At 40.8% G+C, this 71,610-nt stretch overlaps 6 protein-coding genes and 1 long non-coding RNA gene across 17 annotated transcripts; 2 read left to right on the top strand and 5 right to left on the bottom strand.

The window, feature by feature from the left end:
• Positions 1–3,236: 3,236 nt before the first annotated feature.
• LOC135967704 (uncharacterized) lies at positions 3,237–26,566 on the top strand. Its single transcript, XR_010581881.1, has 2 exons — positions 3,237–3,615; positions 25,167–26,566. It is a non-coding gene; the product is annotated as an uncharacterized lncRNA (long non-coding RNA).
• On the bottom strand, positions 3,712–4,985 carry LOC102145225 (uncharacterized). 7 transcript variants are annotated; one of them, XM_065531573.1, is made up of 3 exons: positions 4,678–4,985; positions 4,528–4,632; positions 3,712–4,482 (listed from the first exon to the last, which is right to left on the bottom strand). In XM_065531573.1, exons 1-3 carry the CDS (start codon positions 4,926–4,928, stop codon positions 4,233–4,235), a joined length of 606 nt encoding a protein of 201 aa, XP_065387645.1. In that variant the 5' UTR covers positions 4,929–4,985; the 3' UTR covers positions 3,712–4,232. The 7 variants fall into 7 exon arrangements, with proteins under 7 accessions (XP_065387645.1, XP_065387649.1, XP_065387648.1 ...); XM_065531577.1 differs by lacking the exon at positions 4,528–4,632; XM_065531576.1 differs by having other exon boundaries at positions 3,712–4,503; positions 4,624–4,985.
• Positions 14,320–15,959, bottom strand: LOC107127831 (uncharacterized). Of its 5 annotated transcripts, XM_065531581.2 has the most exons (3): positions 15,562–15,959; positions 15,373–15,456; positions 14,320–15,312 (listed from the first exon to the last, which is right to left on the bottom strand). In XM_065531581.2, exons 1-3 carry the CDS (start codon positions 15,900–15,902, stop codon positions 15,072–15,074), a joined length of 666 nt encoding a protein of 221 aa, XP_065387653.1. In that variant the 5' UTR covers positions 15,903–15,959; the 3' UTR covers positions 14,320–15,071. The 5 variants fall into 5 exon arrangements, with proteins under 5 accessions (XP_065387653.1, XP_065387651.1, XP_065387652.1 ...); XM_065531579.2 differs by having other exon boundaries at positions 15,448–15,959; XM_065531580.2 differs by having other exon boundaries at positions 14,320–15,207; positions 15,373–15,959.
• Positions 26,567–26,938: 372 nt separating the features above from the next.
• On the bottom strand, positions 26,939–27,703 carry LOC102144226 (uncharacterized). Its single transcript, XM_045375971.2, has one exon. It carries the CDS (start codon positions 27,644–27,646, stop codon positions 26,939–26,941), a length of 708 nt encoding a protein of 235 aa, XP_045231906.1. The 5' UTR covers positions 27,647–27,703.
• A 7,751-nt stretch (positions 27,704–35,454) lies between these two features.
• Positions 35,455–38,512, bottom strand: LOC102143838 (uncharacterized). Its single transcript, XM_045375972.3, has one exon. The coding sequence runs from the start codon at positions 38,453–38,455 to the stop codon at positions 37,790–37,792; it is 666 nt and encodes a 221-aa protein (XP_045231907.2). The 5' UTR covers positions 38,456–38,512; the 3' UTR covers positions 35,455–37,789.
• Positions 38,513–57,678: 19,166 nt separating this feature from the next.
• Positions 57,679–58,596, bottom strand: KRTAP4-1 (keratin associated protein 4-1). The gene has a single exon (XM_015438478.3). It carries the CDS (start codon positions 58,537–58,539, stop codon positions 58,156–58,158), a length of 384 nt encoding a protein of 127 aa, XP_015293964.3. The 5' UTR covers positions 58,540–58,596; the 3' UTR covers positions 57,679–58,155.
• Positions 58,597–64,267: 5,671 nt separating this feature from the next.
• LOC102142797 (uncharacterized) lies at positions 64,268–65,625 on the top strand. The gene has a single exon (XM_015438480.4). It carries the CDS (start codon positions 64,324–64,326, stop codon positions 65,140–65,142), a length of 819 nt encoding a protein of 272 aa, XP_015293966.3. The 5' UTR covers positions 64,268–64,323; the 3' UTR covers positions 65,143–65,625.
• The last annotated feature ends 5,985 nt before the right edge of the window (positions 65,626–71,610 follow it).

The raw sequence follows: 71,610 nt of genomic DNA on the forward strand, positions 1-71,610 counted from the left end.
AATGGAATCATTGGCACAATTATGCACTAACTATACTTGTTCTTTTCCAGAAACTTAAACAAAATAAAAACCCAACATGTTCTGGAATTCCTGCTTTTTCTTTTCTTTCTTTCTTTCTTTCTTTTCTTTCTTTCTCTTTCTTTCTTTCTTTCTTTTTCTTTCTTTCTTTTTTCTTTTCCTTTTCTTTGTTTTTTGTTCTTTCTTTCTTTCTTTCTTTCTTTCCTTCTTTCTTCTTTCTTTCCCTTCTCTCTCTCTCTCTCTCTCTCTCTCTCTCTCTCTTTCAGCTCTAAATATTGTATGCTGAAAGTTTTGCTGGATGCTGGAATAACAAAATAACAAATGACATGTTTTGCAATTGTTCTAATGTTTTACATATATTAGCTCAATTACTAGTCCCAACAATCCAGTATGGAAAATTCTATTGTAATCCTCCCTTTACAGATGAGAAACTTAAGGCACAGGTGGGATTCAAACCAGTAAGCAGGGGAGCTGTAATTTTATTTCAGCCAGCCCAGCACTGGGTCCATGTTTTTAATCACTATACATACTACCTCTCTGCAAAATCAGATATGAAAGGAATTTTCTTTACCTTCATATTGTTTTTGGTGCAGTCAAATCTATGAATTTTTTTCTTTGATAGCTCCTGGGTATGTGTCATATTTTGAAAGGCCTTTCCAGTTATAAATTTACATAAACATTATCGTATAATTTCTGTTAACTTCGAGGTTTCATGTTTTATATTTTAAAACATTTTACCTACTAGGAATGTATACAGATACAAAATATGAGGTTTACTGTTTTATAATCAGATATGACCATGGCTCAACATCATTGATTAAAGAATACATCTTTCCATTACTGAGTTAAAGTGCCACGTTTTCATATAATAAATTGTTTTATGTACTTTAGTCTATGTCTGGACTTGATTTTTAATTTGCTAATGATTTTTCATGCGCTAGTGTCACAGTCATCAATATATGGTATTAACTTACTTTTAATGGTTATCAAGCTCAAGTCTGCCTTAATAGGTTATGGCAATATGCTAGTGAACTCATATATCTGCGTGGCAAAATGGTATATTTATACTGGGTTCCTTGACATGAAAATGTAAATTGCACCTGTCTGGCTTCTGAAACTGGCGTTGAAAAGAATGCACTAGCTAAGTCTGCAGCAGCGTATGAGTCTTACTAGGTTTGTTGAGTTTCCTGTAATGTTCTGACTTAGGTGGTGTAGCTGAAACAATTGGTGGAACCAACTTGTTTAATCACCAAGCCTGTTGTTAACCTCTTCCTTACTTACTGGCCAGATGGGACTATTATGAGGGAGTTCATGGGAATTAAAACTCTTGTTTCAGCTACTTTCTTAATCAAAACAGGCATCTCTTGCTGCCCCTCTGGAGTTCTATCTTGCTTAGTTTCACTAGCTAGAAAGCTTGAGCAATTCCGAAGGTATATATTTAGCATGAGTAAATAATACTGAGTGACTTTGAAGTGAATGAAACATCAACTAAATCAATGTTTCATTCACTTAAAATCCATCTCTACTATGCATTTAGGTAAAGCTGATGTGACCACAGAATAATCACCACAGTCACACTTTCCCATTCATAAATTTATATCTACCTTGGGTTTCACCACCACAGTGTCTTCCATATCATCTTTGGACCCTTTAGAGCACCATAACTCTCTCCAAAGGCAATGACTATACTGGAGTGTCTGTGCATACTCATCCTAAGAAGTTTCACATGCCACCCTTGGGACATTTCACCCAAATTATTGCATAGGCCTGGAGTACCTGCTCCTTGTTACTGTGAGCCCTGAGTACTGAGGTTTCCCTTATTGCTTTCCCTGAACTCTAGCTACCCCTTTGCAAATAGTCTCTTTATTACTCAGATACACTGTGTCATCTCATTCCTGCTGTAGCCCAGTTCTTGTGGACACAGGAAATTACAAGCTTCATATACTTTAATACTGAAAAGACCACATAAAACCTATAGTCTTTGATTTCACTCTAGCTAATAAAGCATAATGTTAAAACCTGCATCCTGTAATGAGTAGTTGTCAAAGAAGAACATACGGGAGGATAAAAGGTTTGTTAATTCTGATGTATGAAATGACAAGTCTGTACTCTTTAGAATAATTTAGAGTGAATGGAAAAGGCTGAAGCTCAAAGTGTCTGCAAGGCATTTTTATGATATGCTAAGACTATAATGCCTAACTTAGGCTGGAGTGAAGCCCACGTAATGTTAATTTCTATTCATGTAGTCTCTTGACAACTTAAAACTTCTTTATTTTTACATTTCAGAAATACTAACTAGCTCTTAGTTACATTTCTTTGGAAATGTAACACAGCTAATAAATAAAATTCTGATTTGTAGAAATTTTGGATTTAAAGCAGTTTTAATATACTTCAGATTATTAGCTGAAATGTATAAACCCTTATATTTATATAAATAAGATATATTGCACATATCATGACACATTTTTTCATCTACATAGAATAACACTTATTTGAGTTTTGGTGATGAGAAAACTGAGTCTTAAGAAGAAGTCCCACCCATGTTCTCTTAAGACAATGCAAGGTGATTAAAGCCCGAAACGAAGGAGTAAAACCATCAAGAAAATGAAGAAACCTCAGTAACATTAGAGGCTAAAATTATAAAGGAGTTTCAGTCTGGAAATACTAAGACTTTGAGCATCTATTAATTACAAGGTATAAAACATTTATGAGAAATCTGCCATGAATGTCATAAATTTCCAGAAATCTTGACTTAGAAGGTACGCTTTGTATTCTGAAAGATCATTTTATGTTAAGAGAGGAAAAAAGGAAGGAAGGAAGGAAGGAAGGAAGGAAGGAAGGAAGGAAGGAAGGAAGGAAGGTAGGAAGGAAGGAAGGCAGGCAGGCAGGCAGGCAGAGGGGAGGGCAGGTGGAGGGAAGGTAAAGGGATTAGAAGGGGAGGGAGGGGGAAGGAAGGAAATAAGGAAAAAGTACTTGAGCTAGGGAGAACACTCAAAATTTCCACAACCAATAATGGAACATACTGGAAGTAGAAATACAGTCAGACAAAATGTAGATGACTTCATGATGTTCAACTTGCTGGAGTTTTTAAGGGACATTTGAGGCATATACCAAAACTTAATTTTGAGTTATAGAAGACAGTCCAACAATGATACAAATTTTCTTGCTGTTCTGTCAAAAAGAACATTATGCTAAGATATTATTCTAGCCCAGGGTAGTGTTTCAGTAATAATAACAGCAGAACTTGTATTTGTTTCTTTATTTATTGAGCCATAGTTGCTCTGTCACCCAGGCTGGAGTGCAATGACATGATCTCGGCTCACTGCAACCTCCTCCTCCTGGCTTCAAGTGATTCATCTGCTTCAGCCTCCCAAGTAGCTGGGGCTACAGGTGTGCACCACCACACCCGACTAATTTTTGTGCTTTCAGTAGAGAAGGGACTTCACCGTGTTGTCCACACTGGTCTTGAACTCCTGGCCTCAAGTGATCCACCCACTCAACCTCCCAAAGTGCTGGGATTACAGATGTGAGCAACCACACTCGGCCAGAAGCTGAATACATTAAGAGCCTATACTGCATTATGTACCAGGCCCTGTGGTGAGTATATTACATGGGTTATGTCTCTGAACATTTAAAGAACATAATGCATTATCTCTATTCTCAGAGAAAAAAACTGAGGCCTGAGGAGGTTAAACAACTTGCCCCATACCACACAACAAATACCTAGGGGAGTCGTGATTCCAATCAGTTAACATGAATCAAGAGCCCAGGCTCTTAAACATGCTCTCCTGCATTTGAAGAGAGATGGCCCTTGATGTGAAGTGACAGGTAAAGACACACACACACACACACACACACGCACACACACACAGAGGCACAATGAAATCACTAACAAATCAGGAGATTTCAATATTAGGGAAGTGGCTGTTTATTAATACGTGAAAACAATATTATATGAGATCATCATAGTTAGTGTCCCCTTCGAATGAAGACGCTGCTCATCTAAAAATAACTGCATTGGGGCCTGGCACAACATATTTTAATGAATGTGTGTATGTCTGTCATTTCCTAGAAGAGCTGAATGTCCACTCTGAATGCCACATGAGACAAATTGGCAGGGAAGCGTTCATTTTTTCCAGTGACTGGCTGGCTACAGTGCATTTTATGTGACTAATGAAGACATTCATAGTATGACAAATATCACAAGGAGAGATTTAGCAGCAAGAGGAGGCACAGCACAAGGGGCGGGGGCAGGTGGAGATGACACAGGTTGGGCGATAGCAAGTGGTGTGGCAGGAGACTCGGCCACAGACTGGACGCAGGCAGCAGCAGGGGCGGCAGCAGCTGGATTCACAGCAGGAGGGGCGGCAGCAGCTGGAGATGCAGCAGCTGGGACGGCAGCAGGTGGGCTGGCAGCACACAGACTGGCAGCACTGGGGCCTGCAGCAGCTGGACACACAGCAGCTGGGGCGGCAGCAGGTGGTCCTGCAGCAGGTGGTCTGGCAGCACTGGGGTCTGCAGCAGCTGGACACACAGCAGCTGGGGCGGCAGCAGGTGGTCCTGCAGCAGGTGGTCTGGCAGCACTGGGGCCTGCAGCAGCTGGACACACAGCAGCTGGGGCGGCAGCAGGTGGTCCTGCAGCAGGTGGTCTGGCAGCACTGGGGCCTGCAGCAGCTGGACACACAGCAGCTGGGGCGGCAGCAGCTGGAGATGCAGCAGCTGGGGCGGCAGCAGGTGGGCTGGCAGCACACAGACTGGCAGCACTGGGGTCTGCAGCAGCTGGACACACAGCAGCTGGGGCGGCAGCAGGTGGTCCTGCAGCAGGTGGTCTGGCAGCAGGTGGGGCGGCAGCAGGTCTCCAGGCCACAGCTCTGCTCAGAGCAGACAGAGCCACAACAGGAGCTGACCATGGTGTCAGAGGGTGGAGGTTCTGGGTGGGTTTCTAGAAGAATGAGGTTCTCACGTTTGGAAGTATCCTCGGGCCACAGCCTCTTATATACTGCCCAGCTGTCCTGTTGTTACCACATTTTCCTTGTTTTTGTTTACTTAATAACTAATTGATTATCAGATTATACAATAATGTTTGCCCATTTAATGGTTTAAACTTGTTAAAAACAAAATTTTCTTGTCCTGATGTAATAAGATCTATCATGTCTGCCTTCTCTCATGATTCACACCTTGGTGGCATCTTCTAGACCACATTCTCTTCCTCTTCCTCTTCCTCCACAGAGGGCTGTTCATGTGATTCCCTGCATCTGGAATTGCATTTCTCACTCTCACTTCCGGTACCCTCTACCAAAATGGGATTTGGTCAGTCAGTCACACTTCCAGTTAGGCATTCCCTCTAGTGACCAATAGCAAGGAAAGCCCATCTGCTCAGTGTGGCATTCCTAGTCTGTGGGTCATTATTAAGCCATGAGCAAAGGGACAGCGATACCTGCGTGTGGCCTTGGTGACCTCTACACTGCTGAAATGGGTTTCCTTGGATGTTTTAAATTTTGGGTCATGTTCTATATCCTTAAATTTTTATACTTGGTGTTACTGATAGGTCACAGTTTCTTAAATTGATACTTTGCTCTCCTATATTTTGTGTCATGTCTCTCCAGCAGATCTATTAGATTCTGGAAGACATAGTCCCATTTTTGTTCCATAACTCATTGTTTCTTTAAAATGCCTCTAACTGTCTGTTAACATAATACAGGTGTGTGTTTTCACTTTTTAAAAAAGACATTTGAGATAATTGTAGATTTACAAACAGCTGTAACAAACAGTCCCAGGAGAGGCTGTCCGTACTTCACCCAGGCTCCTTAACACTGTGTAACATCTGTAGAATGCTTTTAAGAATCTGTCTACCCCCACTACTGTGTCTTCCATGAGGTGCTGAATATAGAAAGAGCTCAAGCTCAGTGAAATTAAAAACAATCAGTTATTTTTCAGATTGACATATAATATTGTATTTATCATGTACAGCATAATATTTTGAAATATGTATACATTGTGGAAGGGTTAAATCTAGCTCATAAATGCATTACCTCTCATACCTATCATTTTTTTGTGGTGAGAACACTTAATATCCAGGTGAGAACACTTAATATCCATTGTCAGAATTTTTCAAGAATACAATATGTGCAATATATCATCATTCACTGTAGTCACTATGCTACACAGCAGACCTCTTGACCTCATTCCTCCTGTCCAGCTACAATTATATGTCTTTTGACCAGTATCTCCTCAAGCCCATGACTCCCTAGCCACCCCTAGCCTCTGGTTATCTTCATTTTCTGCTCTACTTCTATGATATCAACTTTTTTGAGTGAGATCATGTGAGTGAGATCATGTGCTATCTGTCTTTCTGTGACTGGTTGACCTCACTTAGCATAATTTCCTTGAGATTTATCCATGTTGCCACAAATGACAGAACTTCCTTCTTTTTATGGCCAAATAGTACTGCACTGAGTATATACTTCATTTTCTTTATCCACTTATTTGTTGGTGGACACTTGCATTGTGTGCATATCTTCGCAATTGTGAATAGTGCTGCAATAAATGTGGACATGCAGTTATTTCTTCAACATACTGATGTCATTTCCTTTAGATACATACTGTACCCAGAGGTGGATTGCTGGATCATATGCTAATTCCATTTTTAATTTTTTTGAGGAAAGCTTATATTGTTTTCCATAATGGCTGAACTAGTTTCCATTCCCACCAACAGTGTACAAGGGATTTTTTTTCACATCCTTGCCAATACTTGTTATCTTTTGTCTTTTTTATGATAACCATTCTAACAGGAGTAAGGTGATATCTCAATGTGGTTTTGATTTGTATTTCCCTAATGATCAGTAATGTTGATTACTTTTTCACAAACCTGTTAGCCATTTGTATGTCTTCTTTTGAGAGATATCTAGTCAGGTCTTTTTCCTATTTTTAATCAGGTTTTTGTTTTCTTGTTTGTGAGCTGTTTGGGCTCCTTGTACATTTGGATATTAACCCCTTATGAGATGTATACCTTATAAATATTTTCTCCCATTCTGTAGGTTATCTCTTAACTCTTCTTGTTGTATCCTTTGTTGTGCAGAACCTTTTTAGTTTGAAGTAATCTCGTTCATCTAATTTTTCTTTCATCGCCTGTGCTTTTGAGGTCATATTCAAAAAGTCATTACCAAGACCAATGTCATAAATCTTTCCCCCTATGCTTTCTTCCAAAAATTTCATAGCTTCTGATCTTACATTCAAGCCATTAACTCCTTTGAACTGATTTTTGTATACCGTAAGAAATAAGGGACTAATTTCGTTCTGCTGCACGTGGATACCCAGTTTTCCTAATACAATTTATTGAAGAAACTGTCCTTCCCCCATTCTTGGCATCTTTGTTGAAAATCAATTGGCTGTAAATGAGTGACTTTATTTCTAGTCTCTCTATTCCATTCCATTTGTCTATGTGTCTGTTTTTATGTCAGAATGATGATATTTTGGTTACTGCAGTGTTGTGGTTTCTTTTGAAGTCAGGGAATGTGATGCTTCTAGCTATGTTCTTAGTGTTCAAGATCACTTTGGTTATTTGTGGTTCTATACAAATTTTAGAACTTTTGTTTCTATTTCTGTGAATAATGTCATTAGTGTATTTATAGGGATTGCATGAGATCTGTAGATTGCTTTAAGAATATTTGGACAATATTGATTCTTTCAGTTCATAAACACAGGATATCATTCTATTTATTTGTGTTTTTGTCAATTTCTTTCATTCGTGTTTACAGTTTTCAGTGTAGATATCCTTACTCCCTTGGTTAAACTTGTTCCTGAGTATTTTATTTTATTTTATTATAACTATTGTAAATGAAATAGTTTTCTTGATTTCTTTTCAATTAGTTTGCTTTTAATGTATAGAAAACCTATTAGGTTTTGTATGTTGATTTTATACTCTGCAACCTTACTGAATTTGTTTATTAGTTCTCACAGTTTCTCAGTGGAGTCTTTAGGGTTTTCTACCTATAAGATCATGTCATCTGCAAACAGAAACAATTTAACTTCTTCCTTTCCAATTCAGATATTTTTAAAATATTTTATTGGTGTCAATGTATAATTTTATTACATGGATATATTGCATAATGGTCGAGTCAGGACGTTTAGAGTATCCATCACTGAAATAACGTGCATCCTACCCATCAAGTAATTTCTCATCATCCAACCCCCTCCTACACCCCTGCCCCTCAGACTCTCCATTGTCTGTCATTCCACACTCTACGTCCATGCGTATGCATCATTTGGCCCCACTGTAACTGAGAACACGCAGTATTTGTCTTTCTGTGTCTGAGATGTTTCACTTAAGATAATGGCCTCCAGTTCCATCCATGTTTCTGCAAGTGACATGGTTTCATTATGTTTTATGGCTGAAGAGTATTCCATTGTTTGTATATAGCACATTTTCTTTATCCAGTCATCCACTGATGGTCATTTAGGTTGATTCCATACCTTTGCTGCTATAAATAGTGCTGCGATAAACATATGTGTGCAGGTATACTTTTGGTATAATGATTTCTTTTCCTTCAGGTAAACACTCAGTCACGGGGTTGCTGGATCAAATGGTAGTTCCAGTTTTAGTTCTTTGAGAAATCTCCATACTGTTTTCCATAGAGGTTATACTAATTTACCTTCTCAACAACTGTTTATGGGTTCCCTTTCAGCTGCATCTTCATCAACATTTGTTATTTCTGTCTTTTTAATAACGGCTATTCTGACTGATATAAGATGATCTCTTATTGTGGTTTTAATTTGCATTTGTTTAATGATTAGTGATGATGAGCATTATTTCATATGCTTATTGGCCATTTGTATGTCTTCTTTTGAAAAATGTCTATTCATGTCCTTTTCCCCTTTTTAATGGGACTATTTGTGATATTTTTGTTGTTAGAGTTCCTTGTAAATTCTGGATATGAATCCCCTGTTGGATGGATGGATAGTTTGCAGATATTTTCTCCCATTCTGCAGGTTGCCTGTTCACTCTGTTGATTATGTCTTTTGCTGTGCACGACAGACCAGGAGCACCATCATCTTGGACAAACGCTGCCACTTTAAGTTCCAGCTCCCTTTCCAGCCTCATGCATTTCAAGGAAATCACTTCTCTTTTAACTACAAGCAGCCAGAAAGAGCAGACAGTAAAACACAGATAAGACAGCTCAGGCACAGAGGGAAGCAGGGGGAAAGTCTCTTGGGTAACTGCCAAACTTCACCCTCATATAATGGGCCCCAGTTAAACAGTGGGTCTTAATAAGCGCATTCCTTTCCCTTCACGTGTATTAAGATAGGGAATTTAAAAGCAGACTCAGGGGCTGTGCCTGCATAGGAATAGACACACAACTCTCCCTCCCAGATAAGCGTAGCAAAGAGACACGGAAGCCTTCCAAGCCTCTAATAAACTCTCCCACCCTAAATCCTTAAAAACTCTTAGTCTGTAAAAGAGTGTGCCTCCAACCTAACTCGGCCAAACCCCCCTCTTAGGTTTGTTTTCTCTAAAAGAAACCCGTCTTTCGTGTTTCTTTCCTCTTTCTTTAATTCTTACAGTGCAGAAGCTTTTTTGTTTAGATAAATCTTATTTGCCTGTTTTCTGTTTTGTTGCCTGTGCCTTAGAGGGCATAGTCACGAGGTTTTTGGCTAGATCAATGTCCAGAAGAGTTTTCCCTAAGCTTTCTTCTAGGAATTTTTTTTTTTTTTTTGACAGAATCTCGCTCTGTTGCCCAGGCTGGAGTGCAACAGCTTGATCTCAGCTCACTGCAACCTCCGCCTCCCAGATTCAAGTGATTCTCCTGCCTCAGCCTCCGGAGTAGCTGTGATTACAGGCACCAACCACCATGCCTGGCTAATTTTTGTATTTTTAGTAGAGACAGGGTTTCACCATGTTGGTCAGGCTAGTCTTGAACTCCTGACCTCAAGCAATCCACCTGCCTCAGCCTCCCAAAGTGCTGGGGTTAAAGGCATGAACCATCACGCCCGGCCTCTTCTAGTATTTTTTATAGCTTCATGTCTTACATTGTAGCCTTTAGGGCATCTTGAGTTGATTTTTGTACATAGTGAGAGAGAGGCATCCAGTTTCATTCTTCTGCAAAGGCAATCCAATGTACCCAGCATCATTTATTCATTGAACAGGATATCCTTTTCCGTGTGTGTTCTTATCAACTTCGTCAAAAATCAGTTTGCTGTAAGCTTGCGGCTATATTTCTGTGTTCTCTATTCTGTTCCACTGATCTATGTGTCTATTTTTAACCCCAAACCATGCTGTTTTTGTTACTATAGCCTTTTAATATAATTTGAGAACAGGAAATGTAATGCCTCCAGCTTTCCCCCCACCCCAACCCTTCGGATTGCTTTAGCTACTTGGACTCTGTTTTTCACTTCCCTATCAATTTTAGGATTTTTTCCCCCTAATTCCTTTAAAAATGACATTAGTATTTCAGTAGGAATTGCATTGAATCTGTAGACTGCTTTGGGTAGTATGGTCATTTTAACAGCATTAATTCTTCTGATCCATGAGAATGAGATATTTCCAATTTGTGTTGTCTGTAATTTCTTTTGTTAGTGTTTTATAGTTTTCCTTTCAGGTATCTTTCACCTCATTCGATAAATATATTAGTCAGTATTTTTATAGCTATTGTAAATGAGATTGCCTTCTTGATTTGGTATTCAACTGGATCATTATCGGTGTATACAAATGCTACTGATTTTTGCTTGTTGATTTCATATTCTGAAACTTTACTGAATTCGCTTATCAAATCCACGAGTTTTTTGGTGGAGCCTTTAGGGTTTTCTAGATATAAGATCATGTCATCTTTTGCTGTGTGAAGCTTTTTAGTTTAAGTAAGTCCCGTCTGCCAATTTTTGCTTTTGTTGCCTGTGCTTTTGAGATCTTAGTCATGAATTCTTTGGCTAGATCAAGGTTCAGAAGAGTTTTTCCTAAGTTTTCTTCTGGTATTTTTATAGTTTCACATTTTACATGTAAGTCTTTGATCCATCTTGAGTTGATTTTTGTACACGGTGAGAGAAAGGGGTCCAATTTCATTCAGCAAACAAATAATTTGACTTTCTTTTTTCAAATTTGAATGCTGTTTATCTCTTTCTCTTGCTTGATTGCTCTGGCTAGGGCTTCTAGTACTGTGTTGAATAGGAGTGGTGAAAGTGGGCATCCTAGTCTTGTTCCAGTTCTTAGGGAGAATGCTTTCAATTTTTCCCTATTCAGCGTGATGTCAGCTATGGGCTTGTCATATGTGACCTTTATTATGTTGAGGTACATTCCCTCTATGCCTAATTTGCTGTGAGTTTTTTCATTAAAAGATTTTGAATTTTGTAAAATGCTTTTTTTTTTTTGCATCTACTTAAATGATCAAATGCTTTTTGTCCTTCATTCTATTAATGTGGTGTATCATGTTTATTGATTTATGTGTGTTGACCTAACCTTGCATCACCTGAGTGAATCCCACTTGATCACGGTGAATGATCTTTTTAATATGTTGTTGAATAAGGTTTCCTGGTATCCTGTTGAGTATTTTGTATTTTTGCATTTATGTTTATAAAGTATATTGGCCTATAATTTTCTTTTCTTGTAGTGTCCTTATCTGGCTTTGATAAAGAGTAATGCTGGCATTATAAACGGATGTTGGAAGTATTCCCTCCTCTTCACTTTTTGTGGAAGAGTTTGATAAGGATTGGCGTCAATCCTTCTTCAGATGCTTGTAGAATTCACATGTGAGGCTATCTGGTATTGGACTATTCTTTGCTGGGAGGTTTGTTATTGATACTTTAATCTTCTTATTCATTATTGGACTACTCAGATTTTCTATTCCTCATGATTCAGTCTTGGTAGGTATTATGTTTCTAGGAATTCATCCATTCCTTCTAAGTTATCCACACATCTACACACAAACATACACAGACATACACATACACATACACATAAGTGCATGTAAAACTGATAAAACTAGAACAAGTTCTGTGGATTTTACCAACGTCAGTCTCTGGAGTTTGCCATGTACTCTAGTGATGGAATATGTGACAATTGGGGAAAACTGGGTGAAGGGCGCATAGGACTTTGCTGTACTTTTTTTTTTTTTTTTACTTTCTGTGAATTTATAGTTATTTCTAACTAGAAAGTTAAAAAAAAAGATATATGAAGACTATTGGAAAAAAAAGAGGAGCATGCTTTTACTTGCCAATCTCATTGAATATTTATGACATCCTTACTACGTGTTGTGGCTATTGTGATCCTTTCTTTAAAGAAAAAAACCCTAGGCTGAGATAGTTAACATGTACAAGAACATAGCTGGTATGTAGTACAGTCAAAATTCAGCCCCAACTCTAATTCCCAAGTGCACAGGCTATACTCTATATAGAACTTCCCTATCAGTTTAAATCCCTTCCTTTAAATAAGTTTAAATCAATTCATGAGATGCAGTTTACTGAGGACTTTCTATTTCAGTGGCTGTTGCAATTTACAGCTCTTATGTTAGATGTATTAGGTTCAAATATGCCTCCTTCTACACATTTTCCTATTTCTGCTGTGAGACAGAATCCTAGTTTTGATAAAAAATCTTGTTGGAGAGTATCAATTTAATTTTTCAATTGTATGATGCCCTGATAACATGTAGTCTCCTGTTGTGCAGAAAAAGAGACAGAAATACACATAGACCAATGTATTAATAATAAACAGTGAAAGAGAACCACACACACAGATTGCCTCAAGTCTACCTAAATGGTACTTCTTTTATTACACAGAACAGCTGTAATTTTCTTCTTTTATGCACTTCTTTCTCTTTAAACTAATTGCTTTGTTGTGGCTTTTGAAGTTCATATTTTTTTTTTATGTTTACCTAATTGATACCTCATCTGGAGGATTGGACCATCTTCGAATCTTCTTCCTCTCCCACGGGTTGACCCAGAGCTAGTGGTAACTGATGTCTGAGTGCAAAATTCCAACTGCCTTGCCTCTCAGAAAGATGGGGCTATGATACTATTCACTCTCTAGAGCTTCCTATAGGGCCAGAAGAGAAAATCATTCAACAAAAACCATGTTCTGCCTTAGGTTCTTTAACTCCTCTATTCTGCCTCCCAGTTTCTTACTGATTTCTCCTGAGAGCATTTTCTTATAAACCACTCATCCAAGAATCCTTGTTTCCGGTTCTATTTTGAGTGAATCCAACTTAATGCACCTCTTAAACACAGTTTGTTTTAGAATAGAAGTTACTAACATGGCAATTCTGCCTTATCCTTCAGATATAATAATGTGGAAGAAAAAGAGACTGAAGACCGGGTGAGATGGCTCATGCCTGTAATCCCAGCACTTTTTGAGGCTGAAGCAGATGGATCACTTGAGGTCAGGAGTTTGAGACCAGCCTGGCCAACATGGTGAAGCCCCATTTCTACTAAAAATACAAAAATTAGCTGGCGGTGGTGGCACATACCTGTAATCCCAGCTACTTGGAGGGCTGAGGTGGAAAAATTGCTTGAACCTGGGAGGTGGAGGTTGCAATGAGCTGAGATGGCACCACTGCCCTCCAGCCTGGATGACAGGACAAGACTCCATCTCAAAATAAATAAATAAAGCAGAGAGAGAGAGAGAGAGATATTAAAGACAACTAGTCCAGAGATAACTGTGCCAAAACTGAGGAGGAGGAGGAGGAGGAGGAGAATATTTAGAACATTTACCTATTTAGTAGACAGTATACTCAAGAGTTGACCGTGACACCGGGGTAACCACAGATATTGTATAAAAATGATTTAATTATGTTATGTGAAATAGGCCAAGCACAGAAAGACAAATTGCTAATGGAATGGAACTCATGAAGATAAATAATAGTTTGCTGGTTATCAGAATCAGAGGAGGGTGCCTGTGAGAAATGAAGAGGTTGATTAATGGGTACAAATATAAGTTAGAGAGAAAAATATGACCTAGTATTCAATATAACTGTAGGATGACTATAGTTAACAATAAGCTATTAAACATTTCAAAGTAGCTACAAAAGAATAATTCAGATGTTCCTAGCATAAAGAAAAGATGCATTGTGATGGATAATCCAATTACCCTGATTGGATCTTTACACATTATATGGATATATCAAAATTTTATATGTGCATCTATTATATATCAATAAAGAAGGAAAAATGTTTTGAAGTTTGAAAAATGTTTGAAGAACTGAGGTTAGGAACACTGGTGTCTTAGATTGGGTACCCACTGGAGCAGACCCAGGAGTATATTTGGGAGGTGGTCCCAAGAAGTGCTGTATGGAACACAAAAAATGTTCCAGGAAAGGGAGGGAAGTGAATACAAGATGAGTTAATGATCAGAATAGCCCTGTAGGCAGCTGGAATTTGGTGTCTCTGAGGACTTCTGACAGGCTGGTACAACATGCTCCGAACTGGAGGAGAAATAACTAAAACATGTGTTCACCAACCCCTACTCATTTGTTGAGTGCTGTTCTGAGAAGCTTTAACTCTACAGTCCAGAGCTTGCCCTTTGGCTACAGAAACTCTTCAAGAAGAGAGTTCCAGTTGCTTGCTCTAAGAAACCACCATTGTATATTAGAATAAAGTGTGCTGAGGAAATAGAGGTGGTGCCCCTGAAATTACGTGCTGTGGTCTTCTCCTCTGCAGAGAGAACAACAGAAAAATGACTGGTAATGACCACACCCAAAAAAGAAAAATAAGAAGACACAGTATCTGTATATTTCTATGCCTGAAAATTTATTTAATATTTATTTAGGTAAATATTTGTTTAAAATGGAATAGCTCCATATGAGAAATTACGGCAGAGAGCAAATATTTCAATTAAGATAGTTGACAGATTTTGGAGCAAATTACAACCCATGTTCATTTGGTAGAGAGGTAAAATGTAGGGGGAGCATATATTTGGAGGCCAGATTCAATCTAAGAATTGGTTGGAACTGAAGTTTTCCAACTAGCTTCCCATGACTCAGCTCATAGATGAGCTACATCAAGAATGCTGGTTGATGAGAATCGGGTGAGTTCAGATGAGAGTCTCAGCAGCAAGATGCACTACAGCAGGTTGGTCAGCAGCACGTGGTCTGGCAGCAGTTGGGACGGCAGCAACTGGACACACAGCAGTTGGTTTGAAAACACTGAGTTCTGCAGCAGGTGGTCTGGCAGCAGCTGGGGTGGCAGCAACTGGAGATGCAGCAGGAGGGCCTGAAGCAGCTGAAACCACAGGAGGAGGAGCTACTACTGCTGGAGATACTGCAGGAAGGATGGCAGCAGCTGGAAATGCAACAGCTAGGGTGGCAGCAGGTGGTCCTGCAGCAGGTTGTTTGCCAGAAGATGGGCTAGCAGCACAGAGACTGGCCACACGGGGACCTGTAGCAGCTGGATACACAGCAGCTGGGGCGGCAGCAGGTGGGCTGGCAGCACACAGACTGGCAACACTGGGGCCTGCAGCAGCTGGGGCGGCAGCAGGTGGTCCTACAGCAGGTGGTCTGGCAGCACTGGGGTCTGCAGCAGCTGGATACACAGCAACTGGGGCGGCAGCAGGTGGGCTGGCAGCACACAGACTGGCAACACTGGGGCCTGCAGCAGCTGGGGCGGCAGCAGGTGGTCCTACAGCAGGTGGTCTGGCAGCACTGGGGTCTGCAGCAGCTGGACACGCAGCAACCGGGGCGGCAGCAGGTGGTCCTGCAGCAGGTGGTCTGACAGCAGCTGGGGCGGCAGCAGGTGGGCTGGCAGCACACAGACTGGCAGCACTGGGGCCTGCAGCAGCTGGACACACAGCAGCTGGGGCGGCAGCAGGTGGTCCTGCAGCAGGTGGTCTGGCAGCAGCTGGGACGGCAGCAGTTCTCTAGGCCACAGCCCTGGTCAGAGCAGACAGAGCCACAACAGGAGTTGACCATGGTGTCAGAGGGTGGAGGTTCTGGGTGGGTTTCCAGAAAGGAGGGTTTGGAAGGTTTGGAAGTCTCCTTGCCCCAGATCCTCTTTTATACCCTGCTAAGGCCTGATGTCATCAGATGCAGCACTCTTTCCTTGTTGTTGTTGGTCCTGATAAGAAGGCAATTATCAAATTAGGCAAGTTTGTTTTTCTGCTTAAATTTGTCAACATGGAGGAAAGCATTATTTCCTTCCCCTGGTGTGTTAGGATTCCTCAGGTCAGCTCTTCTTGAACAACCTCTTGTGTGCCTCTTGCTGTAGCTTCCTCCTTGAGCTGCCATGTGACATCTGCCTGTAGGTACCATGCGCTGCAGCCTCATTTTCTTGAATACATTATGTCTGACCGTGGGTGATTTTAATTCTTCTAGGCCCATAATTTTCTTTTGGTGATTCAGGAGGAGAAAGCTGTGCTTTAATCTCATGGCATGTTTGTTATGAATCAAGTGGGCAATGAAGGTTTGAATGTGAATCAGGTGACCAGTGGCATGAAAACACAAATACTATTAGGATGCATTCCTTGCCACCTTCCATACAGTGAATCATGACCCATTTTCTAGACATTCTGATGGGGAAAGCAGAATTGTTTTAAGGTGCACATCTAAGTCATGAATTATTGATGCTTCTTTGTCTTGAGAAACAACACTCCAAAACTCAGTTGCAGGGCCTTTAGCGGAAATTGGCTACAGAGATCAGTTATACTAAAAGGTTCAGGTCCCTCCACTCTCTGCTCTGAGGGGCTGATTTTCCTTCTGACTTTTCCTTCCTGTCTCTCTGGCTTTAACAGTCACATTGAGTCATCTCCTTTATTTCTAAGGTTTACTTGCCAATCTAAGGTAAAGGACCTAGTATCCTTGCTATATCTATATCTATATATATATACACACACACATATATATTTATATATTATATATAAATATACACACATACCTACACACACACACACACATATATAAACATATATATACGTATATATATGTATATACATACACACATACACATTATGTCTGACCTTGGGTGATTTTAATTATTCTAGACCCATAATTTTCTTTTGATGTGTGTGTGTGTGTATATATATACACACATATATATACACACATATATATACACACACACACACATCAGTGTATATATATGTGTGTGTGTATATATATACACACATACACATATACATCAGTATATATATATATACACACACACATACAGGCTTGAGGGAATATATATATTCCCCCAAAGGACCTTAGGAATATATATGCATGTGTATATATAGTACTTTATATATAGGTAATATAGGAATATATATATTTATATATTTATGAATATATAATGCATATTCCTCATGTGTTTGTATTTAGTAATATATAAATATATATCATATATAATAACATATTTAGGAATATATATTTACTTTTATTTTATTATATTTATTTAGGAATATGTATTTACCTTTATCTCCTAAGGCCCTTTACCTTAGGAATATTATACACACACACACATACACACACACACACACACACACACACACACACACACACTCCCCCAAACCTGGGTGTTAAGGAAACCCAAGGAAGAAGGCAGAAACTCCCTGTCTTTGTGCCACATTCTTCTGTTACATGTCACCCTCCACTTTAGCATGCTCTTGGTTAGCAATTTCTGTCTGGACTGGCCTCTCCGAGGATACTATGGACACCTCAACTCTGCTGAGGCTCTTTCCATAAAACATGCTCATCAAAATATTTGGAGGCCGTGAAGGAAAGAAAACGTGAATATACCAAATGGCAGAACCATGGTTCCAAAACAACAGAAATACTCTCACAAGGAATCAAACCTAACAAGATGAAGTATCAGAACCAATTGTAGATCAAAAGAGTGGTTATTAATGCCACATGGCAAACGAGATTCGGGAGGAGTGAATATATCTAAATTTATTGGGAGTATTTATTTAACTACGCACATACCCTAATGTTTTGTCCACTCTTAGCACACTTTCACTAGATAAAATATTACAGGTTGAGGACATCTTATGTGAAAATCAGAAATCTGAAATGCTCCAAAACACGAAACTTTTTGAGTACCTATATGATGCTCAAAGAAAATGCCCAATAGAACATTTAGGATTTCAGGGTTTTGCATTAAGGATGCTCAACAAGTATAATGCAAATATTCCAACTCTGAAAAAACTTGAAATTTGAAACACATCTGGTGCCAAGCATTTCAGATATGGGGTACTCAACCTGTATCACCACTATGAGCCCTATTACTCCAGGCATACGGTGGAAAGACAGGTTGAGAACTTCTTGTCTAGAAACAACCACTGTATGTATATAAGAAGACCTTGAAGCAGTTTATGATGAGGACCACTTAAGTGTTTCACACTCTAGTAACCTCAGTATTAGTTCACACTTACGGCCAACCACTTACTGGCACTAAAGCTGTGTTAACTCCTGCATGCAAACTTGAAACATTCATGAAAGTGGGACATTTACTAATGTAGATGTGGCATTTCTAATCCTCCCAGAGAGTTCGGAACACATCTGGAAAATGCATTTCAATCCAGGCTAGAAGGATAAAGATAAATTGGGGTTTATGAAAAGCAAAGTTGCTCTGAGGGTGACGTTATGATCAGTGAGGAACAAATGGAAATGCTTTGGAAATTTAACCTAAAAAGGAGAAAACTGGAGCAAAGCAAAGGCAGTGCAGCCTGAAAGGCCTCTGTATGAGAATGGACTTCCTCAAATGGCTGCCATGGGCTGATACAGGATAGTGAAGATAGGATGTTCCTAGGGAGAAACAAAATCTGACTCACCATGAGGAAGGTTCTTTATGAAACGGGCTGCCTCTAGAGATAATCAGGGGAGGGGTTCCAGTGTGAGCTGGTGTTGCTGACTGAGCCACATGCAAGAGCCAGATGGAGGGAATTGGATGAAATTACTTTGAGCTGCTAGGGGCGGAGCAAGATGGCCGAATAGGAACAGCTCCAGTCGCCAACTCCCAGCGCGAGCGACACAGAAGACGGTTGATTTCTGCATTTTCAATTGAGGTACTGGGTTCATCTCACTGGGGAGTGCCGGATGATCGGTGCTGGTCAGCTGCTGCAGCCCGACCAGCGAGAGCTGAAGCAGGGCGAGGCATTGCCTCACCTGGGAAGCGCAAGGGGGAAGGGAATCCCTTTTCCTAGCCAGGGGAACTGAGACACACAACACCTGGAATATCGGGTAACTCCCACCCCAATACTGCGCTTTAAGCAAACAGGCACACCAGGAGATCATATCCCACACCTGGCCGGGAGGGTCCCACACCCACGGAGCCTCCCTCATTGCTAGCACAGCAGTCTGTGATCTACACAAGGCAGCAGCGAGGCTGGGGGAGGGGCGCCCGCCATTGCTGAGGCTTAAGTAGGTAAACAAAGCCGCTGGGAAGCTCGAACTGGGTGGAGCTCACAGCAGCTCAAGGAAACCTGCCTGTCTCTGTAGACTCCACCTCTGGAGACAGGGCACAGTAAACAATAACAAACACAGCAGAAAACTCTGCAGACGCAAACGACTCTGTCTGACAGCTTTGAAGAGAGCAGTGGATCTCCCAACACGGAGGCTGAGATCTGAGAAGGGACAGACTCCCTGCTCAAGTGGGTCCCTGACCCCTGAGCAACCTAACTGGGAGACATCCCCCACTAGGGGCAGTCTGACACCCCACACCTCACAGGGTGGAGTACACCCCTGAGAGGAAGCTTCCAAAGCAAGAATCAGACAGGTACACTCGCTGTTCAGCAATATTCTATCTTCTGCAGCCTCTGCTGCTGATACCCAGGCAAACAGGGTCTGGAGTGGACCTCAAGCAATCTCCAACAGACCTCAAGCAATCTCCAACAGACCTACAGGGTCCTGACTGTTAGAAGGAAAACTATCAAACAGGAAGGACACCTACACCAAAACCCCATCAGTACATCACCATCATCAAAGACCAGAGGCAGATAAAACCACAAAGATGGGGAAAAAGCAGGGCAGAAAAGCTGGAAATTCAAAAAATAAGAGCGCATCTCCCCTGGCAAAGGAGCGCAGCTCATCGCCAGCAACGGATCAAAGCTGGACGGAGAATGACTTTGACGAGATGAGAGAAGAAGGCTTCAGTCCATCAAATTTCTCAGAGCTAAAGGAGGAATTACATACCCAGCGCAAAGAAACTAAAAATCTTGAAAAAAAAGTGGAAGAATTGATGGCTAGAGTAATTAATGCAGAGAAGGTCATAAACGAAATGAAAGAGATGAAAACCATGACACGAGAAATACGTGACAAATGCACAAGCTTCAGTAACCGACTCGATCAACTGGAAGAAAGAGTATCAGCGATTGAGGATCAAATGAATGAAATGAAGCGAGAAGAGAAACCAAAAGAAAAAAGAAGAAAAAGAAATGAACAAAGCCTGCAAGAAGTATGGGATTATGTAAAAAGACCAAATCTACGTCTGATTGGGGTGCCTGAAAGTGAGGGGGAAAATGGAACCAAGTTGGAAAACACTCTTCAGGATATCATCCAGGAGAACTTCCCCAACCTAGTAGGGCAGGCCAACATTCAAATCCAGGAAATACAGAGAATGCCACAAAGATACTCCTCGAGAAGAGCAACTCCAAGACACATAATTGCCAGATTCACCAAAGTTGAAATGAAGGAAAAAATCTTAAGGGCAGCCAGAGAGAAAGGTCGGGTTACCCACAAAGGGAAGCCCATCAGACTAACAGCAGATCTCTCGGCAGAAACTCTCCAAGCCAGAAGAGAGTGGGGGCCAATATTCAACATTCTTAAAGAAAAGAATTTTAAACCCAGAATTTCATATCCAGCCAAACTAAGTTTCATAAGTGAAGGAGAAATAAAATCCTTTACAGATAAGCAAATGCTTAGAGATTTTGTCACCACTAGGCCTGCCTTACAAGAGACCCTGAAGGAAGCACTAAACATGGAAAGGAACAACCGGTACCAGCCATTGCAAAAACATGCCAAAATGTAAAGACCATCGAGGCTAGGAAGAAACTGCATCAACTAACGAGCAAAGTAACCAGTTAATATCATAATGGCAGGATCAAGTTCACACATAACAATCTTAACCTTAAATGTAAATGGACTAAATGCTCCAATTAAAAGACACAGACTGGCAAACTGGATAAAGAGTCAAGACCCATCAGTCTGCTGTATTCAGGAGACCCATCTCACACGCAGAGACATACATAGGCTCAAAATAAAGGGATGGAGGAAGATTTACCAAGCAAATGGAGAACAAAAAAAAGCAGGGGTTGCAATACTAGTCTCTGATAAAACAGACTTTAAACCATCAAAGATCAAAAGAGACAAAGAAGGCCATTACATAATGGTAAAGGGATCAATTCAACAGGAAGAGCTAACTATCCTAAATATATATGCACCCAATACAGGAGCACCCAGATTCATCAAGCAAGTCCTTAGAGACTTACAAAGAGACTTAGACTCCCATACAATAATAATGGGAGACTTCAACACTCCACTGTCAACATTAGACAGATCAACGAGACAGAAAGTTAACAAGGATATCCAGGAATTGAACTCATCTCTGCAGCAAGCAGACCTAATAGACATCTATAGAACTCTCCACCCCAAATCAACAGAATATACATTCTTCTCAGCACCACATCGTACTTACTCCAAAATTGACCACGTAATTGGAAGTAAAGCACTCCTCAGCAAATGTACAAGAACAGAAATTATAACAAACTGTCTCTCAGACCACAGTGCAATCAAACTAGAACTCAGGACTAAGAAACTCAATCAAAACCGCTCAACTACATGGAAACTGAACAACCTGCTCCTGAATGACTACTGGGTACATAACGAAATGAAGGCAGAAATAAAGATGTTCTTTGAAACCGATGAGAACAAAGATACAACATACCAGAATCTCTGGGACACATTTAAAGCAGTGTGTAGAGGGAAATTTATAGCACTAAATGCCCACAAGAGAAAGCAGGAAAGATCTAAAATTGACACTCTAACATCGCAATTAAAAGAACTAGAGAAGCAAGAGCAAACACATTCGAAAGCTAGCAGAAGGCAAGAAATAACTAAGATCAGAGCAGAACTGAAGGAGATAGAAACACAAAAAACCCTCCAAAAAATCAATGAATCCAGGAGTTGGTTTTTTGAAAAGATCAACAAAATTGACAGACCACTAGCAAGACTAATAAAGAAGAAAAGAGAGAAGAATCAAATTGACGCAATTAAAAATGATAAAGGGGATATCAGCACCGACCCCACAGAAATACAAACTACCATCAGAGAATACTATAAACACCTCTATGCAAATAAACTGGAAAATCTAGAAGAAATGGATAATTTCCTGGACACTTACACTCTTCCAAGACTAAACCAGGAAGAAGTTGAATCCCTGAATAGACCAATAGCAGGCTCTGAAATTGAGGCAATAATTAATAGCCTACCAACCAAAAAAAGTCCAGGACCAGATGGATTCACAGCTGAATTCTACCAGAGGTACAAGGAGGAGTTGGTACCATTCCTTCTGAAACTATTCCAATCAATAGAAAAAGAGGGAATCCTCCCTAACTCATTTTATGAGGCCAACATCATCCTGATACCAAAGCCTGGCAGAGACACAACAAAAAAAGAGAATTTTAGACCAATATCCCTGATGAACATCGATGCAAAAATCCTCAATAAAGTACTGGCAAACCGGATTCAGCAACACATCAAAAAGCTTATCCACCATGATCAAGTGGGCTTCATCCCTGGGATGCAAGGCTGGTTCAACATTCGCAAATCAATAAACATAATCCAGCATATAAACAGAACCAAAGACAAGAACCACATGATTATCTCAATAGATGCAGAAAAGGCTTTTGACAAAATTCAACAGCCCTTCATGCTAAAAACGCTCAATAAATTCGGTATTGATGGAACATATCTCAAAATAATAAGAGCTATCTATGACAAACCCACAGCCAATATCATACTGAATGGGCAAAAACTGGAAAAATTCCCTTTGAAAACTGGCACAAGACAGGGATGCCCTCTCTCACCACTCCTATTCAACACAGTGTTGGAAGTTCTCGCTAGGGCAATTAGGCAAGAGAAAGAAATCAAGGTATTCAGTTAGGTAAAGAAGAAGTCAAATTGTCCCTGTTTGCAGATGACATGATTGTATATTTAGAAAACCCCATTGTCTCAGCCCAAAATCTCCTTAAGCTGATAAGCAACTTCAGCAAAGTCTCAGGATACAAAATTAACGTGCAAAAATCACAAGCATTCTTATACACCAGTAACAGACAAACAGAGAGCCAAATCAGGAATGAACTTCCATTCACAATTGCTTCAAAGAGAATCAAATACCTAGGAATCCAACTTACAAGGGATGTAAAGGACCTCTTCAAGGAGAACTACAAACCACTGCTCAGTGAAATCAAAGAGGACACAAACAAATGGAAGAACATACCATGCTCATGGATAGGAAGAATCAATATCGTGAAAATGGCCATACTGCCCAAGGTAATTTATAGATTCAATGCCATCCCCATCAAGCTACCAACGAGTTTCTTCACAGAATTGGAAAAAACTGCTGTAAAGTTCATATGGAACCAAAAAAGAGCCCGCATCTCCAAGACAATCCTAAGTCAAAAGAACAAAGCTGGAGGCATCACACTACCTGACTTCAAACTATACTACAAGGCTACAGTAACCAAAACAGCATGGTACTGGTACCAAAACAGAGATATAGACCAATGGAACAGAACAGAGTCCTCAGAAATAATACCACACATCTGATCTTTGACAAACCTGAGAGAAACAAGAAATGGGGAAAGGATTCCCTATTTAATAAATGGTGCTGGGAAAATTGGCTAGCCATAAGTAGAAAGCTGAAACTGGATCCTTTCCTTACTCCTTATACGAAAATTAATTCAAGATGGATTAGAGACTTAAATGTTAGACCTAATACCATAAAAATCCTAGAGGAAAACCTAGGTAGTACCATTCAGGACATAGGCATGGGCAAAGACTTCATGTCTAAAACACCAAAAGCAACAGCAGCAAAAGCCAAAATTGACAAATGGGATCTAATTAAACTAAAGAGCTTCTGCACAGCAAAAGAAACTACCATCAGAGTGAACAGGCAACCTACAGAATGGGAGAAAATTTTTGCAATCTACTCATCTGACAAAGGGCTAATATCCAGAACCTACAAAGAACTCAAACAAATTTACAAGAAAAAAACAAACAACCCCATCAAAAAGTGGGCAAAGGATATGAACAGACATTTCTCAAAAGAAGACATTCATACAGCCAACAGACACATGAAAAAATGCTCATCATCACTGGCCATCAGAGAAATGCAAATCAAAACCACAATGAGATACCATCTCACACCAGTTAGAATGGCGATCATTAAAAAGTCAGGAAACAACAGGTGCTGGAGAGGATGTGGAGAAATAGGAACACTTTTACACTGTTGGTGGGATTGTAAACTAGTTCAACCATTATGGAAAACAGTATGGCGATTCCTCAAGGATCTAGAACTAGATGTACCATATGACCCAGCCATCCCATTACTGGGTATATACCCAAAGGATTATAAATTATGCTGCTATAAAGACACATGCACACGTATGTTTATTGCGGCACTATTCACAATAGCAAAGACTTGGAATCAACCCAAATGTCCATCAGTGACAGATTGGATTAAGAAAATGTGGCACATATACACCATGGAATACTATGCAGCCATAAAAAAGGATGAGTTTGTGTCCTTTGTAGGGACATGGATGCAGCTGGAAACCATCATTCTTAGCAAACTATCACAAGAACAGAAAACCAAACACCGCATGTTCTCACTCATAGGTGGGAACTGAACAATGAGATCACTTGGACTCAGGAAGGGGAACATCACACACCGGGGCCTATCATGGGGAGGGGGGAGGGGGGAGGGATTGCATTGGGAGTTATACCTGATGTAAATGACGAGTTGATGGGTGCAGCACACCAACAAGGCACAAGTATACATATGTAACAAACCTGCACGTTATGCACATGTACCCTACAACTTAAAGTATAATAATAATAAATAAATTTATAAAAAAAAAAAGAAAGAAATTACTTTGAGCTTCCCTCCCTGCATTCAGGTGCATGTAAGTCTAATAAATGGAATATGATGTTGTTATATTGTTAACCAGTTTCTACTGCTGCCCTGTTCCTGATTTCCAGGCTTACACAACCAGGATAACAATCTGGCTCCTGAGTGGGCCCCTGCTTCAGCACCGGCTGGTGTTCTGAGCCTGCACTGGCTCTGATGTACCCAGACGCAGCATCGTATTGAGGTCCTGAGCCTTTTTCCTCAGTCAGAGTGAACAGAAGCAGGTTCCAAGCTGTTACGGGGTTAAAACCCTGGTGAGCCCCTTTATGGTATACGAGAACAACTCTAAGATTTCCTCAAGACTTTGAATTACGGGAAAAGAATCATACGCTTGAGGAACCCAGATGATGGGTGCCTACTGATGACTCAGTGGAGATCACTTTTATTTACATTAATTGAGTTTTTTTTCTTTGTAAGGTGTGTGTGTTTTACTTAATATAAGTTTGCATTATGTTTAGAAATCTCTCATAATTTCTTCTAGTACTTTAGCACTTTCGTTTTCCCCAGCTTTATTGAGGTATAGTTGGCAAATAAAATTTTACAAATATCAAGTGTACAACATGATGCCTTGATACGCATATATTGTGAGCTGATTATCACAACCAAGTTAGCTAATAACCTATCACCTAACATAGTTACTATTTTCTGTGTGTGTAATGAGAACAATTAAGATCTACTTTTTCAGAAAATTTCTAGTACTCAATACAGTATTATTAACTATAATCACCATGCTAGTTACTAGATCCCTAGAACTTAGAACAAATGTCAGATTTTGGGATTTGACATGTACTATGGTCCTATGAGAAGTGATCACTGAGGGAAACTGAGTGAAGGGTACAGGGAACTTTGTCTTATTCAACTTCATGTTAACCTATAGTTATTTCAAAATCTATAGTTATTTACAAAAAGTAAAAAAAAATACAACAGAGGCTAATTGGTAGTAAAAGAGAGCCTGCTTGTGTTTGTCAATCAGGCATCTTTATCTCATTGACATTTTGTGATTACCTTCATGTGTTTTTGAGTTATTATGATCCTTTCTTAAGAGAAAAGTAATCCTAGGTTGACAGAGTTTAAATACCATGTCTGAGATCATAGTTGGTATGCAGTACAGTCAGGATTCAGCCTCAACTCTGCATAATTCTCAAGTCCACAGAATATACTCTACACTGAGCTGCTTCTGTTTAAATCAGTTTAAATCACATCATGGGAGGTAGTTTATTAAAAACAATTTTTTGTGCTGGCAGTTACATTCCACAGCTTTCATACTATATGTGTTAGGTTCAAAAATGTCTCTTAAATTCTTCTCCTGTTTCTACTGTGAGACTGAATTCTGGCTTGGATAAAATCTCATTGGAGAATGCCAATTGAATGTTTTAATTGTGAGGGTGTTTGACAACGTGTACTCCTGTGTTGTGCAGAAAAAGAGACAGAAATACATACCATTGTATTAATAACAAATGAAAAGAGATAAGCATTTTTGGTGCTTTTGAACACTATGAAGTTTTATTGAGGAACATCAAACAATTCCACATAAAAATTGATTCGACAGAATAACATTAGAAAGAAACATCTAGAAGGGTATCATTTGAAGTTTTATGTATATTGAATTAGAATAAAGAATTCTAAAACATGTGATGTGGAATTTGCCTGTAAATTCAGATTCAATAGTAATAAAAAGCTTCTATAAAAGAGAATAAATACTAATAAAGAGACTGGGCTTTTTCAAATCAGTCCATGCCTCTGTTTTCATGACATCAGGAAGTCCCCAAGTTCTCTGAATAGACGCTTTCTGCCTGAACTGAAGGATGGGGGAAAGAAGGTGCACAAATCCAGAGCAGGTCACTCAGCAGCAAGAACTGCCACAGCAGATGGGGCGGAAGCAGGTTGTTCTACAGCAGGTGGTCTGGCAGCAGGAAGGGCGGCAGCAGCCGGACGCATAGCAGTTGGGTCTACAGCAGCTGGAAATACAGCAGGAGGGCCGGCAGCAGGTGGGCAGGCAGCACACAGATTGACAGCACTGGGGCCTATAGCAGCTGGAGACACAGCAGCTGGGGCGGCAGCAGGTGGTCCTGCAGCAGGAAGTCTGGCAGCAACTGGGTCTGCAGCAGCTGGAGATACAGCAGGAAGGTCTGCAGCAACTGGAAATGCAGCAGCTGGGGCGGCAGCAGGTGGGCTGGCAGCAGCTGGAGATACAGCAGCTGGGGCGGCAGCAGGTGGTCCTGCAGCAGGTGGTCTGGCAGCAGCTGGGTCTGCAGCAGCTGGAGATACAGCAGGAAGGCCTGCAGCAACTGGAAATGCAGCAGCTGGGGCGGCAGCAGGTGGTCCTGCAGCAGGAAGTCTGGCAGCAGCTGGGGCGGCAGCAGGTGGGCTGGCAGCACACAGACTGGCAGCACTGGGGCCTGCAGCAGCTGGACACACAGCAGCTGGGGCGGCAGCAGGTGGTCCTGCAGCAGGTGGTCTGGCAGCAGCTGGGGCGGCAGCAGCTCTCCTGGCAGAGATCTTGACCACAGCTCTGGTCAGAGCAGACAGAGCCACAACAGGAGTTGTTCATGGTGTCAGAGGGCGGAGTTTCTGGGTAGGTTTCCAGGAGAATGAGGTTCTGGAGTTTAGAAGTCTCCTTGAGCCACAACCTTTTATATACTGCCCCAGTTTCCTGTTGTCACTATGTTTTTCTTGTTTTTGTTTATTTAGTTGTTAAATAATTATCAGATTACACAATAGTGTTTGTCCGTTTAATGGTTTAAAATCACTGGGAAGAAAATACTCTTGTCCAGTTGTAATAAGATTTATACCATCTACTTTTCCTCGATTCTCACCTCAATGGCATCTTCTAGACCAAAATTATCTTCCTCTTCCTCCACACAGGGCTATCAAGTGATGCTTTGCATTTGGAATTGCATTTCTCACTCTCTTTTCCTGTACCTCCACCAGAATGAGATTTAGTCAGTTACACTACCAATTACACGTTTCTTCCAACGACCAAGGGAGAGGAAAGCCCTTCTGCTCAGTGTGGCATCTGGCCTGGGATGAGAAGAAAAGGTTCTATTTTGTGTGTCATTTTTGAGCAATAAGGAAAGAGATAGCTCTTCCTTTATGTGACCTTGATCACCTCTACACCACTGGAATGGGTTTCCCCGGATGTTTCAAACTTTGGGTCCTGTCCTACATCCTTAAATTCCGGGAGACTACTTATCTGGATAGCTGGTGTTACTAAAAGGTCCTAGTTTCTTAAGTTCCCACTTTACTGTCTTACAGGTTTGTGTCATGTCTCTCCAGCTGGTCTCTTGGATTCTAGAAGACATAGCCTCACTTTTATTCCTCATCTCATTTTTAATTGTGAATATTTTTCAATACAGCAAAAATGTTGAATGTTCAGAATTTGCATCTCATCAGAACTGAGTTCCAGTGCTGGGAAATTACCAGATTCATTTTTTCAATCAATCTGAAATGTCAGAAGACTTCAGCAGATTCCAGCTTACTGAATTAAGATTTTGCCTTATCCCCTAGTTAGTAGTGGGCAAACTCAGGCATGCCTTAGAATCATCTGGATGGCTTGTCAAAACACAGATTGCGAGGCCTACTCTCAGAGTTTCTGACTGCTGGGGAGAGACTTAGTTGTAACAAGTGCCCAGATGATGTAAATGCTGAAGGTTCGATGGCCACACACAGACACCTCCTGCTTCGTTCTGTTCATTCAAGCTTTACAGAAGCACGTGGCTCAAGGTCCTGCCTTGTTTATAAAACAGAGGTGTTAAATGGATAATCTGAGAGACACAAGTTGCCAGCCATTGGGATTACAAATATGATGTAGATTCTCCTTCAGGGGAGCTCACAGTTTACTAGAAGGAACACACAAACACACACACACACAAACACACACACACACACACGCACAGTATTATACTGTGATAAAGTAACCTCAAAGGAGCTCATCATAGTTTAATTAAAAGAATCATACTTAGAACAAATTAGCAAACATGACAATTTGCTGGATTAATTAATAAATAAATATTTTAATTTAGTTTGTATTTATTTTTATGATATCATAAAATTTACATCCACTGAAATGAACAAATCCCAAATGTACTGTTTGATGAGTTTTGATAAACAGGTACATCCATGTAACCCCCACACCTATCAAGATAGAGAATGATATCATTTGGCTGTGTCCCCACCCAAATCTCATCTTGAATTGTAGCTCCCGTACTCCCCATGTGTGGTGCTGTGGTATCACGGGAGGGAACCGGTGGGAGGTAATTGAATCAAGGGGGCTGATTTTTCCCATGCTGTTCTCATAATAGTGAATAAGCCTCGTGAGATCTGATGGTTTTATAAAGACCAGTTCCCCTGCACATGCTCTTTTGCCTCTGCTGTGTAAGAGGTGCCTTTGCTCCTCCTTCACCTTCTGCCATGATTGTGAGGCCTCCCCTGCCATGTGGAACTGTGAGTCTTTTTTAGAGACTCACAGTTAAACCTCTTTTTCTTTATAAATTACCCAGTCTCTGGTATTTCTTCATGCAGTATGAAAATGGATGAGTACTGAGAACATTTTCATTATACTAGAAAGTTCCCAAATGTCACTTCAGTAAACTCATCACTTCATAGAGGCAGCCATATGGGGAAATTATTAGCCATGTTCTAATAATTTTTCCACCATAGGTTAGTTTTGGTTTGAAAATTCAAACAAATAATTTTCAGCATAATTGTTTTTTTCTGTCTGTCATCTTTGCCTTGGTATGTGGCTGTGAGAGTCGCAATGTTGATGCATGCATCACTAGTTCATTCAGAGCTATACTAATGATGGGCAGGGCTTCATTTTAACTGTACCAGCCAATGTCATGGTAGGGTGACCAACTGTTTCTCATTGCCCAGTCTGAGAGCATTCCCTGAACTCAGGGCTCTCATTGCTAAAACTAGGAAGTCCCAAGAAGTAAGAGACAAGTTGTTCACTCTATGATGGCGTCCTTAAATGTCTTAATTAAGATCATTAAAGACCAAGCACCTTGCAATATTTCTATCACATTAACTTGTTTAGCAAACACTTGATTTATGAGTCTTTACTTTGTGGTCTGTGTTTGCAAAGCTGGAGAACGTGAAAGATTGAAACTATTGTATTGTGAAACTACATGGAGTCCTGAAGAGGGAGGTGTTTATTTGATTTGCTGTATATCAGGGGCTGAGGAAAAATTTAAAAAAAAACATAAAAGAAAAAGGTTTAGATTATGAGGGGAGAGGTTTCCATATAAATTTATAGGAATTAAGAAAACTCTATCACCACAGCTACAAAGGCAGGTACATTCTGAATGTAGGGAAATGTATGGAGAATCACAACCCCTCATCCAGGGGTTCTACAAGTTGGTTGAATATTAGAGTCACTCAGGGAGTGTTAAAAACTACTGATGCCTGACTCTTGCTCAGAAACATTCTGACTAACTGCTGTGGGTTATGGCCTGGGCACCAGAATTTTTCAAGTTTCTCAGGTAAAGGGCAGCCAAGCTTGAGACCCATCTGCTTAAACTGTCTGTATGACATACATTGTATAATATTCAATTGGGAACAGAAGCAACTAAAATAATTAAAATACAATTGGTAGTATCTATATAGTAGAGAAAATGATACTGGATTTTAAACACTGAATTTGGAGTATTGTAAACTAAAACACTGATAATTATCTTTGCTATTTTAGATGACTCTAATACCAAAACCGACATTCCCACATGGATGATAATGGAGCAATAGGGCATGAACCACCATGGGAAATTTCTATAGACAGCACACTGGATTTTTACAAAATGAGCCTCAAAAGCAGGCGAGATGTCTGTCATTTCATGTATTTGCTGCTAAATTCTACTCACCGTCTGGTGAAGCATACTTGATATTAACTTAAGGACCACACACACAAGTTATGCCAAGTCTATCTAAACTGTCCTTCTTTTATTATATGGAGTAGTAGAAGGAGTGTAAGTTTTTCTTTCATATTCATTTTTAAATTTTAAACTAATTTTATTGTTGTCTTTTTAGAAGTTCATGATAAAAGACCTCACTTAGGTAAACATCAAGGAAATTAGAATGAAGTGAACTCAATTGATATTTGCAATCAACACTGAAGAACATGTGTTGTGTTTACCCCGCAACCTGGACACATCGTATTAACATACCCTTTAAAGAATGACATGGGAAATGGGCTTCTCTTGTTAGGTATCGCATCTGTTATGTTAGTACTCTGACATTTTTGGAATGAAAACCTAGTATGCACTTTGGAGATAAAATGTAATTTCATTAGGTGAGTTACTGTGACTTAGTTATAAGACTGTGAAATACATAGAGAGGCCTACAAAAGGCATGTCTAATTGATAGATAAATTACCATATTTCCCATTCAATTAAGTTCCTATTTATAATAAAAATGAAATTGTATTAAAATATTTAAGAATAAGCATTAAACAATGTTACCATTCTTGGTATGAAGTGGTGTGTAATTAGAGCAATATTTAAAATAATATGAATACCCATATGCCATTCGGGAAATCTCTTTGTTCTAAACTGTCTTCAATCACTGCTTTATCTTGACTTTTAAAATTTAAATACGATGAGTATTTCAGTTCACCTTGGATTTTAAAAAAACTTTTTAAGTGAAAAACACATATACTAAAAATGTATAACATATATACATTAATTAATTATTGATATAACGAATAATTATTAAGCAAGCATGTATGTACCCAAAGCCTTCGTCAAGAAATAGAATCTTGTCATCCATAAGAGGTGCTCCTATATGTCTTTTCTTGACTGTATCTCCCTCCCTCCATTCTAGAGGCAATCGCTATTCTGATTTTAAATCTTTCTACTTTTTTTAAATAGTTTTTCAACCTAGATATGCATCCATAATAATACAGTTTATTTTCCCACATTTTAAAATGTAATCTAACTGGAATCATAGTATGTGTATTTTGTGTTTTGATTATCTTGCTCAACATTGTGTAAGAGCTGGGGCAGCAGCCTCTAAGTTAGCCCCACTATTTCCGCTTCCTGGAGCTCACGGTCTTAAGTAATTCCAACCCTTTGAGTAACTTACTTCTAACCAACATCATATGGTACATTGAATGATTAAGTTATCTTACAAAAATTGTTACTTTCTTCTTGTTGGCCAGCTCTGGTTTGCTCTCACGCTCACTCTCATTGGGTTTGATGAAGCCAGCTGCTGTAAGAGACAGTGATCCATGTGGTAACAACTCGAAGACAGCCCCCATCCAACAGCCCACAAGGAACTGAGGCTCCCTCTAATTGTCCTTGGGAGCTGAATCCTGTCAACAACCACATAGTAAGCCTGGGTGTAGCTGCTTCCTAGTTGAGGCTTTAGATGAGACTCCAGTAACAGTGAACACCTTGATTACAGTCTTGGAAAACACTGTGACGTAGAGAACATAGGTAAGGCATGCCTGAATTCTTGATCCACAGAAGCTGTGAAATAATGTGTGTTGTTTTAAGCTGTAAGTTGTGAAGTGATAATATAAGGCAACAGTAGATAACTAGTATAGATTTATCTGGTAACACACAGCCCATGGAAGAAGAGGAAGGGATCAAAAGGTGCAGAGAAGGGAGGCCCAGGCGGGTGGATCACGTGGTCAGAAGATCGAGACTATCCTGGCTAACATGGTGAAACCCTATCTCTACTAAAAATACAAAAAGTTAGCTGAGCGTGGTGGCATGCACCTGTAGTCCCAGCTACTCTGGAGGCTGAGGCAGGAGAATTGCTTGAACCTGGGAGGCAGAGGTTGCAGTGAGCCGAGATCTAGCCACTGCACCCCAGTCTGGGAGACAGAGCAAGACTCTGTCTCAAAATAAATAAAAAGTACAGAGAAGTGGAAATATTAAAATAGCTCTGGTCTTAAGGCCAAGCAGCTGACTATGTTTCGAGGGTGAGTCTTGGAGACACTCTGTTTACTAAAGCAGTAAGGAATGAGCAGGTAAGAGAGTAACCAGCATCAATGAGAAATTTAGGAGTGCCTATTCCATAAGGTCAGCATTCGTGATAAAAAGTTTTGTTATAGAACTAAGCTTCCCAAGAGTAATGGGGATGATAAGATCTCAGAATAGCAAAGCCAGGAGGTAACATTTAACTTTAAGAATGAGTGTAGGTATAATTATATGATATGCAGCAAGTGAAGAATGGCAAACTAGGGAGAGTATTTTGTGACTCACAGAGATCTATGATTATGGACTACAGAACATGGTGGTACTCAGAGTAGGACATAGGTGGCCAAAAAGGCATAGGAATAGCTGTAGACTCCGTGGATCAATATCTATATCTATACTCATATCTATATCTATATCCATAGCTAGCTACATCTATATCTATATAATCTATATCCACAGCTGACCCTTGAACAGCACGGGTTTGAACAACATGGGTCCTCTTATACATGGATTTTCTTCTGCCTCTGTCACTTCTCAGACAGCAACATCAACCCCTCCTCTTCCTCATTCTACTCTCAGCCTAATCAACATGAAGATGACCAAGATAAATACCTTTATGATGATCCACTTCCACTTAGTAAACAGTAAATATATTTTCTCCTCCTTGTGATGTTCCTAGTAACATTTTTTCTTCTCTAACTTACATTAATGTAAGAATACAGAATACAATACATATAACACATAAAATGTGTGTTGCTTGTTTAAGTTTTCAGTAAGGCTCTGGTCAACAATAGGTTATTAGTAACTGAGTTTTGGGAAAGTCAAAGTTATTCTTTAATTTTTGGTTGCACAGGATATTGGCACTACTAACACTTGTCTCATTTGAGGGCCAATTGTATATCTGTATCTCCATCTGTGTATATTTCAAGAGCTTAAGATTAAACGAGCAAAAAGATAAGTTGCTCCAATGGAAATTCATAATCCTTTATCCAGTTTCCAGATGTGAGTTGATTATTGGACCTAGAATGTATCAACTAAAGGAGAGGCCAGTCCTCCCAAAAACGGGGTCACAGTAAATAGTAGCCTCACTAGTCCTTTCCCATAGATACCCACAGCCATCTTCTCAGGGGAAAGTAGAATACCCATGCATTTGGATGCTGTTGGATACCAGATCTGAGTTGACATTGAAAGCTGGAAACCCAAAATGTGAACACAAACCCCATTAGGATCTCATAATCATGGTCAGAAAATAAATGGGGTCTTGGTACAGGTTAGTCTTACAGTAGTTTCACAGGGTGCACAGACCCACCATGGGGTCATTTACCCAGTTCTCCAATGTAGAGTTCACCAGTAACCTTCCTTGACCTACGGAGTAAGAATTATTACAACAGGAAAGTCCCAATGGAAGCTCGTTACATTATCTGGGACCTCTCACACATTCTCCACACAAACGAGTGGATAAAAGCAAGAAATTAGAGACATATTCAAGACTTTAAAATGCAGGAGAGGTGAATACTGCCTTCATATGATTCACTAGTTCAGACCCAACAAAAACCATCTAGATCATGGCAGATGACAGTGGATGAATGCAAACCCTATCAAATAAAAATGTAATTATAGTCAATGTGATTGACGCATGTAGAATCGTTTCTGGGGCAAATGAGCACAGTCTCCAATATGGGGTATGTGGCAACCAAACTGGCAAATATATGCTTTTCAATAACCACCAGGAAGCAGCATAATAAGTGAATCCATTTCACCTGGAACAGACAGTGGTGGTAACACTCTGTGCTGAACCAGGGATATGTTAATTCTCCTGATCTTTGTCACAGTATCATCTCAAAAGATCTAGGCATTGTGAACATCCTACAATACAGCATGTTGACCCACAATATTGATAATGCCATGTGAATCAGACTTGATGAACATGAAATATGAATTCTGTGGAGATCTTGCTAAGATCCATATGCTCTAGAAGAGAAGAAACAAGGATTCCAGAGGCTGCCACACTGGTAATATTTTTAAGCATCATGTCTAGAGCATACCAGGACACCACTGCTGAATATCCGACCTGCCAGCAAGAGAGCAGCCCGGAGTCCCTCATAACGTACCATCCTATGAGGGGATCAGCCAGTTACTTGCTGTTGATGGAACTGACATATAGTCAGGCGATGAGTGCTTCAGCCAGCACCGTTACATGGGGGCCCAAGAGAACTTGATGTGGCAGTGTGGAATCCTACCTAACTTCACCTTTGGCTAATCAACCCCATATGGAGCACAAGGTATGTAGCAGTGGGCAGGTAACCATAGATACCCTGTTATCCACCCTGTTATCCACAGTATACTTTATACTGCACTATCCAGAAACAGCTGAACGGATAGTGTGATGCAACCACCTCTTGAAGCCGTAACAGAGATCCCAGCTTGGAGATGACACCCTGTGAGGTGGAGTGCTGTTCTTCGGGATGCAGTAAGGATTATTACACCAATCACCATCACATGGTAGTGTGTCCACAATAGGTAAAATACATTAATACAGAAAACCAACATGTGGAAAGAGGAGTTGCTCACTCACCTTCATGCCCTGTGAGCCACCTGAGGGAATTTATGCTCCCTCCCAAATAACTATAAGTTTTATGGAGAGGTCCTGGCTCCAAGAGGGGAGGAGCCACCTCCAGGAGGCATAGTAAGGATTTAATTGGAATTAAAGCTATGGTTGTTAGCATAAAGAAAAGAGCTATTCCCACTGGCAATTGGCCTCATCATCATGAGGAAGCAGGACCACTGTTATGCCAATGGGGACAGGGAGGAATATATTTAGCACTTAAGTGATCCCCTGGGGCATGCTTGGTGCTTCTACTTCCAGCCTTGACTGCAAATGAGCAAGTTCAAGGGCTCAAGCCTGATAGGGACACAATAACCAAGGCTCAGAGCTCTCAGGATGAGGACTCGGGTTACCCTACCAAGCAAGTGACCTAGACCAGAAGCGGGGGTGCCCGTGACCCCTCCTCTCATACATTTCTCTAGAAACTGCGACCAACCAGTTGGAGTGAGCCTAACGAGAGAAACAGCTGGAGCTAAGCAGTGCCAGGGGTGGACTACAGGGCTCCCTATCCTGATCCCATTTGCCAGAAAGATGCCCCATCCCCAAGCTAGTGTAGGTAGGACAGCCAGCGGCTCCCTGTGTTCGCCTGCACGCATCTCCAGGTAGTTGTCCTCAGCCTCCAGGAGCCACCTCATCTGGAGGATTCTGCCCTCTCTGCATCCTCTTCCTCTCCCATGGGTGGCCCATAGCTGGTGGTAACTGATGTAGGATTGCAAAGTTCCAACTACCTTGCCTCTCAGAAAGATGGGTCTGTAATACCATTCACATTCTAGAGCCTCCTGTGGGGTCAAATGAGAATAAAATCCTTTTGGGCTTAGCCTCTTCTACAATCCTATTCTGTTTCCCACTGTTCCTTACTGATTTCTCCTGAGAGCATTTTCTTATAAAAATCACTCGTGCAAACATCCTGGTTTTAGGTCTTTCTTTGGTGCCTTCAACTTAGCAGCATGGCTCAGGGTGAAACCTTTTTCAATATAGCCTTTTTTAGGATAAGAATCACCAACATAGTGGTTGTGTCCTATCCCTCAGATAAAATGATGTGGAAGAAAAAAACAATCGAAGACAACTAGTTTCAAAGCAAATGTGCATATTGAAATAAACACTTTAAAAATTAAAATGCTTAACAGAAGGCCAAAAAAGTAAATGAACAAATAATAGAAAAACATTTTAATGCACAAAAACTGAAAAGCAAAAAAAAAAAACCAGCAAAATGTTCAGAGGTGTCCATTCAGGTGACAATAAACTCAAGAGTTGACCAAAATCTATGGTAACCATTCATATTGCACAAAAACATTTTGAAGGACACTGATAGTGAGATTGGGAATACTGCTGTTTTAGACTGTGTGCCCTCTGGAGCAAACCCACAAAAGAGGATCTGAGAACATATAGTATATTTGGGCAATTAACCTAAGAAACACTGGAGGAAACTTGAGAAATGACCCTGGGAAGGAGGGAAAGTCATTATAGAGTGAGTTCATGATCAGAATGTTCCTGTAGGCATCTGGAATAAATCCCAATGAGGACCTCTGGAAAACTGGTTTAACATACCCTCCACTGGAGGGAAACAAGTCAGGGCATATATCACCAACTCCCACTCATTCTCTGAGTGCTGTTCCTAGAGGCTTTAAGTCTCCAGCCCAGAGTTTGCTCCTTTATCCAGAGAAAGTCCTCAGGCAGAGTTTCAGGTGCCTGCTCTAAGGAACCATTTTCCTGTATTTGAATGGAGAGTGCTGATAGAACAGAGGTGGAGCCCCTGATATCATCTGCTGTGGTCTTCTCCCTCTGCAGGGAAGAACAGCAGAAAATTTGACGGGTAAGGACGAGAATTCAAGAAGGAAAAATAATGAGACACAATGCCCATATATTATTTGTATGCCTCAAAAATGAAAATTTATTTAAGATAGAGGAATAGCTCCATGTGATAAATTATGGTAGAGAGCAAATATTTCAATTCAGGGAACATGGGAGTTGACATATTTCAGAGAAAATTCAAACTTGTATTCATTTGGTAGAGGGTAGCAACATAGTGTTGGGTGAGCATATTTGGAGGCCAAACGCAATCCAAGAATTGGTTGGAACTGAGGTTGTCCAGGTGGCCTTGCATGATTCAGTTCACAGGTGGACTCTATCAAGAATGCTGGTGAATAAAGGCAGGTGAGTGTAGGTGAGGGCATCAGCAGCAAGAGCCACTAAAGCAGGTGGGGCAGCAGCAGCTGGACACACAGCAGCTGGGGCGGCAGCAGGTGGTCCTGCAGCAGGTGGTCTGACAGCAGCTGGGGCGGCAGCAGGTGGGTTGGCAGCACACAGACTGGCAGCACTGGGGCCTGCAGCAGCTGGACACACAGCAGCTGGGGCGGCAGCAGGTGGTCCTGCAGCAAGTGGTCTGACAGCAGCTGGGGCGGCAGCAGGTGGGCTGGCAGCACACAGACTGGCAGCACTGGGGTCTGCAGCAGCTGGACACACAGCAGCTGGGGCGGCAGCAGGTGGTCCTGCAGCAGGTGGTCTGGCAGCACTGGGGTCTGCAGCAGCTGGACACACAGCAGCTGGGGCGGCAGCAGGTGGTCCTGCAGCAGGTGGTCTGGCAGCACTGGGGCCTGCAGCAGCTGGACACACAGCAGCTGGGGCGGCAGCAGCTGGAGATGCAGCAGCTGGGGCGGCAGCAGGTGGGCTGGCAGCACACAGACTGGCAGCACTGGGGTCTGCAGCAGCTGGACACACAGCAGCTGGGGCGGCAGCAGGTGGTCCTGCAGCAGGTGGTCTGACAGCAGCTGGGGCGGCAGCAGTTCTCTAGGCCACAGCCCTGGTCAGAGCACACAGAGCCACAACAGGAGTTGACCATGGTGTCAGAGGGTGGAGGTTCTGGGTGGGTTTCCAGGAAGATGGGTTTGGAAGGTTTGGAAGTCTCCTTGCCCCAGATCCTCTTTTATACCCTGCTAAGGCCTGATGTCATCAGCTGCAGCACTCTTTCCTTGTTGTTCAGCTGCAGCACTCTTTCCTTGTTGTTGGTGGTCCTGATAAGCAGGCAATTATCAAATTAGGCAAGTTTGTTGTTCTGGTTAACTTCATCCACACAGATGGAAACACTATCTCCTTTCCCTAATGTGTCAGGGCTCCTCAGCTCAGCTCTTCCTGAACCAACTCCTGTGGTAACTCTCTTACTATAACTTCCTCCTAGAGCTGCCATGTGACATCTGCCTGTAAGCACATACTATATGCTTCAGCCTCATTTGCTTCACACATCATGACTACTCTTGGGTGATTACTATTCTTACAGGCCCACGACTCTTCTTGGTGACTCAGGAGGATAAAACTACATTTTAGTCTGATGGCTCGTTCATTGTGGGTCAGATGGCCTGTGAAGGTTTCAGTGTGAAACAGATGACCACTGGTGTGAGAACAAGAACACTGTAGGACCTATCCCTTTTCCATCTTCTGCACTCTGAATTTTCTAGACCTTCTGATGAGAAATACAGAGCTGTTTTAAGGTGGACAACTAAGCTGTGAAAGTTTGATGTTTCCTTTTCCACAGAAACAACCCTCCAAAATTCAGATTCAGGGTCTCTTGTGGAATGTTGGCTTCAGAGAACAGCTATACTAAAAGGTCCAAGTCCCTCATTTTTTTGCTCCCTGGGTCAGATTTTCCTTGTGACTTTGCCTTTCTGTGTTCCTAGCTCTAACAGAGCACATGAACTCATCTCCCCAGGTTCCAAAATTTTCTTGCCAACCCAAGTTGGATGACTCAGTATCCTTGTCTTGCTCTAATTCACTCCCAGCCCTCTTGCTTTCTCTGTTGAATTGCTGGGCCTTGAAGATGCCCTATATTCTGCTGCTTCCTTATAGAAGTTGCTGATCCAGTTTCACACTTTGCATCTTTGCTTTCAAAAAATAAATCAATGAAGAGAGAGAAAGAAAGCAGAAAACAGATATCAAGAACAAAGGATATCAGCCTATACTTTTTCATGTAGGGATGGCTGACTATCATTTCAAAAATGTGCAATGTTGTCAATTCGTCAACTCATCCCACCCTTGAGGAGTCAAGGAACCTAGGGAAGGGGGTGGAAAAATGTCTGACTCACCATGATGGAGATGTTTTATGAACTGGGCCGCCTCTGCAGATAATCAGGGGAGGGGTTTCAGTGTAAGCTGGTGTTTCTAAGGGAGATCCAAGAGCCAGATGGAAGGGATTGGATGAATGATAGAGATTCCCTTTCTGCTCTCAGTTGCTTACAAGTCTAATAAATCAAATTGTGGTGTTCTTACAATGCTGCTATGTTCCTAGCCAGTTCCTACTCCTTCCCTGTCCCTAATTTCCAGGTGATTCAACTGGGGTGAAAACAACCTGGGCTCCCAAGTGGACCCCTGCTTGGTGTGCTGGCTGGTGTTCTGAGCCTGCACTGTTCTCTGGCTCTGATGTACCCAGCCATCGTATTTTATTAAGGGACGAAAGTGGTTTCCGTGATGCTGTGGGATTAAGACCCCGTGAGCCCCATTGTGGTGTACGAGAACAACTCTAAGATTTCCAGGAGACCTTGTATTCTGGAAAAGAATCATGCCCTTGAGAAGCCGTGATGATTGGTGCCTGCTGATGACTCAGTAGAGATCACTTTATACTAACTATTTATTATTCTTTATGATGTGTGTGTGTGTGTGTGTGTGTGTGTTTTCCTTAAGATAAATTTAGTTTATGCTTAGGAATCTCTCATGATTTCTTCTAGTACTTTAACAATTTCATGTTTTCTACCTCTACTGAGCTGCAATTGAAATATGAAATTGTATGTATATAAGGCATACACCCTGATGCTCTGATATGTATATATTATGAAATTATTACCACAATCAAATTAGTTAACACCTCCACCACTTTACATAGTTACCATTTTTTTGAGTGTGTATAGTGACAACATTTAAGATCTACTCTTTCAGCAAATTTCAAATATACAATACAGTGTAATTAACTATAGTCACCATGCTGTACATTAGATCCTCAGAACCTATTCATCTTATAAATGAATATTTTCTCCCTTTGACCAGCATTTCCTCATTTCCTCTATCCACAACCTTTGACAATCACCATTCTACCCTCTGTTTCTATGAGTTTTTAGATTCCACATGTAAATGAGATGATTTGTCTTTCATTGTCTGACCTATTTCACTTAGCTTAATGTCCTCGAGGTCCATCCATGTTGTCCCAAATGACAGGATTTTCTTATTTCATGGCTAATAATATTTCAGTGTATGTGTGTGTGTTTGTGTGTGTGTGTAAAATCCTTGCAATCTCACATTGGTGTTTGTGCCTTTGAGGACAGTCTCCTCTTCTACACTTTACAAGTTCCCTTCAGCAGGGAAAGGCTCTCAGCAGTCAGCCCAGCCTGGGATTCTGGACGGTGAAGCTGGTAGCATTTGTGAACAGGCAGGGCTTACTCTTGAGGGTCTCTGGGTGGGTAAAACTCCTGCCCAGGCCCTGAGGTTCAGTGGGGCTGCTGCCTGGGCTTTTGTTGATGTGTGGCTACTGGCTGGGATCCATGGCTAGGTGTGGTCACTGGACAGTTTCATTTTTACGTTGACTATTTTATCTGAATGAAATTTGTTTTGATTTAACAAATGAAATTCTCTCCTTTTTCTTCATTCTGTACATCTTTCATTCATTTCTTTTATTCTTTCTTCCTTTTTTCCCTTTCCTTCTTTCTTTGTTCCGGAATTTGACTACCTGTTTTATAGTATATTTGAAATAATCCTTTCCATACTGCTTTTAAGACACTAGCTTTAGGATATAATTAATTTGTATAGACTTTCAAGTCCATTTCTGGACTCTATTTGATGGCAAACTTCACTGTTTGAAAATCTCTGGGTTAGATATCTCTAACGTGACTTCCAGTTTACAAACCTATACATTTATGACTTTTTTTTATTCCCTTTTACTTGATGACTCATTGTTACCCTTTATCCCTGCTATCCATGTTCATGCTCATCTTTTAAAATGTATAATTGTCCTCAGGTTCAGTCATGTAAAATCCCATTTTTAAGAGTATGGATTCCTATAAGACATAGTAATTTTCCCTACATGCTCATCCTAGGAGAGAAACAATTCAAAATAAAATACCCAGCCACAAATACCTGAAAGACATTTCTGTCTTACATAAATTATGACTTAAAAGAGTGATATAAACTCTTCAAAAATTATTTTTCCCAACAACCATATTACCAGGTTAGTGCTAAATGCACCGAAGTCCTCTAAATATTAGCCATAATTACATAGGCCACAGGAATAAATACAACCTGCATTTTTATACTTCTGGCAACGCATTTTGCCTGTTTTGTGCCTATGTTCATTTCAAAATTTAACTGAGACATAAGCTAATGTTTACCCAGAAAAGTGTATTTAGATTATCATAAGAAAAGAGTGATACCCTTACAAGAAATACTAAAATGTTAGAACTCTTTCGTCCACAAAGAAATAGAAGGTTGGCTAAGAAACTCTTAACAGCCTTGGCTAGGCACGGTGGCTCAAGCCTGTAATCCCAGTACTTTGGGAGGCCGAGGTGGGCGAATCACGAAGTCAGGAGATCAAGACCATCCTGGCTAACACGGTGAAACCCTTTCTCTACTAAAACTACAAAAAAATTAGCCAGGCGTGGTGGCGGGCACCTGTAGTCCCAGCTACTCAGGAGGCTGAGACAGGAGAATGGCGTGAACCCAGGAGTCGGAGCTTGCAATGAGCAGCCATCGTGCCACTGCACTCCAGCCTGGGCGACAGAGCGAGACTCCATCTAAAAAAAAAGAAACTCTTAAAAGCCTTAAAGTCAAGAGATAAAGAGAATAAAGATAAATTTACTAAATCCAAGAATACCAAGAATACTACTATTCAATAGCGTGTCTTGCAACTAAAAAGCAGCAAATTTTACCCACAAGTAGGAAGCCGCAATACATTTTTCTAAATAAATAAATTTTAAAATTTGACCTTGAAGCAGCCAAGTTGTCCTTCAACAGGAAAATGATTGAACAAACCAAACTATGCTGCACCCATATCTTGGAATACTACTAAGCAATAAAAAGGAACAAACGAAAGCAAACGTTTTATTGCTAATAAGCAATAAAAAGGAAAAAACAAATGATACACTCAATAACTTGGATGATATCAAGGGAATTATGCAGGCTCAAAAGAAAGTCAATAACCAAAGATTAAATACTATAAGAGTCCATATATACATCATCTTTGAAATAAAATGATAGAGATGGAGAACAGAATGATGGTTGCCAGGTGTTGGGACGATGAGTGGACGGGTGTGAGTACGGCCTTATGGAGACAAAACTGTTCTGTATCTAGATCGTGATGGTGGTTACATAAATCTATACACATAATTGCATAGAACTACACACATACACATACACGCACACATGCGAGAACAGGTAATACTAGTAGAATCAGAACATGTTCTGTGGATTGTACCAATGTCAATTTCTGGGACTTGACATATACTACAGTAATCAAAGATGTGACTATTGGGGAAACTTGGTGAAAGGTACATGGTATTTTGTCATACTTTCTTTTATTCAACTTCATGTTAATGTGTAGCTATTTCAAAATAAAAAGTTTAAAAAAAACAAATTAATTGGAGGTAAAAGAAAGCATGCTTTCATTTGTCTGCCTGGCACCCAGGTTCAAGCGATCCTCCTGCCTCAGCCTCCTGAGTGGCTGGGACTACAGGTGCCCACCACCACACCCAGCTAATTTTTGTATTTTTAGTAGAGACAGGGTTTCACCTTGTTAACCAGGATGGTCTCAATCTCTTGACCTTGATCTCACTGAATTTTTATGTCAACCTTAATAGACTTTTGTGTTGTTGTGATCCTTTCTTTAGAGGAAAGAATCCTAGATTGAAGAGTTGAAGTAACATGTCCAAGATCGTAGTTGTTACGCAGCACAGAGTTCAACCTCAGCTGTAATTCCAAAGTCCATGGAATATCCTCTGCACTGAACTTCCTCTATTTAAATTGGCTTAAATTAATTAATGAATGTAGCTTATTAAGGACTTTTTTGGTGGCACTTGCAATCCATAGCCCTCATGTTACATGTGTTAGGTTGAAATATGCCTTTTTAAAATTCTTTTCCTACTACTACCATGAGACTTAATTCTGGCTTTGCTTAAAATTTCACTGGTGCATACCAATTTAATGTTTTAATTATAAAGGCCCCTGACATGTACTGCTCTGTGGTGCAGAAAAAGAAATGTACATAGACCATTTTATTAATAAGAAATAATGAGAGATGAGCAATTTTCATGCCTTTGATAGCTAAGAAGTTTTATTGGGGAATATCAAGCAATTTCAAAGAAAATGCATTCCACAGAAAAATATTAGGAAAAAAAATCTAGAAGGGGAACCTTAGAAGATCCAGGTTTTCCAAATCAGTGCTTGGGTCGGTTTGTAAGTTCCTGATATTAGGAAGTCCTCATGTTCTCTGAATAGACGCTTTCTGCCTGAACTGAAGGATGGGGGAAAGAAGGTGCACAAATCCAGAGCAGGTCACTCAGCAGCAAGAACTGCCACAGCAGATGGGGTGGAAGCAGGTTGTTCTACAGCAGGTGGTTTGGCAGTGGGAAGGGCAGCAGCAGCTGGACTCACAGCAGCTGGGGCAGCAGCAGCTAGAAATACAGCAGGAGGGACGGCAGGGCGTGGGCTGGCAGCACACGAACTGGCAGCTCTGGGACCTGCAGCAGCTGGACACACAGCAGCTGGGGCGGCAGCAGGTGGTCCTGCAGCAGGTGGTCTGGCAGCAGCTCTACTGACAGATGCCCTGGCCACAGTTCTGGTCAGAGCAGATGGAGCCACAACAGAGGTTGACCATGTTGTCAGGGGGGAGGTTCTTGGTAGGTTTCCAGAAGAATGAGGCTCTGGAGTTCAGAAGTGTCCTTGGGCCACATCCCCTTCTATACTGCCCCATTTTCCTGTCGTCACATTTTCTTTGTTTTTGTTTACTTAAAAACTAAATAATTATTAGATTAGACAATGTATGTCCATTTAATGATTTAAACCTGTTGGAAACAAAACATTCTTATCCAGATGTAATAAGCTCTATCCCATCTTCCTTTCCCCCTGATTCATGATGATGACATCTTCTAGATCACATTTTCTTCATCTTCCTCCATAGAGAGCTGTCATGTGATAATCTGGGTTTAGAATTACGTTTCTCAGTCTCCCCTTCTACATCCTCTATCAGGATAGAATTTTGTGAGTCACACTTCCAGTTTCTTGCAATGACCAACAGGGAGGAAAGCCCATCTGGTCAGTGTGGCATTTGACCCGGAACAAGAGGAAAATGTCTTATTTTGTGGGTCATTTTTAGCCATAAGGAAAGGAAACAGCCCTACCTGTGTGATAGTTGGTGACCTGTACACCACTGGAATGGGTTTCTTTGAGTGTTTTGAATTTGGGGTCATGTTCTATATCCTTATATCCTAACAGGCAACGCATTTGTATAGTTGGTGTTACTTGCAAGGTCACAGTTTCTTAAATTGCTACTTTGGTGTCTTGTATGTTGGTATCATGTCTCTTCAGCTGGTCTCTTGGATTCTGGAAGACATTGCTTTATTTTTATTCTACTTACCCCGCAGTGGTAGTCTAACTTGGCCATGCATCGGAATCAGCTGAGGGCTTATTGAAACACTGTGTGCTGGGCCTGCCCTCAGCTTCCGATTGCTGGGAAGAGCTTCATTTCTATCTATAGCCCAGATGATGTTGGTGCTGAAGGTCCAGGGACCACACTTAGAGACCTCCTGCTTTATTCTGGTCATTCAAGCTTTGCAGAAGCACTGAGATAGAGGACTTGTATTGTTTGTACCACAGATTTGTTAAATGGATAATTAGAGAGACACGTATTGCACGCCATTAGGATTACAAACATGATGCAGATTCTCCTTCGGGTGAGTTCACAGTTTATTATGAGGACCACACACACACAATTGTAATGTAATGCATTGAAATGAGATCAAAGGAGGTCATAGTAGTGTAATTCAACTAAAATAATTGTGCTTAGATTAGCCAGGCACAGTGGTGCACACCTGCAGTCCCAGCTACTGGGGAGGCTGAGGCAGGAGGGCCATTTGAGCCTAGAAGGTCACGTCCAGCTTAGGCAACATAGTGAGACCCCAGCTCTCAAAAAACAAGTTTTTGAAAAAAATGAATTGGGCTTAAAGGAAATTAGCTAATGTAACAATGTGGTAGATTTATTCATAAATCAATATTTTTTTTATTTATTTCCTATAATTTTGTAAAATTTACATAAGCAGAAAGGCACAAATCCAGAATGTACTATGTGTTGAGTTTTGATAAATGGATACATTCATGTTACCCTCCCACCTATCAAGATAGAGAAAATTTTTAGATGGCTCTAATACCAAAACCGACAGTCCCATATGAATGATAATGGAGCAATAGAGCATGAACCATGATGAGAAATTCCTATAGACAGCACACTGGATTTTTTTTTAAAGAAACTCAAAAAAAAAAAAAGCAGGAAAAAAGTCACTCTATGTACTTGCTGCTAAATTTTATAGTCTGGAGAAACAGAAGTGATAATTCACGTGAAGACTGTACACAAAAATTAAATAAATTCTGCCTAAATCGTACCTATTTTATTACACAGAGTGGTAGATGGAGTATAATTTTTTTAATTTTTTTTTTTGTTTTTGAGATGGAGTCTCACTCTGTCACCACATTGGAGTACAGTGGTGCCATCTCAGCTCACTGCAACCTCCACCTCCTGGGTTCGAGCGACTCTCCTGCCTCAGCCTCCCAAGTAGCTGGGATTACAGGCACGCGCCACCATGCCCAGCGAGTTTTTTGTGTTTTTAGTAGAGACGGAGTTTCACCATGTTAGCCAGGATGATCTCCATCTCCTGACCTGGTGATCTGCCCGCCTCTGCCTCCCAAAGTGCTGGGATTACAGGCGTGAGCCGCTGCGCCTGGCCTATTACGAACATTTTTAAAGCCTTAAGGATGAAGAAGTTTTTAAATACAGTAGAATTTACTAATTTCAAGAATACTAGAAGTAGAATGTTTTGCAACTAAAAAGTGGCAAATTTCACCTACAAGTGGAAAGTCTCAATACATTTTTTCTAAATAAATAAATCTGAACCTGAAACACCTAAAATGCCTTTCAATATGGAATACTACTCAGCAATAAAAAGGAATAAACTGTTGATATAACTTGGAGGATCTCAGGAGAATTATGCTGATGGTAAAATCCCAACAACCAAAGATTACATATTATAAGATTCTGTATTTTATTTTATTCTTAAAACAAAATTATAACAATGGAGAACAGAATAGGGGTTTCCAGGGGTTGCATATGATGACTTTGAGGAAGAGGTGTGACCTTCTGGACATGGGACAATTCAGTATCTGATGGTGATGATGGTTACACAAATCTATACACATGATGAAATTGTATAGAACTGCACACAGACATACACACACAAGTGCATGTAAAACTGGTAAAATCTGAACAAGTTTTGTGAATTGTACCAAGGTCAGTTTCTGGAGTTTGATATGTGCTGTGGTTATGTAAGATCTAATCATCAGGGAAACCTGAGTACAGAGTACATGAAACTTTGCTGCTCTTCTTTCTCAAACTTTTGTGAATCTATAGTTTTTTGTTTTTTGTTTTTAATTTTTATTTTTTTTGTGTGTGTGTTTTTGTTTTTGTTTTTGTTTTGAGACGGAGTCTTGCTCTGTCGCCCAGGCTGGAGGGCAGTGGCATGATCTTGGCTTACTGCAACTTCTGTCCGCCCAGGTTCAGGCAATTCTCCTGCCTCAGCCTCCCAAGTAGCTGGGACTACAGGTGTGTGCCACCATGCCTGGCTAATTTTTTGTATTTTTAGTAGAGACAGGGTTTCACTGTGTTAGTCAGAATGGTCTCTACCTCCTGACCTCATGATCTGCCCACCTCGGCCTCCCAAAGTGCTGGGATTACAGGCATGAGCCACCGCGCCTGGCCCTGAATCTATAGTTATTTTGAAATAAAAAGTAACACACACACAGGCATACATATGATGCTACTTGGAAGTAAAAGGGAGCATTCTTTCATTACCCCACCATGCACCTTTATTTGTTGAGTTTTTATGAACATCTTAATAAGCAGGCATTGTGATCCGTTCTCTAGAGAAAAGCAATCCTAGTTTGAGAGAGTTGAAGCGACATATCCAAGACCATTGTTGGTGTGCAGTACAATCAGAATTCAGCCAAAGCTCTAATTCTCAAGTCCATGGACTATTGTATACACTGAGCTTCCACTATGTGGATTGGTTTAAATCAATTCACGGAGTGTAGTTTATTGAGGACTTTCTCTTTTGGAGACAATTGCAATTCACAGGTCTCATGTTACATGTGTTATGTTCAGTGATGCCTCCCTGTAAACATTTTCCTATTTCTGCTGTGGAACTGAATTCCATTTTGGATTAAAATCTCACCGGTGAATACCATTTTAATTTTTCTATTGTACGGTCTCCTGATAACATGTACTCCTGTGTTGCACAGGAAAAGAGATAGAAATATGCACAGACCATTTCATTATTAACAAATAATGAGATGAGCAATTTTGGTGCCTCTGAATGATAAGAAGTTTTATTGGAGATCATCAGACAATTCCACATGAAAATGGATTCCACAGAAAAACATTGGGAAGAAAAAAGCTAGAAGGGGAATATTAGAAGACTTCTGTATTTTGAATCAGAATTAGAAATTCTAAAACAATTTGATGCAAAATCTGGCTGTAAATTATGATTCACTAGCAATAAAAGTTCCTATAAAAGAGAATAAATAATACGGAGCCTGGGGTTTTCTGAATCAATGCATGGGTCTGTTTGTAAGTTCATGACATCAAGAAGTCCACATGTTCTGTGAATAGATGCTCTCTGCCTGGAAGGAAGGATCAAGACAAGAAGGTTCATGGACCTAGAGCAGGACATTGAATGATCATAATGGCCACAGCAGATGGGGTGGCAGCAGGTTGTTCTATAGCAGGTGGTCTGGCAGCAGAAAGGGCAGCAGCTGCTTGATACACAGCAGCTAGGGTGACAACAGCTAGACACACAGCAGCTGAGGTAGCAGCAGGTCGCCTGGCAACAGATAGGATGGAAGCAGCTTGAATCACAGTGGGAGGGACAACAGCAGCTAGAGATACAGCAAGAAGGTCTGCAGGAACTAAAACTGCAGCAGCTGGGGCAGTAGTCGGGGGGGCTGGCAACACAGGCACTGGCAGCACTGGGGCCTGTGGCAACTGGGACAGCACCAGGTGGTCCCACAGCAAGTGATCTGGCAACAACTGGGGTGGTAACAGCTCCCCTGACAGAGGCCCTGGTCATATCTCTGGTCAGAGCAGACAGAGCCACAACAAGAGCTGGCCATGGTGTCAGAGGGAGGAGGTGCTAAGTGGGTTTCCAAAATGTTATATTTTTAAAATCTGGAAATCTCGCCCTATATCCCCTTTTATACCCTGCTGAGGGAGATCTTCTCTGGTTATTGTTTATTCTAATAACTTAGCAATTGCTAAATTAGGCAATTATGTTTTCCAACTTAAATGAAAAATAATTTTTTCCTAGTGGATTAGAATTTATCGAATTGGTTCTTCTTGAAGTCCATCTTGCATGTCTTTCTTTGTATACATCGTCTTGGTTCAGATGCTGGCTAAACATTTTAAGCTAAATGTATTGACTCTCACTCCATCTGCCCTTTCCTCCTGAACCATCTCATTGTCCTTCCTTGTGAGCCTCATCTATGTTTACAAATATTCCACCTTCTTCCGTAGATCAGGTGTCATGGGAAGCTTGACCTGGAGTAGTTCTACATGTCATGCTTTCCAATCTGTGGGTCATACCATGCCCACGATTTTTGTAGCAGCCCTTATTGGAAAATGGTTTAGTCACAGATCCACTGCAAATATAATGAAACCTCGAAAGTACAGGATCTTAACATTTGGAAGTCAAGTCATCAGTGTGCTCAGCTGTAACCAAAAATGGTCAGTGAGCAAGGAATTCCCAGGACACGCAAACTGAGCTCTCATCCCGTCTCTGGGACTTGACTCTGTTGGGAGGGGGAGGGGGAGGGAGAGGGAGAAGGAGAGGGAGAGGGAGAGGGAGAGGGAGAGGGAGAGAAGAAAAAGAAATTCAAGTCAGGCACAGTGGCTCACGCCTGTAATCCCAGCTCTTTGGGAGGCTGAGGCGGGTGGATCACCTGAGGTCAGGAGTTCGAGACCAGCCTGGCCAACATAGTGAAATCCTGTCTCTACTAAAAATACAAAAAATTAGCTGGGCGTGGTGGTGGGTACCTGTAATCCCAGCTACTAGGGAGGCTGAGGCAGGAGAATCACTTGAACCCAGGAGGCGGAGGTTGCAGTGAGCCAAGATTGTACCATTGCACTCCAGCCTGTGCAACAAGAGCAAAACTCTGTCTCAAAAAAAAAAAAAAAAATGAAATTATTGTTTGGTCTCAATAAACTTGCCAACAGGTAAAGTGGGCACTCGTTTGGGGAAAAAAATGAATTATTTGGCATTTTCTCTAACATAGGTTTTGGCTCATATATGCAAAATCTGTTTCTTTGTTCACAACAGAAATGCAAACTTTTCTCCAAATAAATAATCAACACTAAAAAAACCTTGAGGGCCAAAACAGTTTCCAATACCAAGACAGTATTAATTTATTGAGACTTAGTCACTTTATCACACATAATTCACTGCAAAACCTAGACCATGCAAAGCAATTATAAGATTAGGAGCCCATTCTAATAAAGTAGTGTGAGGCATCTGGTCATTCGACTGACCACCAAAGTAATAGGCACAGAACCTGGAGGTCTTGTGCGTCATTAGTTTAAGTTGTTGCTTTTTATATAGTTGCTTGGTGGTATGAGTGATGGGAGGAGTAAATGTAGTAACAGATGAGAACAACGCCAGGTGCAGTGGACAAAGGGAATGAGAATGACTAGCACATTGGAAACACGGTTGTTGACTCAGGGCTGATGGTCAGGAATGACATTCAACAGCAGGAGGATTCACAGGAGACTCCGTGGGTGTGGGACCCTCCCAGCCAGGCATGGTGGGATATAATCTCCTGGTGTGCCTTTTGCTAAGGCCGTTGGAAAAGCACAGTATTAGGGTGGGAGTGTCCCGATTTTCCAGGTGCCTTCTGTCAAGGCTTCCCTTGGCTAAGAAAAGGAATTCCCCAACCCCTTGCGCTTCCCGGGTGAGGCGATGTCCCACCCTTCTCCATGGGCTGCACCCACTGTTCAACAAGCCCCAGTGAGATGAACCTGGTACCTCAGTTGGAAATGCGGAAGTCACCCATCTTCTGTGTCGCTCATGCTGGGAGCTGTAGACTGGAGCTGTTCCTATTCGGCCATCTTGGAACCTCCCCCCAAGAATCAAATATTAAATTAGATAATTGTAAACATTTTTCTTTCAATGTCAGATATAATATATTTTTCTATGATATATTTTAATCTACTATTTTTTCTTCCAAATCAGCTCTTGTCATCCTTCCTTGTGTGTGTCATCTAATTTTCCAGAATGCAGCTCTCTACTCCAGTTGGCTGTCATGGGACTGACAATTTGTTACTAGGTGTCCATACATTCCTCTTTCAACCATGACTCAACCAAAGCCTAGTCTGGAAATATGGGTTCAGGACACACAGCAGATGGGGTGGCAGCTGAAGAAAGTCAATGGGAATGAAGTAATCCCCACTGTGGAATGCTGGCATGAGGGCTTGCAAAGAGGCAGAGGAATGTCCCCACAGAGAGTCGCTTTTGAGCAATGAGGAAGGACATGGCTGCAAGTGAAGACAGGGGTTCGTGAGTTGGGGAAAGAAATTCCAAGCAATGGATTTGGCATATTTCGCCATGTCATTAACTTGTTCTTATAGGCAATATCACTTTATTAAGGACCAAAATTGCAAATTAAATTATTGTCCCTCTGAAATAACAAAGTGATACACAATACCCAGTAGTGCAGCCTAGAAATCTGTATTTATTTAAAAACAAAAACAAAAACAAAAAAACAAAAAAAAAAACCCTGCCAAACATGTTCTGGGAAGATGCCCAGGAGAGAGGGTCCAGGGCCATGACTTTTCAACTCCTTGCTGGTGCAATTCCATCCATGAGAATATCGCCTAAAATAAAATACATCTGTGACTTTGTCTTCTCGAGAAGATAAATCAGGAGTAGGGCTCTGTAAAATATATAATCATAAGCCAGGCTTTTTATTAATAGAACAAAATGGGAAAGACTAAGAATTTATGACTTGAGAGGAAATCAGTATTTCTGCTGGAGCTTGTATGGGTCGAAGACCAGTCGCCTTGTTGTTAGATGAGAGTGGCTACTTCCCTGAGCCACATGGAGACCCAGCACATGGGCAGAAGTGCCTTCTTCTGCTTGTTATCTGCAATTATTGGGAAGCTCACTGATTTAGTGTCCTTGCAGAGAGGTGCACTAGTGGATGCACCTGGTTCTTTTCTATCCAGTAAAAGTACTAAGCCCCCCTGATTACACTAGGTCGAGTTTATTTGTCTTCTGTGAAGCAAAATCTCATCACCTCTACCTCATCTTGCTGATGGGGAAGAGGTACCACCTTTCAGGAGGGGCAAGCTGAGAGGATGAAGTGAGGGCAGGGCAACCTAAGTGTTCACTAGCAGGGTTGGGAGGTCATCTTGGAAAAAGTGGGTCCTTATCATAGTCCCAGTGCAGTGTCACAGGGATTCTGTCTGGAGGTAAAGGCAGACCTTAAAGACTAGGGTTTCATAGTTCCGCCTGAGGAGATTGACTTTATTTGATACAAACCATGGAGAACTCCATGCCTAAGGGGATTGTCAGAAACCATGGAGATTGTGAGGTTGGTAGCTCTGAGATAGAAGCCTGATACAAGCAAAGAAGTCAAAAGTTAAATACACACAGCTGGTGGAGAAGCAGCTGAAGAGTTCTGGGATTATGATCAGCTCTGGAGGTCAGACGGCTGTGAAGCAAAATTGTATGTATTTTCACATTTCCTCTCCTCTCTTAACTGATGTAAAAAGCAATTGCATAAAACAGTGTGGAAATAATTGTATTGTTGGTTCTATAATAACTGGAGAGGTAAATGCAAAGGAAATCCATGGGAGCAAAGCTATTGGACTGGGGTAATGATACCAGATGGGAACAAATCCACAGGAAGAAATGAAGAGAATGGTCAAATAAAAAGGTTAATGTAACTCTGCAAATATATACTTAGTCTTTACTCTCTACTCAGCTTGTTTGAAAGACATAGAATTGCATAAGGTGATAATTATAAGAACATATTGTTGGACTTTTACATAATAGACATATATAGTAGTAATAGCACAAAAATGGAAAGGAGCTGGAGCTACATAAAAATAAAGTTTCTATATTTCACTGAAACTAAGTCAGCATAAACGTGAAGTACATTCTGATAAATTAAGGTGCATATCTTAAGCCTTAGACTGTACACACATACATACACACACACACTCAAAGAAATTAATATGTTAAACAAGAAAAAATCCACTTAATATAATAGAAAGAAATCAAGGGCTAGGCACAGTGGCTCATGCCTGTAATCCCAGCACTTTGGGAGGCAAAGGTGGGAGGATTACTTGAGGCCTGGAGTTCAAGACCAGCCTGGGCAACATAGTGAGACCTCATCTCTACAAAAAGTAAAAAATAAAAAAAATTTAGCTGAGTGTAGTGGCATGTACCTGTAGTCCCAGCTCTTCAGAAGGCTGAGGTGGGAGAATCACTGGAGTCCCAGAGTTCAAGGCTGCAGTGAGCTATGACTGTGCCACTGCACTCCAGCCTGGGTTACAGAGACCCTATAAAGAAAGAAAGAAAAGAAAGAAAGAAAGAAAGAAAGAAAGAAAGAAAGAAAGAAAGAAAGAGAGAAAGAGAGAAAGAGAGAAAGAGAGAAAGAGAGAGAGAGAGAGAGAGAGAGAGAGAGAGAGAGAGAGAGAGAGAGAGAGAGAGAGAGAGAAAGAGAGAAAGAGAGAAAGAGAGAAAGAAAGAAAGAAAGAAAGAAAGAAAGAAAGAAAGAAAGAAAGAAAGAAAGAAAGAAAGAAAGAAAGAAAGAAAGAAAGGAAGGAAGGAAGGGAAAAAGAAAGAAAAAGAGAGAGCGAGAGAGAGAGAAAAAGAAAGGAAGGAAGGAAAGAAAGATGGGAGGGAGGGAGGGAGGGGAAAGCAAGAAAGGAAGGATTAAATTATGGTGATGGTTGCACAAAGTTGTTTGTGTAAAAACAATATATTACATATGTTAAATGATGAATTAAACAGTATGTGAATTACATATCAATAAAGCGCTTTTAAAAACTGAGGCTAAATATATTACAATAAATATGATAGGAATAGAATTACCAATTAAAAGACGGTGATGATGCATACCTACACAAATATGCCCAACTGATTTTTGTTTTTTTGAGACAGATTCTGCTCTGTTGCCCAGGCTGGAGTGCAATGGCATGATCTCAGCTCACTGCAACCTCCACCTCCCAGGTTCAAGTGATTCTCGTGCCTCAGCCTCCTGAGTAGCTGGGATTACAGGTGCCCACCACAATGCCTGAATATTTTTTGTATTTTTAGTAGAGACAGGGTTTCACCATGTTGGCCAGGCTGGTTTTGAACTCCTGCCCTCAAGAGATCCTCCTGCCTCAGCCTCCCAAAGTGCTAGGATTACAGGCAGGAGCCACCAAGCCCAGCCCCAACTGATTTTTGACAAAGGTGAAGGAGTCATTCAATAGAGGAAGATAGCCTTTCTCAGCAAATGGCACTGGAGAAATTGGATATACATATCCCCCAAACAAAAACACACACACACACAAACTTCTGCCTAAATCTCACACCTCATTACAAACGTAAGTCACAATGCACCATGGACTTAAGTATAAAACATAAAACTGTAAAACTTTTAGGAGAAAACACATAGGAGAAGATTTGGGGCATCTAGGGCTAGACAAATATTTCTTACTCTTAACAGTGAAAATACCAATTCATAAATGACAAAATTGATGAATTGGACTTCGTGAAAATTAAAAACCTTTTTTCTGTGAAACATGCTGTTAAGAAGATTAAAAGGCGACTATAGAGTAGCAGAAAGTATTTGTCAACCACATTCCTGACAAAGTACTAGTTTCTGGAATATATGAAGAACTCTCAAATTCAGCAATAAAAAAGCAGAGTCCAATTTGAGCATGGACAAAAGACACGAAGGGTTATTTCACTGAAGAATTTATACGAACGGCAAAGCAGCACATCAAAAGATGTTCAACATCATGAGCTCTTAGGGAAATGCAAATTAAAACCAGGGGAGATATCACTACACACCTATCATAGCTGCTAAAATAAAAAAGAGACACCACCAAATGCTAATAAGGACGAGGAGAAATTGCATCACTCATACATTCCTGGTGGGAATGTAAAATGGTATAGCCATTCTGGAAAAATGGCAGTTTCTTGGAAAACTAAATATGCAACTCTCATAAGACCTAGCAATTGCACTCCTTGACATTTATATCAGAGAAATGAAGACATGTGTACACCATAACCTGTTCATGAATGTTTATAGCAACTTCATTCACCATAGCCAAAGACTGGAAACAACCAGATGTCTTTTGGTGGGTGAATGGTTACACAAGCTGTGGTATCTCTGTACTATGGAATATTTCTCAGTGACAAAAAATAATGCACTATTGATACACTCAATAGCCAGGATGAATCAACGGAAAATTATGCTGGGTGAAATAGGCAAGTCCAAAAAGTTTCATGCTATATGTTTCCATTTATATGTAATTCTTGAAATGAGAAAATTACGGAAATGGAGAACAAATCAGTGATTTCAAGGAGTTAACAAGAAGGTGGAAGTGGGAGGGAAGTGTGTGTGGTTATAAAAGGACAACATTAGAGATTCTTGTGGTGATGGAAATATTCCATATTTTGATTGATGCAACTGGCATAAGAAGTAACGAAATTAAAGTTAAACAAAACAAATGCAGTTTTTATATACTACAAAACTGTTTATGATAAAGGAACAAAATCACAATCATACAGAGTTTGCATTGACAGATTTCTCAGCCCTTGCCATTTGAAACAGATGTGTGTACACTTGCCTGAGTATTAACAAGCAAGAAATGTGCAATGAGAATCTTAATGAGACAGCAATGACTGCCTCAGTGTAAATGACTACTAATCAAATATTGAATTTAAGAATGTGACTTTCGGTGGCTCACGCCTGTAATCCCAGCACTTTGGGAGGCCAAGGCGGGCGGATCACGTGGTCAGGAGATCGAGACCATCCTGGCTAACACGGTGAAACCCTATCTCTACTAAAAATGCAAAAAAATTAGGCAGACTTGGTGGTGGGCGCCTGTAGTCCCAGCTACTCGGGAGGCTGAGGCAGAAGAATGGCGTGAACCCGGGAGGCGGAGCTTGCGGTGAGCTGAGATCAGGCCACGCGCTCCAGCCTGGACCACAGAGCGAGATTCTGAGATTCCGTCTCAGAAAAAAAAAAAAGATTGTGACTTTCTTTATGATGCTAATGCCGTATTGCTCTACTGATATGATAATGTACTTTAATTTTTGCCATTTTCTTCTTCGTCCTTGTCTAAGTTTTGCTTCTAACTAAAGTCCTTAACTCTTTGGCCATTTGATATTATTTGGTTATGGAATGGCAATTATCTCGAAAACATGAGAAACTGTGATAAGTTTGTACTTCCAAAGGGAAAGCAGTTGCTAAAGAACAGAGAAAACAACCAGAGGTCTGCCTTGGAGCTAGGCTGCCTTGGGTAAGACATTCACTCGTCATGGGGAGATGAGAGGCTGCTCTAAACACGGCAACACAAGCTGTAGAGACAACACATAACATTTCTTGACAATTTGCTTCACCTATCCCAGACAAGTGTGGACAGTAATTGGTATTTAAGTATAAATGCATTACTATGGCAATTATACTAATTAAAATGAGAAATCTACCAATATTTCTCGCTTTACCTTCCTGCTGTCTACCCATGAGCTGAGTGGCTCCCCCATCATTTGCAATGACTTTCCACTGCATCTATGCTTCACCTTGACAGGCTTGGCATTACTGCTTACTGCACTCCTGCCCGTATTTTATGATCCTTCATGATTATTATCATTACTGAAAGGGATATTATTTCCCCATTTTAGAACATCTATAATTTTTTTGGTCCTTTCCTTAGGATAATTTTTATTCTGTTGACTCCTGTATTTTGCTCAAGTATATATTTTTTTCATGTAGAAGTGACATCAGGCAGAACAAGCAAAGCCATGTGGCTACAGGAGACATACGTTTTGCTTGCCTGAATATGACCAAGCTTACCTGAGATACAAGAAGCCTGTAGAGTCTAAGCATATCCCAAGAGTGCGTTCTTAGCTCACAGCTTAAAATTACAGCCTGAGTCCTTCTCCTTTACAACTCTACCATTGCCTACCATTCAAACCCTTACTCAACTCCTCCCTGACTCTTCCCCAAAGAGGATATTTCCTTGTCCATGTGTGGCTCCACCTTTGACTAAGAGCTTCCTCATTTGCCTATGACTTTCATGTCATTAACATAGAGGGGATGGGATGAGGCCAGCGAAGTTTAACCTCCACCACATTTGGTCAACAGCAACTGTTTCTTAGCTCGTCTCACTCTTGTCCTTATAAGAATGTAAACATTTTCCTATATTTTCCTCCTCTTCATTTCATGGGTCTGTGACCTGTACATCTTCCCTGTACTGACTTAACTCATTCTATTATTAAATGTGTGTATATATCTATTCCTTACGTCTTACTCTTCTCCAAGACGGAAAGTTCTCCTCTGATCAATACTACCCAACATAATCTATCTCCTTTGCTCTTTCTTCTTATTTCCAAGATTAGATGGTGAGCTCCTTGTAGGAAGCTCCTGTGCCTCCCAAATCTTGATGTGATCTCCAGAGCCCAACAGTGCAATGAACATGACAGATAATCAATCATTTTATTGATTGAATACGAAACTTTTGTTAGTTAAATACAGTGAGTTATCTTCTTTTGAAAAATTTATGAAGTCCTTTCTATAATATAGGCATTAGATTATATTTACAAAATCAGCTTTCTTTCCTGGTCATGGGGGAACCCAAACTTGTCTTTATCTTGAGAGAAATAATGCTAAAAAATAAACTGACAACCAATGCTCAAAAATAATTGAAAAAAGAAAATAGAATTTCTGATGTTAAGATAGTATTTATTGAAGAACAGTTAATATGTAATTTTGAAGGTCAAGTCAAGCATAACAATCAGAGACTTAGAGGTTTAGTCCAGCTGCATCATGCATCTGAGGTCTGAATACTGGAAAGAGATCCACAGAAAAAATGAGTGGTATGAAATGTAGATGCATGCCCTTTCACCAGTTGCTTAGTGGAATAACAGGATAATAAAGCTGGTGGCCATTTAACACATGGACAAGTTTGTATAAATGACACTTTCATATTGGTGTGATGGTGGCTGGCTCATGGTTGATAGTCCAATATGAGGTTCAATAAGAGGATCCACAGCAGCTGGGGCGGCAGCAAGTTGTACGGCAGCAGGTAGTCTGACAGCAGAGTGGGCGGCAGCAGCTGGACACACCACAGCTGGGGCGGCAGGTGGTCTGACAGCAGACTGGGCGGCAGCAGCTGGACACACCACAGCTGGGGTGGCAGGTGGTCTGACAGCAGACTGGGCGGCAGCAGCTGGGGCGACAGCAAGTGGTCTGGCAGCAGGTAGTCTGACAGCAGGATGGGCGGCAGCAGCTGGATACAACACAGCTGGGGCGGCAGCAGGTAGTCTGGCAGCAGCTGGGGCGGCAGCAGGTCTCTTGGCAGAGGCCTTGATTACAGCCCTGTTCGGAGCAGGCAGAGCCACAACAAGAGTTAACCATGGTGTCAGAGGGTGGAGGTTCTGGGTAGGTTTCCAAGACTGTGAGTTTTTCGAATGTGGGAGTCCCCTTATCCCATGTCCACTTTTATACTCAGCCGAGGAGCTGCTGTCACCACATAAAAGCTATTTCCTTGTTTTTATTTATCTTAATAGATAGGCAATTATGAAATTGGTTAATTGTGGGAAAAAAATCTGTATAAAAGGTGGAATGCACTTTTATTCTTTCTCTGTGTTAGGATTTGGCCAATCCAGTCTTTCCTCCTCCTCTTGTCTTCTTCTATGTGTCACCTAATTTCAAATACTTGTAATCTTACTCATCCAGCCGATTGTCAGGTGACAGATCACTTAGAACTCAGCATTCTGTGTGTCATCCTGGAAACTGTGTGTATCACAGCAGTCCTCAAATGGGATGATGTTTCTTGTTTTCTGAAGATTCTTCTGAGAAAAATAAACTGTGAAATGACTAGAAGAAAACAGCAGAAATTGTCTTAAAATATTAGAAGTGGAGTGGATTTTCTAATACAGAAAAACTTAATAGCAATGAAGACAAGGATTGAAAAAATTTGCAACAGAAAAAAATTTAAATGCCTGATTGAAAAAGAAGGCTAAAGAGCAAGCTGAAAATAAATTATAATACCTTAGCCAATCTAAAAATAAATGAGCTAATTTTCTTAATGTATGAATACCTCTTACACCTCAATGAGAAAAAAAAAACCCAACAACCAAACAGAAAATTGAGTAAAGGATATTAACAGTCATTTCCCTGAAAAAAGAAATTTAAATGCCTTTTGAGTTTCTGAAAGATGTTGAGTCTCACTCATAATTTAAGGATTTTTTTCAAATTATTATACTTCAAGTTCTAGGGTACATGTGCACAATGTGCAGGTTTGTTACATATGTATACATGTGCCATGTTGGTGTGCTGCACCCTTTAACTCATCATTTACGTTAGGTATACCTCCTAATGCTATCCCTCTGCACCCCCACAATAGGCCCCAATGTGTGATGTTCCCCTTCCTGTGTCCAAGTGATCTCATTGTTCAGTTCCTACCTATGAGTGAGAACATGTGGTGTTTGGTTTTCTGTTCTTGCGATAGTTTGCTGAGAATGATGGTTTCCAGCTGCATCCATGTCCCTACAAAGGACACGAAACTCATCCTTTTTTATGACTGCATAGTATTCCATGGTGTATATGTGCCACATTTTCTTAATCCAGTCTGTCACTGATGGACATTTGGGTTGATTCCAAGTCTTTGCTATTGTGAATAGTGCCACAATAAACATGCGTGTGCATGTGTCTTTATAGCAGCATGATTTATAATCTTTTCGGTATATACCCAGTAATGGGATGGCTGGGTCAAATGGTATTTCTAGTTCTAGATCCTTGAGGAATTGCCACGCTGTTTTCCACAATGGTTGAACTAGTTTACAGTCCCACCAACAGTGTAAAAGTGTTCCTATTTCTCCACATCCTCTTCAGCACCTGTTGTTTCCTGACTTTTTAATGATTGCCATTCTAATTGGTGTGAGATGGTATCTCATTGTGGTTTTTATTTGCATTTCTCTGATGGCTAGTGATGATGAGCATTTTTTCATGTGTCTGTTGGCTGTATGAATGTCTTCTTTTGAGAACTGTCTGTTCATATCCTTTGCCCACTTTTTGATGGGGTTGTTTGTTTTTTTCTTGTAAATTTGTTTAAGTTCTTTGTAGGTTCTGGATATTAGCCCTTTGTCAGATGAGTAGATTGCAAAAATTTTCTCCCATTCTGTAGGTTGCCTGTTCACTCTGATGGTAGTTTCTTTTGCTGTGCAGAAGCTCTTTAGTTTAATTAGATCCCATTTGTCAATTTTGGCTTTTGTTGCCATTGCTTAACTGAACAACTTATTCATTCATCAAACCATCTACTGAATACTTACTGTGTGCCAGCTTCTACTGCATGCTCTGGGGATATGGCAGTGAATACTTGCTATTTGTGATGACAAATGTAAAATATTTAAGTTTAAAAACTTCAATAAATTAGTAAAATTATAAGGAAATTGACATTTTAATACACAGTTGGCAGGGATCTAAATTGAGGCAACTTCTTTAGATGGTAATTAACAGAATCTGAAATTTAACAGTATTTTGAATTAATTTACCATATTTTGAAATGTGCATGTGTTTTGATTGAACCGTTTCACTTCTAGAAATGTATTCAACACATGCACCTATACATACGCTCCAAGATATAAGTTCACTGGTATTCTTTGCAACATTGTTTGCAAGAATAAAGCCTGATTTTAAATTCTATTGGGGTTATAGAAGGGAAAGCCCTTGATGTAGGCAACACACACTCATGCTTAGAGGCAGTGAAGCATCACTTTCTTTTTATCACCAAAGAAACCTCTTTGACCTATTCTTGCAATTTCTCTGTATGTGCAAAATGATGTTAATTTTAACAAAAGAAATTAAGAATGTTATTTCTTTAGGCCATCCCTATCCCATGCAGACACCTACTTTCCATTTAGACTGAATTATTCAGGAAGGAGGGAAGAGGGGATGGAAGAAAGGATACAAGAACATATTTAGAATATATTTTTATGGACATATTTTATGACTGGGGTATATATAAAAATTATGAAAATTCTATTTGTTAGGCATAAGATGGTATAAAAATATCCATTCCATCTAAGTTATTAATGATTTTACTCAAATTCTCCATATCTTTGTTTACTTTTCTTCTTCAAATGACCGTTTTTGAAATAGAGTGTTTAAAGTCTCTGCTATGATTGTGGTTTTATCATTTTCCTATTTATAACAGGATTTTTGTACTTAGTTTGAATGTGGCCCAACTGTTTATGCCAACAAGAATATTAATGTTTTTCAGACCTAATTAATGTATCATAAGGAAGTCACTGTCAAGGTCAAAACAAGTGCAGGTATCATAGGCTTGGGATTCTGGTCTAACTGAGCCACAGTTCTATGGTCATTTGTTTGTTTAGAGATAGTTAGCCCTCTCTGTCTGAAGGCAGGGGAGACAGCTTAGAGATAACCCTTCTCCTTAAAAGGACTATGTTTTCAACATGGCGGTTGACTCAGGCTGGTGGTCAGGAGTGAAATTCAACAACAGGATCCACAGGAGATTGGTGGTGTGACAGCAGACTGGATGGTAGCAACTGGACCCACAGAAGCTGCAGCAGCAGCAAATGGTCTTGCAGCAGGTGCTCTGGCAGCAGCTGGTATGGCAGCAGATCTCTTGGTAGAGGTCTTAACCACGCCTCTGGTGAGAGCAGAAGGAGCTGCAGCAGGAGCTGACCATGATGTCAGAAGGTGAACATTCTGGATGTGGGTTTTCAGTAGCCTAAGGTACCAAAGTTCATAAGCCTTCTTCTTTCCAAGTTTCCTTCTCTACTCTGCTGAAGACTTGCCAAATAACCTGGGTTATTTTCTGGCTATTGTTTATCTTACCTAAAGAGAAATTATCAGACTCTCTGATTGAAGTATGACATTGTAGCAGTTAGCCTTGGTTTTTTAAATGGGTGCAAAGGTAATTTCCATTTAATCAGTTGTTTGTCCCTAAAAGCACCATTTTTTCTTCCTTTTTTGTTTTAACATCATCTCATCCATTCCCTCTTATACTTTTCAGAGTGTCATTTGATATTCTGAGCATAGGACGAGTCATTCTTTTGTGTTCCAACCATTTAGTTTCCTGCTCCTGAATGAGCTGCACAGCCACAGTCCCTTCACTTTGGACAGTACTTAAAATAGATGTAAACATGGATATGTTAATACCCAAAAAATTAGACCCTGATACGTTAAAGCAAATAGCTGCTAATGAAATCAGCATAGCACACTTGTAAATTATGAAGAAACTAAAAAACATTTAAGGCACGTGGCTTCAAATTTAACTTGTTCAGAATAGAATTATTCATTTTGTTTCTTTTCCAAACCAATGCCCTAATTCTCCACTCCTATGGCAAATGGTTGTTAGTCCAAATTTTCAAGCTAGGGCTGGGTGTAGTGGCTCATGCCTGTAATCCCAGCACTTCGGGAGGCTGAGGTGGGTGAATCCCCTGAGGTCAGGAGTTCAAGACCAGCCTGGCCAACATGGTGAAAGTCCATCTCTACTAAAAATACAAAAAATTAGCTGCTGGGAGTGGTGTCACACGCCTATAGTCCCAGCTACTCAGGAGGCTGAGGCAGGAGGATCACTTGAACCCGGGAGGCGGAGATTGCAGTCAGCCAAGATCACGCCCCTGCACTCCAGCCTGGGCAACAGAGTAAGACTTCATCTCAAAAAAAAAAAAAAAAAAAAAAAAAAAAAAAAAAATCAAGCTAGTGAATGTAAAGTTGTTCATTCAATAATCGTGTTTTGGTTCCAACTATGTGCCAAACCCATTCTCAGGATGGAGACACAAGTGAAGAATACTCCACCCCATCCCCTCCTTCACTATAACTTCATTCTGACTCAATGAACTGCACCAGGTCCTTTTACAGGATGAACTGGCAATGCCATTACCCATATGCTGGACCAGCAAACGGGGGCTGTGTCCACCTTCGCAGCTAAAGTCAGGATGCCTCAGCAGCAGAGATGGCAGAAATTTTTAGCCACAATTTAAGTCAGAGCAAATCAAGCTGTATCAAAGGACCATTTTGTTGCCAGTGAAAATAAGAAACTCTTTATTTCAAAAGATTAGCCAGATATGGAAATTGCTAAGCGTCCAAAACATTATGCAACTGATTCTGTCTTTTCCCCATTAATACACATGATGGAGTCATTCTCGTCCTGTTTGTTCCTGCATTTAAAACACACAATGGTGTGTATTTTTAAACTGCAATTCAAAGCAAGATATTTCAGTTTTCTGACTAACTGCTTTTAAACTTTTATTTGCACCGCTAAACATAAACATCATGTACCCAGACATATTACCCAGGCATGTTACCCAAGCATGTTACCCAGGCATGTTTGTACTCAGGGCCATCAACAGATGTGGAGGTCAGCATGGAAAAGATTATGTCAATTACAATTGAGCCCAGTCCCCTGTTTCAGGAATTGAGGTACCAAAGTGGAGTTGCTGTTACTATTAGAATTAGCATCATTGAATCTGTGTTTGTGTGACACAGATGAAAAATTTGATGAAAAATAAATTTTAACTCAAAATATTTTAAAATATGGTTTACATTTGTCACCTTGAGTTAATCACCATGTTCTAGTGCTGGAGGGGAAAACGTAGGTGGTGACAATAGTTCTGGCCACTTCAAGTTAGTTTCAGTTGTCAGGGGATCAGTCAATGTACTCTGTCTTAAAGAATGGTAATTCAGGGGAGGCACAGCAGCTCATGCCTGTAATCCCATCACTCTGGGAGGATCACTTGATTTCAGGAGTTCAAGGCCACAGTGAGCTGTGATCGCGCCACTGCACACCAGCCTGAGTGACAGAGCAAAACCTTGTCTCTAAAGTAATAACAACAATAAAATGATAATAAATAAAAATATATACTTTAGTTAAATGATGCTATTGATGTTGTTCACCTCTCTCACTTCTGGAAACAAGTTCTTATGGGTTATCTATAAAGTAGAAGAATCATTTATTTTCAGAAGATTCATAGCACTTAAGGAACACTTCCTCCCTGGGCAATTCCCTATAGGTGATGAAAAATAATGTCATAAATAATAACCAGGAAAATTCTGCTCATTGGTTCCAAATTTGGGAACCAGTGTATAAAAGGTCCAGATATTAGAAGGGGTCATCAGATTCTTGGAAACTCACCTCTGAACGGGAGCCCACCCTCCATCCCTGACACCATGACCCACTGCTGTTCCTCTTGCTGTCAGCCTATGTGCTGCAGGACCACCTGCTGCAGGACCACCTGCTGGAAGCCCACCTGTGTGACCACCTGCAGCAGCACACCCTGCTGCCAGCCCTCCTGCTGTGTGTCCAGCTGCTGCCAGCCTTGCTGCCGCCCAACTTGCTGTCAAAACACCTGCTGCCAGCCCACCTGTGTGACCAGCTGCTGCCAGCCCTCCTGCTGTGGGCCCAGCTACTGTGGCCAAACCAGCTGTGGGTCCAGCTGCTGTCAGCCTATTTGTGGATCCAGTTGCTGTCAGCCTTGCTGCCACCCGACTTGCTATCAAACTACCTGCTGCAGGAACACCTCTTGCCAGCCCACCTGCTGTGGGTCCAGCTGCTACCAGCCTACCTGTGGGTCCAGCTGCTGCCAATCTTGCTGCCGCCCAACTTGCTGTCAAACCACCTGCTGCAGGACCACCTGCTGTCAGCCCACCTGTGGGTCGAGCTGCTACCAGCCTTGCTGCCGCCCAGCATGCTGTCAAACCACTTGTAGAACCACCTGCTGCCAGCCCACCTGCTGCCAACCATCCTGTGTGACCAGCTGCTTCAGCACACCCTGTTGTCAGCCAACCTGCGGTGGGTCCAGCTGCTGTAGCCAAACTTGCAACGAGTCCAGCTGTTGTCTGCCTTGCTGCCGTCCCACCTGCTGCCAGACCACCTGCTGCCGTCCCACCTGCTGCCAGACCACCTGCTGCAGGACCACCTGTTGTCGCCCCAGCTGTTGCTGCAGTCCTTGCTGTGTCTCCAGCTGCTGCCAGCCTTCCTGCTGCTGATCCACTTGCTGCAGACCCACCACCCACCAGAGACATATTTCCTGAAACATTCTGTCAAAATTCCTATGCCCCCAAGAAACATTCCCTAAGCTTTTCTGAGAAACAACATTCTGACACTGAACTTTGTGATCATCTTCTTCCTACCATGCTTGGGATTCTACTGAAGGTATGCAGTCTACTTCACTTTTATTCTTCTTCATTTCCTCTGGATTAATGTGCCAGATGGTGGTCAGTCAGCTCCACCTAATTGACATGGACACATGGTCTCAGTCACAGGAAGTGGTCATCAGCTTTTGCCCCTGTGGAACTTAAAAAAAATTCTTAAGACTACACATCTAACTCTCTATAATGATCAATACTGATCACCTTTTTAGATATGCGCATTTTATTTAGTAGCCTCTGCCAGATTACTAAACTCTTTCATGATCACTTTTAATTGTCTCCCTACCTGGTCTTTCCTAATAAAATTTATATTATCCTGCATCTTATGGTATGATTTTTGTTCCATTTGTTTGTTTGTTTGTTTGCAGCAGTTGCTTTGTGAAGCCTTACTTTTGAGTTGTGGTTTATATTTATTATCTTGTTCAAGTCTCACAATGACCTACAAGTTGCACAGAGCAAACATTTTAGTGATGAGAAAATGATGTGCCATACAACTAGCAATAGACAAAAGAAGGTTCAATGACCAGGTCCTTTGAATCCAGGTCAAGGACACTTTTTTAAAAACATTTTTCTACAGGTAGATGCAACAGTGGTGATTGAGTGCAGGGAACACGTACATTTTAAGTCACATCTCAAGCAAACACTTTTCTATCTACAAAGCACTTCCCAAATACTCTCCCCACCTCTATGACCATTAGAGACCACCTTTAAGAGTTCTAGGAATGCTTTTACACTGTTGGTGGGAGTGTGAATTCGTTCAACCATTGTGCAAGACAGTGTGGCTATTCCTCAAGGATCTAGAACCAGAAATACCATTTGACCCAGCAATCCCATTACTGGGTATATACCAGAAGGATTATAAATCATTCTACTGTAAAGACATCTGCACATGTATGTTTATTGCAGCACTATTTACATTAGCAAAGACTTGGAACGAACCTAAATGTCCATCAATGATAGACTAGATAAAGAAAATGTGGCACATATACACCATGGAATACTACGCAGCCATAAAAAGATTGAGATCATATCCTTTGCAGGGACATGGATGAAGCTGGAAGCAATCATCCTCAGCAAACTAACACAGACACAGAAAACCAAACACTGCATGTTCTCACTTATACGTGGGAGTTGAATAATGAGAACACACGGACACAAGAAGGGGAACATCACACACTGGGGCCTATTGGGGGGAAGGGGGACAAGGGGAGGGAGAGCATTAGGACAAATACCTAATGCATGAGGGGCTTAAAACCTGGATAATGGGTTAATAGGTGCAGCAAACCACCATGGCACATGTATACCAATGTAACAAACCTGCACGTTCTGCACATGTATCCCAGAACTTAGAGTAAAATAAAATATAAAAATAAACAAAAATTTTAAAAGTGTTCTAGTCCATGAAAAGAGCTTTACATCTCTGGATTCCGATCCACCACTGAAGAATCTGTCACCAACAACTAGTGTGAGCACCATGGGTGTTCCTGGCCCTACCCTCACCAGGAGGAACCTCCTCTTTGCTGTCATGGTTGAGCGTCTGGGTATCATTTCATTCACCTTAACAGAAATTAGGATTAAGAATCACCTTTGCAAAGCACACAAGATTGGACCATGCTTCCTGGGTTCCCAAACTTTGGGGCAATTTTGTTTCCTAACACGAACTTCGTTAAGGGAAGATAAATTTGTACAGAACCCTAAGAATTAAGGTAACCATGCAATGGATTTATGCCCTTTGATCAAATCATGATCTCTGGGCCATAAAAGGAAACAAAATAACTTCCTGTGTTTTATGAGATAAAGAAGATAAAGTCAATTATGCTAAAGGAAGTCGAAATCAGAGTTTTCAGAAAAAAAAAGGGGAGAAATGGTAGAAAGAAGAAAATGGGAAGAAATTATGTACTTTTAAAGTCAAGATGGGCAATAGGCTGGTTCCCAAATGAGGGATCCTGGATCTTCTGATGAGAAACTGAATAAGAAAGAGAATAGCCAGGGGATGCAGCAGTACAAGAGCTAACTCAGCTTTGGGAGAACACTAAGAGGCTTTGGCTGTGGCCACCTTCTTAAGAGACATGAAAGTGCTTTGGGTGAGTGAACCACTTGATGTGACAGAGATGTGTGATCTTCCTAGAGGATGTATCTGGAATTCTCTGCCAGGTTATTAACTTTCCAACAGGGGGAATCAATGGGTGAGTTGCCGACGTTTACTGAGAGCCTGCTATACACTAGGTATTGAGGTAGTTGCTCCGTCCACACTCTCTCTCTTTCCCAGGCAATCCCAAAAGGTAGGTATTAGTGGCCACACGTTCAAGCTGAGGAAGTCAGTGTTGAGGGAGTTAAAGCAACTCACATGTGTTGCATAAATGATACAACATTTTTCTGCTTTCCAAAACAAAGCTGTTTGGGGGAAGTACAGGTGAAATGAGAGATATAGTTCAATGGAAAAAATTAAGAGACAAGAAAGAGATTCACACGTATATTATCAATTGATTTTTTGACAAGGTGGCAAGTGAATATACAGAGAATCTATGGTCTTTTGAATAAACAGTGCTGGAACAATTAAACATCCATGACCAAAAAGAAAAAAAAATAGAACTTTGATTTATACATCACATATATACAAAAATAAACTCAAAATGGATCATTGGCCAAAGTGCAAAACCTAAAACTACAAAACTTTTAGAAGGAAACAGGAAAAAGATTTTGGACTGTAGATTAGGTGAAGATTTCTTAGATGAATACATAGCCCCTCAAAAAGTGGGCAAAAGATATGAACAGACACTTCTCAAAAAAAGACATTCATGCAGCCAACAAACATATGAAAAAAAGCTCGACATCACTGATCATTAGGTAATGCAAATCAAAAAACAGTGAGATACCATCTCATGCCACTCAGAATGGCGATTATTAAAAAGTCAAGAAACAATAGATGCTGGCAAGGCTGTGGAGAAATCAGAATGCTTTTACACTGTTGGTGGAAATATAAAACAGTTCAACCATTGTGGAAGGCAATGTGGCAATTCCTCAAGGATCTAGAACCAGAAATAGCATTTGACTCAGCAATCCCATTTCTGGGTATATGCCCTCAGGAATATAAATCACTCTACTATAGACACATGCACACATATGTTTATTGCAACACATTTACAATAGCAAAGACTTTGAACAAACCCAAATGCCCATCAACGATGGACTGGATAAAGAAAACGTGGCATATACACACCATGGAATACTATGCAGCCATAAAAAAAGATTGAGATCATGTCCTTTGCAGGAATGTGGATGAAGCTGGAAGGCATCATCCTCAGCAAATTAACACAGGAACAGAAAACCAAACATCACATGTTCTCACTCATAAGTGGGAGTTGAACAATGAGAACACATGGACACAGGGAAGGCAACAACATACACCAGTGCCTGTCTGGGGTGGGGGTCAAGGGAAAGGAGAACATTAGGACAAATATCTAATGCATGCCAGGCTTAAAACCTAGATGATGGGTTGATAGGTGCAGCAAACCACCATGGCACATGTATACCGTATGTAACAAACTTGCATGTTCTGCACATGTATCCCAGAGGTTAAAGCACAATTAAAAAAAAAAAAGCAAACCGATATCCAAAACACACTCCATCATATCATGGCTCTATAGATTTTTGCCCAAAAACTTTCAGTTAAAATGAAAAAAATAAAGTTGAGGTGAAATGGGAAAAAAATAGAATATGGTAAGATTGTGAATATCCAGCAAAAGTTCTGTGAACTCAATTCTAACAAAGCAGAAGATGTGGTTAATAAGGTTAGTGATGGTCTTCACGATAGCAAAGACATGGAATAAACCTAAATGCTTATCAATGGTAGACTAGATAAAGAAAATGTGGTATATGTACGCCATGGAATACTGCACAGATATTAAAAAAAGAATGAGATCATGCCCTTTGCAGCAACATAGATGGAGCTGGAGGCCATTATTCTAAGCAAACTAACACAGGAACAGAAAATTAAATACTGCATGTTCTCTCCACTTATAAGTGGGAGCTAAAAATTGAGTAAATATGGACACAAAGAAGAGGACAACAGAGAGACCTGGGTCTACTTAAGGATGGAGGGTGGGAGGAGGGTGAGGATCGAAAAACTGCCTGTCAGGTACTATGCTGATTACCTAGGTGACTAAAATATCTGTACACCAAACCCTGAAACATGCATTTTACCTATATAACAAACCTGCAGCCGGGGGCGGTGGCTCACGCCTGTAATCCCAGCACTTTGGGAGGCCGAGGTGGGTGAATCACCTGAGGTCAGGAGTTCGAGACCAGTCTGACCAACATGGAGAAACCCCATCTCTACTAAAAATACAAAAGCAGCCGGGCATAGTGGCGCATGCCTGTAATCCCAGCTGCTCGGGAGGCTGAGGCAGGAGAATCACTTGAACCCGGGAGGCGGAGGTTGCAGTGAGCTGAGATCATGCCACTGTGCTCCAGCCTGGGCAACAAGATTGAAACTACATACATAAAAATAAAAAAAAAAAACCTTGAATCTAAAATAAAAGTGAAAAAAAGTAAAGAAATAAAGGCAGTGATGAAGATCTTGAGAAACAGTGAGCATCTTAAAGTCTGCAATGGCTAGGGAGAAGAGATACGCCTGGTAAGAATGTCATCTGTTCAGTAGGAAGGCAGATGCCAGAGCTTATAATAAATTTAATGTGATTTTTTTAGGACGAAGCACTGGGAGAAAAGAAGGCTAAGAGTAGGAACCTCACAGGAATTCCTTTCGGTTCATTCCATTCGCAGATGATCCCAATGAGGAAAAAGTGCCGGAGGCCTAGGGTGGAAGGAGCTAATGCAAAAATTATTCTGGCAACGTGAATTCTAAACACTACGGGGATTCAAGCATTGGCTGGACAATCGTTAGGACATTGTGCCAAGGATTCACAGTGTCTGGTAATTGGTTATTATTATTGGACTTCGGAGGTCACCTCAGTTCTTGAGATACTTCAAAGTTCCCAAATGTTTTTGTTGGATTCAAAATTGACCATTTGCTGATTTTTGAAGTCCATAAGCAACAAAATATGTAAAATTTAAAAAGAAACATGCGGTGCCATACATACTTATTAGACATTCTCTTGGAGGGAACAGGAAGGCTGTCTTCCAGGGTAGTAAACACTACCTTGAAAAATGTACCAGTTTCTGGTCTTCAGCCTTGCACACTCCAAAAACTAGTATTATTTACATTCTAAGAGTGAAAGCACCTCTTGGAGTGAGTTCACTTTCACCAAGCCCACAACATTAGTACCAGTTGATGAATCTATGTGAGAAATAACTTAAAGAGAAGGTGACATTTTCGTGGGTCTTTTTGACTAGGATATTTTCTTTCTATAGATATACCTGCATGAAAAGTGAAATTATAACCAAAGGTTATTTTCTTTTTTATAATTAAACTTATTGAGATAATTGTAGATTCACATGCACTTGCAAGAAATAATACAAAGAAACCTCTGTACTCTTTACCAAGTTTCCCCCAATGATAACATCTTCAAAACTACAATACAGTATCACAACTCCAATAGTGACATTGATACCTTCAAGACACAGAGTAGCTCCATCAGTACAAGAATCCCTTGTATTGCCCCAAAAGGTTATTTTCTGAGCAAAGATTTGGAACATTCTAATATTCTAGAAGTTCTAATAATATGGAATGGCATCTAATGCATTTGTTCTAAAACAGATTTTGCAAGTCACTCTGGAAGATTCAAGTGCCATGTGTGGCTCTCCCTCCCCTATGCAATGCGTCGTAACCGGCACTTCTGAATTTGTCTCAGAGCCTCTCTTTTCTCTAAGCTGCCGTGGCTCACCAAACCTCCACCCCCATTTATAAGTTCCAGGTTCTTTTTAATACCATTTTCAATCAACTTGCAGTAAATTCTGCAGGCCTTGAAGCAGCCTCTCCAGTGTTCCCCAACTTCTGATACAACCTCATTTATGCCTTTGCCTCATAAAGACCTACAAAACATTTTTAATTTTGTTTACTTTTGCCGTCATATTTATGGATCATTTCTGAAGTTTCAGGCCATAGCATACAAATTATATTTTAGATGACTCCGGATTTTGTCCACTTTCTCTTTCTTCCAAACAAAAATATAAGCTACAGCCATGCAGGTCTGTCTTCAGAAACTGGCAAGGGCTCTTTGTTATCATTAGACAATAACATGACATCATGCACCTGCTTATGTGATTCCCCCGTCACAAGCCTTCCCCTGGGATCCCTCAATGTGTTGTGATGGTTTATGCACATCCTACTGCAATTTCCTCTTCCTA

Source organism: Macaca fascicularis, chromosome 16 (assembly GCF_037993035.2).
Source record: "Macaca fascicularis isolate 582-1 chromosome 16, T2T-MFA8v1.1".
NCBI classification, from domain to species: Eukaryota; Metazoa; Chordata; class Mammalia; order Primates; family Cercopithecidae; genus Macaca; species Macaca fascicularis.

What these genes read in the sequence shown, in the direction of transcription:
- LOC102142797 (XM_015438480.4), top strand. Translation starts at nt 64,324, where the DNA reads ATGACCCACTGCTGTTCCTCTTGCTGTCAGCCTATGTGCTGCAGGACC.
- LOC107127831 (XM_065531579.2), bottom strand. Translation starts at nt 15,902, where the DNA reads ATGGTCAACTCCTGTTGTGGCTCTGTCTGCTCTGACCAGGGCTGTGGC. An exon ending in TGCCGCCCCAGCTGCTGCAG is followed by an intron (nt 15,313 to 15,447) that starts GCCCCAGTGTTG and finishes AACCTGCTGCAG; the next exon opens with GACCACCTGCTGCCACCCTA.
- LOC102144226 (XM_045375971.2), bottom strand. Translation starts at nt 27,646, where the DNA reads ATGAACAACTCCTGTTGTGGCTCTGTCTGCTCTGACCAGAGCTGTGGT.
- LOC102143838 (XM_045375972.3), bottom strand. Translation starts at nt 38,455, where the DNA reads ATGGTCAACTCCTGTTGTGGCTCTGTGTGCTCTGACCAGGGCTGTGGC.
- KRTAP4-1 (XM_015438478.3), bottom strand. Translation starts at nt 58,539, where the DNA reads ATGGTTAACTCTTGTTGTGGCTCTGCCTGCTCCGAACAGGGCTGTAAT.
- LOC102145225 (XM_015438476.3), bottom strand. Translation starts at nt 4,928, where the DNA reads ATGGTCAGCTCCTGTTGTGGCTCTGTCTGCTCTGAGCAGAGCTGTGGC.